The 63,793-nt window shown below is 40.2% G+C and overlaps 1 protein-coding gene across 19 annotated transcripts; it reads left to right on the forward strand.

The window, feature by feature from the left end:
- The first annotated feature begins 16,613 nt into the window (after positions 1-16,613).
- FMR1 (fragile X messenger ribonucleoprotein 1) lies at positions 16,614-54,703 on the forward strand. Of its 19 annotated transcripts, none has more exons than XM_019757330.2 (17): positions 16,614-16,921; positions 26,952-27,004; positions 30,291-30,384; positions 32,855-32,926; positions 33,201-33,349; positions 35,301-35,394; positions 35,480-35,596; positions 37,815-37,985; positions 38,105-38,183; positions 41,152-41,261; positions 42,064-42,198; positions 42,705-42,767; positions 45,117-45,203; positions 47,686-47,881; positions 49,424-49,606; positions 49,949-50,031; positions 52,214-54,703. In XM_019757330.2, the coding sequence occupies exons 1-17, from the start codon at positions 16,871-16,873 to the stop codon at positions 52,373-52,375; spliced, it is 1,899 nt and encodes a 632-aa protein (XP_019612889.1). In that variant the 5' UTR covers positions 16,614-16,870; the 3' UTR covers positions 52,376-54,703. The 19 variants fall into 19 exon arrangements, with proteins under 19 accessions (XP_019612889.1, XP_019612891.1, XP_019612890.1 ...); XM_019757332.2 differs by having other exon boundaries at positions 16,617-16,921; positions 52,265-54,703; XM_019757331.2 differs by having other exon boundaries at positions 16,617-16,921; positions 49,460-49,606.
- Positions 54,704-63,793: the final 9,090 nt, after the last annotated feature.

Genomic DNA, 63,793 nt, shown 5'->3' on the forward strand with positions numbered 1-63,793 from the left:
TGGTGGAAATGCAAAATAGTACAGCCACTTTGAAAAACAGGTTAGCAATTTCTTATAAAGTTAAGTATACATTTACCATATGACCCAGCAATCCCACTCCTGGGTATTTACTTGAGAGAAACAAAAACTTGTATTCACACAAATATCTCTACACAAATGTTTATACCAGGTTTAGTTATAATCTCCCCAGACAGGAAACCACCCAAATGGCCTCCAAGTAGTAAATGGCTGAACAAACTGGTATGTGTAGCTATGCACATAACGTGCTACTACTCAGCATTACAAAGTCATGACCTACTCGTACCTGCAACAACACTGATGAATTTCCAATGCATTTTGCTAAGCATAAAAATTCAGACTCCAAAGGCTACGTATTGTATGAGTCCATTAATATGACATTCTGGAAAGGGTAAAACCCTAGAGAAAGAAAACAGATCGGAGTAGTTGTCAGGGGCTGGCTGTGAGAGGGAGAGGTTGTGGTTAGACAACTGTTACCGTTTGTCAAAACTCATAGAATGATTCACTAAAAAGAGTAAAATGTACTTTATGTAAATTATACTTCAATAATAAAAACCACCCAAAGAAACAAAATCCAATTTTGCACTCTGTGGTTATCTCATGATCAGAACAGTGATAAAGTACAAAGTCCATCCCTTGCAAATAGTCTAGTGAATTACAACCCATTAGAGACTCGGGTATGGGATATGGTTTTGCCAGATCCATAACAGGCCAACCAGGAGTTGCAATTCCTGGTTGGGACCAGGGCCAGTAATGTATTCTTCAGGAATTTAACTACTTTAGATGAACCCTTTTCCCTTTTCCAGGGGCCGGTAATACTAACAGTTCTCATTTTGCATGTCCAATCAGCACCTGCTTTCAGCAGCAATCTGGTGTGGGGGCAGGGCTCAGTCAAACTTGTCTCCCTCGAGTTCAGTTTTCTGAAGTTGGGGTTTTTTTTTCCTTCTAATTCTCCATCTTCCCTGTGCCTGGGCTCACGCTCTTCTCTGAGCTCTGGAGTGGAGTGCAGCTTCTCTTCCACCAGGTCTTGCCTGACTCCCGTTGCCTTCTTTTCCCTTGTCTGGCTCAGGCTGGCCATGTGGAAGAGCCCACTGTGACCTGGCAGGGTGGGGACGTGGAGGTTCTCAGATGTCTTGCTGGATTTCCTCCCCCTACTCTCTCCTTTTCTGGTGCCTAATGACAGAACTACTACTGCACTATGAATACAGTAGATTTCCATCCTGTCCAATACCATCCATTTAACACCCCTCCCGTCTTTTACAATCTGTCTTTCCCCAACACTTACTAAAGGGGTGGTCCAAATTTTCTGTTTGCCAGCTTAGATACCTCAGCCTCAAGCCAAGCTTTAAACACATTCCAAGAGGCAGAAAACAAAAGAAAAGCAAACAAACTATTCTTTTCCCAAGACTTGTAGCCTTGAAGAGGAATTATTGAAGAACTCTCTGGGTTTATGAACAACTACCCCCTTCCCCCCAATCTCCATTACATCCCACCCCAGCAAGATTATCTTCTCCCTAAAAGAAAATCACCTCCGATGTCAAATAAACAAAGTGCTTAACTTCTAAAAGTTATACTTATTTTAATCCTTTAGGTAAATTGTTTCAAGGCCATTTCAGTTCAGTACACTTGGAGAGCGCAGACCATCACGGAAATGCTGAAACTTAGAGATCAAACCCGTTAAAAGTCCAAACACTGTCGGATCTACCTGCCCCAAATGCACATATACACTCTTTCATCTTTTAAGCAAAATGTCAAACAGAAATTGTGTTTTTTTTTTGTGCCATTAACCAATGGAACTTGCATGTCTCATTTACATATACTTTTTTAAAGAGGGTCACATTCCATGTAGAAAATCATTTCTAAATCCTATCCTCTGACCGTCGTTTAAAAAACGAAAGAATTCACTTAACATAAATCACAGAGCTCAAAGATTCCAGCTGCCTTTAAAGGGCAAAGGGTTAGTACATATTTTAAGAGTTACTTTTAACAAAAAACTTTAACTTGATACCTATTTCCTCCTTAGCCACTTTTCAAGGAAAGTTAATAAAAACAAAGCTTTTCAAACTTAATTGGCATTACTATTAACCCCTCCTATATTTAAAGCTTCAGGTATCCATTTAAACACCCCCCCCACCCGTTTTGTAATCTCTGTATTTCACACCATTTCTATAATGAGTGTTACAGCTTCACGAAAGTCAAAGCTTTTTCATCTCTGCTATCACCACCTCCCACTTGTAAGAGCCCTGGTGGCTATGAAATCCACACCTGAAAAGTTAGCAACTGCTCATAAGTTGGGGTTGCAAGGTAGCCCTCCAGACATCGCTAATTTCCTATGTTACCATCTGTAGGATCAGGACCTGGGGCATCTATCTGAGACACCTATTCACACCTCCCTTCAGGTTTCCAATTCCCTTTTGCTGCAATAAATAAATAAATAAATAAATAAATAAAAATAAATAAATAAAAATAGAAACAATAAGTTAAAATAAACAAAATAGACTCACATAAACAAACAAACAAAAAAGAGGGCAGAAACCTAAGATATTGGCATGCTCCCAGAAACGGGAGAGAGCTAGAAAGATTTCGTAAACAGCAGTAATGCTAACACAGCATGGAAACAGATGCAGCGGAATTTGCCATGGCTTTTTGCTTGCGTCTAAATTCCATCTGGGGGAGCAGCTGCTGGTGACACTTTCCATGCAGGCAGGGTCCACCAGATCAGAGAGACTAGCTGATAGCTTATATCCTCAGTAGTCCAGCTTTATGAGCTCTTTTACTGCTTCCCTTTTAACTAGAACTCCGGCATGCTGCCAGGGCTTCTAGAGCCGGGACACAATCTGAATGACACCATATGTACTTAGAATCAGTCCTCCTGCCCCATGGTGGCCCCAGTTCTTGAACCACATTTGCTTGATCTCTCTCCTCAAAACAGAAGTTCTTTCCTAATAAGTTCCTTGCCCCTCATGAAAAACAAACTCATGGTGGGCCTTCCTCCCATCCATCTTCTGGACATGCCGAAATTCCAGCTGTGAAAATACCTTAGGCTCTTACCAGGACAGTTGGATCCCATTCATTCTAGTAGTTACAGTTGCTGTTAATTACATGGAAACCCTTAGTTTGTCGTGTAACAATTTTCTCCTCCAACAGATCCTTAAGTTTTTAATAAATGCTTTATGTTGGAATCATTTTCAATCTATGGAAAAGTTACAACGATAATATAGCAGGTCCTTGAATAATGTTTCCTTCCACGACACTTCATTATGTCAATGAGAAAAAAAATTGATTCCCCAGGTCAGGCCACGGTCTGTATGGTTTGCATGTTCTCCCCATGTCTGCATGGGTTTTCTCTGGGGACTGCAGTGTCCTCCCACATCCCAAAGATGTGCCCAATAGGTCACCTGGCATGTCTACACTGTCCCAGTCTGAGTGAGTGTGGGTGGCCCTGCGATGGAAGGGCGTCCTGTCCAGGATGGGCTCCTGCCTCACACCCTGAGCTGCCTGGAGAGGCTCCGCCCACCCAGGGCCCTGGACTGGAATAAGCGGGTTGGAAAATCATGATCTGTTTCATTTGTGTTAATTTTCTCAAATGGATGTATAGCTGACATTTATTTCAGTAGTTAATATTAGAAGTGATTTGGGTCTTTATTTAGAAGTTTGGTGATGTTTTGTGGTCAGAAATATGCCGTAAGAACTTAACTCTTGTTTATGTCAATTAGCCTATGGTAAAATTGGTTTCATGATATATTATTTCGCTTAAAGTCACAGTTTCCGAGAAACTATCAATGTTAAGAGGACTACTGTATAGGGTGCCTATATAACCCGCACCCAGATTCCCCTCGTGTGAACATATCATAGTATCTTGCTACATTTGTCACGATTAAGAAACCAACTCTGTATGTTTATTAACTAAACTGCAGATTTTATTCAGATACCACTAGTTTTTCTGCTACCTTGCTTTGTCTCTTCAAGGACACAATCCAGGATACCACACTGCATTTTTCATGTCTTTTTAGTCTCCTTTGGTCTGTGACCTTGGCACTTGCATTTTTAAATGATTGAAATATTTTTATGTCAGTTCTACAGGAAGAGTCTGAGCCCTGCTCTGTCTAGGTACTAAAAGATATGGAAAATATTTCTTCCCATTAATTCTGAAAAGACAGGTTTGTCAATAGCAGAACAAGAATGCTCTAGAATGTTGCTTTATCACAACCACAAGTTATATTTCTGAGGATGGACTTTCCTTTATGCCTTCAAAACAGGCAACCTTTTCATACAGGCCAGGAGCAAACATCCCTACACTTACACCCTCTGCTCTGTCGACCAGTTTGCAATTGTGAGCCGGGCTCCCCAGCTATCACCATTCCGCACTCGACGCCATAGATGCAGAGCCTGGTATTCACAGCCACCTGCGTACCCAACACCAGTCTCATCTTCTTCCACAAGAAATCCAGCTTTGTGTGAAGCAGCAATGTGTCTGGCTCCAAAAGGGCAATCGTCAGGATGTGTGGCCCTGTGACATCATTCTGGCAAAGCAGAAGTCTACTGGATGGGACTTCTGAAAAAGCTAGCATCTTCCTGATTGAAATAAGGAGCAGCTGTCATGGGCCTTTTGTGCTCTGTTCTTCTCCCTTTTTCCTGCAGGAGGGCATTAAGGACAGTAGGTGGGAAGCAGAAGGAGCTCTCCTACCAACTCCACACTGCCTGTCTCCAGACTCAACTAAAATAATATAAAAAACCCTTTCCTTAAGTCAATATTTGTCGGGTTTAAGTGCCATTCAATCCTGCTGATAAACAGAGCCACACTTGCAACATGTACTGACCCATTACTGCTGGAGCCAGTGACAATCAGTAACCACTCTAGATAATCTCTGAGAAGTCAAGAAGATAAGAAAAATACCAGGAGATGGCAGATAGACAATATTCCACATTTCAAAAGGACATACGGAGCTCCGAGCTTAGCCAATTACCAGAGGGACTCAAACCATGATTCTTGCTAAACAAATTCACTTCCAGACAACTTTGCTTACTGCTCTTCGGGTTAAACTTCACTGCACTTTGGTGGCTTATCGAGCCCAAATGAATGATCAAACCAAAGTCCACTGTGGCTCAGAAACCCTTCTCTGCAAGGCATGAAGGGCCCTTGCTGGAGGGCTCCTTGGTGTGGGAAGAACAAGGCAGTGATATGTGCTGCTCCCCAGAGTGAGCAAAGTTCTGTGTGAGTTTGTGGCTGGTGATGGCAACGCAATCAGAGGGCCAGGTCCGCAATCCAGCTGATAAACCACACTTACTGTGTGCAGTGGTGAAGCTTCTTACATAGACGGTCTCACTGCATGCTCACAGTGCCCCAACGAGGTGCATACTATCATGATCCCCATTTTACAGGCAAGGAAACTGAAGCGCACATAGATCAAATCACCTGCCCAAGAAGACTGGCTACGGGAAAGCCTCTTGGCCCTAATTCAGAACATGACAAATCTATCCTTGGATCGGTTCCATCTTTGCAGCACTGGGACACTGCCACAGCCCCCACCCACCTCCTTGAAAATTGCCCTTTTCTCACGCTACTGGTCACTCACTGGCGCTTTGAACTTACACAGAATCAACATTCCCTCCACATCCCATGTAACATATGTGCACAACAAACGCCAATCACCAAAGCTCTAGTCCTTGGTATTTCAACATTAAGACTAACATTCTTTGTTTTAGTTCCTTGAATAGGTAGGTATCAGCATTACTCTTTCACTGTAGCCAAACGTATTCCTGCTCTTCCTAGTGTTTATCTATTAGACTGATTTCTTGGTTTTGTACCTCAGATTCCATATAGGTTAGGTACACCATCAATTAGAGGCACACATGGCCACAGGTTATAGAAAAGCCACCTTAGAAAGCCTTAATCAAAAAGAGGTTTATTTTTCTTCGCACAAGAAGTCTGGGGGTAGGTAGCTGCTGGCAATGGTTCATAGATGCCACTGTGATTCTATTCTCTTGGGCACCCCCCTCATGGTTTCTCTAGCTTTACGCATCACATCCAGAAAGAAGACAGGCCTTAGAGAGGAAGAGGCAACATCAGTCAAAAAAGCAACAGCTTTCCCAGAAAGTTCCCAATAAACTTGTGTGTACATCTTATTTGCAAAAAGAAAAAGAGAAAAAAAGTCACAGGCTAGTGTAGCTGCAGGGTAGCTGGAAAGATGAATCTTTAGGTTTTCCAGCCTCTAGGGCAAAGGCAGGCAAGGGAGAATGAGGCTGGGAATGGAGTTACCCAAGCCAGCGTCTGCCACAGATTGCATGTTTATTTGTTCTTAGTAGATAAACAGAAAATAATGTGATTCTCTCATAATGAAGTGGATACCGAACTGACCTTGAAAGTTAATACTTCTATTTGTGCAGGCTTATTGGTGATGCTTGGGCTATGAACAGGAATATGACACTCAACCCCAAGGTACAAAAGAAATTCCAACTCAAATGTCTAATATCGAGCTCTGACATGTAGAGAGCTTGGAAGTTGTCACTCCCAGCCTCTCAACAAGAAAAACGTTGAGCAAACAGAAAAGCAGTAATTTTTCTTAGACCCAGAGAACTGAGGTCACAGGGCAAACTGCCAGCTCAAAATGTGGAAAGACAGGTGAATACAAAGAATCACAGCAGAGATCAAATTAACTCAGAAGCCGCTGGAGCCAATTATTAGCAGGAAAACTCAAAGGGTGGTTTTGATAAATTGCTTGAGTCTAGGTGTGGCCTAAGCTGAGAGGTCAAAACTGCTGGGGGGCCAATGTTGAGGGGAGGCCTACCCTTTCATGGGTATTGCCTCCAAGAAACCCACCATGTTCTCACAGTGATGAGCAGAGAAAAATTCCCTCCTGGTTCCTCCAGGAAGAGAGAGAAAGGAACCATTTTGAAATACACCCAGTGTACTCCATGATACAGGCCTGCCCTCCAAAGGAAATACCTTACCAGAGCCCTTCCTGACCTGAGAGAGGGGCTGTTTGCCAATGCTAGCCCCCTTCTAACCTGCCTGTATCACCCAAAGGGAGAAAACAAGCTAAGAAGTGCTTCTGACAATCACAGCCCAGGGACTCAGGCCCACTAAAAATCTGGGGGTTACACACAAGATGATAGAATGCATCCGCTCCCTACTTCCTTGCCACCTCATCGACAGGGCTCCAGTATGACAGTGGAGTAGAATTAAGTAGAGAGACAGACTATGTAAGAAAGAGTTCTTAGGGAAACCCAAAGGTAACAAACAAGACCAAAACAAGGCTACTGGAGGAAACTGAAGCAGAACGTTAAACACAGCTCAGCTCCTGGTCAAATTAACACAAAACCTCAAACTAAAAGCCTAATTAACTCAGTTCCTATTATCCAATACATCATGCCTGAATTTCAACAAAAAATTGCAAGGCATGCTAAAAAGCAAGAGAAAGTATAGTCTGAACAGGTAAAGCAAGCGTAGGAATAAGATTTACATATGACAATGATTATAGATGATCATATAGGGAATGTAAAGTAACTATGATTGACACGTTAAAAAGTTCACATGGAAAAAGTAAACAACATACAAGAACAGATCAGTAGTCAGAATCATATACCATATGCACAACTGAAAGAATCAGTGAGCTTCAAGATGTGCCAAGAACTGTGCAACTCCCCACCCATCCAGCAACCATCAGTTTTTTCCTCTATTACACTGTTTTGTACACCTGAAATTTAAAAAAATGAAAAAAAAAAGAAAGAGAATGTCCAAGAACTGTGCAACAATTACAAAAGGTGTAATATGTGCATAGTGGGAAGACAGAGAAAGCAAAAGAAATATTTGAAGTAATCAAGGCTGAGAATTTTCCAAAATTAATGACAGACATCAAACCACATCAAGCATGATAAATACAAAAAAAAAAAAAAAATCCACATCTAGGCATATCATGTTCAAACTGAAGAAAACAAAAGACAGAGAAACCTTGGAAAATTAGCTGGGGCGGGGTGTGGGGGGCAGAGTTACCTATAGAGGTATCAGGATGAGAATGACCTCTGACTTCTCATCAGAAATCATGCAAGCAAGAAGAGAGTAGAGTAAAATATTTAAAGTGTTAAAGGGGAGGGGCTAGAATTCTGTACCCAGTAAAATTATCAAAAGTGAAGAAGAAATAAAGACTTTCTCAGCTAAAGACTGAGAGAAGTTGTAAACAGTAGATGACAGTCAAATCTACATGAAGAAAGAAAGAGCTTTTGAGAAGAAATAAATGAAGGTAAAATAAACTCTTATTGGGCTGGCCAGTGGCTCAAGTGGTTGGAGCACCGTGCTCCTAATGCTGAGGTTGCCGGTTCGATTCCCACATGGGCCAGTGAGCTGTGCCTGACTGGCAACAAACTGTCTCAGCAGGGGGAGCACAAGGCTCAAATACCGGCACGGGCCAGGGAGCTGTGTCCTACACAACTAGACTGAGAAGCAACGGCTTGAACCAGAATGGGGGTGGGGGGACGGAAGAAGGGGGAAATAAATTAATAAACTCTTATTTTTTTAATTTTAATTGATCTAATAGATATAACTGTCTTTTCAGACCAATAATAGCAACACTGTATTGATGATTATACTATACGGATAAGTGAAATTAAATGACAGGAGAAACAGGAAAGAAGAATTGGGAATATTCTTGTAATGCAGGGACTGAGCTTCCACTCCCCGCACAAGAACGCATGTGGGGACAGAGCCAGGAGTACAGTTTCCAGGCTCTCGGCCTCATGTGGAAAGGTGCTGGCTCAGGTAGTAAATGGCCATCAACTGTGGTTAGTTGGCCGTCAGCTGTAACCAGTGAGCCATTGGCCACTAATATAACTGCCGTGGCTACGCTAACAGAAAATGGGGGCTAGCAAGAAGATGGTGGCTGGGCCTGCAAGCGGCACAGTGAGGGTTGCGAACAGTGTGGCTCCTGCTCTGTGTCTCCAACCCAGCCGCCAGCGAGAATATAGTGGTATGACTCCCCTATCTATGGCTCCGTGCGTGCTCCTTTTTGGCCTCACCATGTCCTGTCTTCTTATGTGAGGAGTGGGACTAGAGACCCCAGGAGAGACCCCGCCTGACATCCAGCATGACAACACAGTATATGGTGAGGCCAAAAAGGAACAACAACGGAGACAGAGATAGGGGAGTCATACCGCTATATTCTCAATGGCAGCTGGTGAACACAAAAGCAAACATCCGCCAGTACCACAACGAGGGGTCTTCCTGCACCCCAGTCTCGCTGGTGGCCGGGCGAGACACAGGAATTAGGATCAACTCAATGCGCAATCCATAATCCACTTGCTAACCCCACTTGTTAGCCGCAATCTGGCCTTGCTAGTGTAGCCATGGCAGTTATATCAGTGGCTAATGGCTAACTGGTTACAGCTGGTGGCCATCTGATCACAACTGATGGCCATCCCACCCGAGCCAGCACCTTTCTATGTGAGGTCGAGAGCCTGGAAACTGCTCTCTGGGACTCTGTCCCTACAATTCTGTAATAAGGTACCTGTACCACCCATGAAGTGGTAGAATGTTGTTCAAAAGTAAACTTAAATTAGCTGTAAATGCATGTTGCAAATTCTAGGAAAACCACTAACATTTTTTAAAGATGCATAATTGATAGCCTAAGACAAGAAAAAGCATAGAATTATAGAAAATGCTCAATTAAAACCAGAGAAGGCAGAAAAAAAGAGGAAGATTTTTTAAAAAGAAACAAAGGAAAGAACAAGTGTAATGAACAGAAAACAGTTACAAACATGGTATATTAATTCAACTATTTCAATGATCACTTTAAATGTGAATGGTCTAAATACAGAAATTCAAAGATGGAGACTGTCAAAATGGGTTAAAAAAGAAGACATAACTATATGTTGTCTCTAAGAAACCTACTTTAATTATAAAGACATAGGTAGATTAAAAGTAAAGAGATGGAGAGAGAGAAACCATGTTAACACTGCTAATCAAAAGAAAATTGGAGTAGCTATATTTATTTCAGGTAAAGCAGACTTCACAACAAGGAACATTATCAGGGATAAAGAGGGGCATTACATAATGATAAAGGACTCAATTCTTCAAGAAGATATAAAAATTCTTAATGTATATGCAGTCAACAAAAGAGTGTCAAAATACATGAGGCAAAAGTTAATAGAACTAAAAGGAGAAACAGACAAATCCACTGGTATATTTAGAGAACTTCAACACCCCTCTGTCAGGAATTGATAGATTGAGCAGGCACAAAATCAGTAAGGATATAGTTAAACTGAACAGTTCCATCAATTAACTTGGTCTAATTGACACCTATAGACTACTTCATCCATCAACAGCAGGAAACACATTCTTCCCAAGTTCACATGGAACATTCACCAAGACAGACTACACTTTGGTCCATAAAACATACCTTAGAAGAACATATATCATACAATGTCCGCTCTCAGACCACAGTGGAATTAAACTACAAGTCAGTAACAGAAAGATAACTGGGAAATTGCCAAATAGTTAGAGATTAAACAACACACTTCTAAACGACACATGAGTCAAAGGAGAAGTTTCCAAAAAATTTAAAATATTCTGAACTAAATGAAAAAATAATACAGCTCATCAAAATGTATGGGGTGTAGCAAAAACAGTGGTTAGAGATTTATATATCAATCAGCAATGAACAATTGGAATTTGAAGTTAAAAAGACAATACCTTTTATATCAGTACCAAAAAATGAGATACTCACAAAATATGTATAACATCTATATGAGGAATACTACAAAACCTTGATGAAAGAAATTAAAGATCTAAATGGAGAGATATTCCATGTTCATAGATAGAAAAACTCAGTATTGTTAAGATGTCACTTCTTCCCAACTTGATCTATAGATTCAATGCAATCTCAATAAAAATTCCAACAAGTTATTGTGTGGATATTGACAAACTGATTCTAAAGTTTACATGCAAAGGCAGAAGACTCAAAATAGCAAACACAATATTAAAAGAAAAGAACAAAGCGAGAGGACTGACAATACCTAACTTTAAGACTTACTTTAAACTTACAATAATCAAGAGTGTGGTATTGATGAAAGAATAGACAAATAGATCAATGAACACATAGACTAGAATTAGACCTTTACAAATATAGCCAACTGATCTTTTCCATAGAGGCAATTCAATGGAGAAACAATGGAGAAAAAATTTTCAAAAAATGGTGCTGGAACAATTGGACATCCAAGTGCAGAAAAAGAAAACAGAATCTGGGGATCAAATATATGGTGATGGAAGGAGAACTGACTCTGGGTGGTGAACACACAATGGGATTTATAGATGATGTAATACAAAATTGTACACCTGAAATCTATGTAATTTTACTAACAATTGTCACCGCAATAAATTTAAAAAAAAAAGAATCTAGATATACAGCTTGCAAAAAAAATTAGTTCAAAATGTATCATAGAGTTAAATGTAAAATGCAAAACTACAAATGTCTAGGAAATATAATAACACAGGTGAAAATCTAGGTGAACTTAGGTTTGGTGATGACTTTCTGGATACAATGCGAAAAGTACAATCCATGAAAGAAAAAACAATGGATAAATAGGACTTTTTTTTTAATTAAAAACCTCTGCTAGTGAATGAAAAGACAAGCCACAGACTGGGAGAAAATATTTGAAAACACAACCTGATAAAGGGCTGGTACCCAAAATATACAAAGAACTATTAAAACTCATCAATAAGAACACAATGTGATATATAGATGGTGTATTACAGAATTGTACACTTGAAACCTATATAACTTTACTAACCATTGTCACCCCAATAAACTTTAATTAAAGAAAAAGAAAATAACCCAATATAAAAATGGGCAAAAGATCTGAACAGAGACCTTATAAAAGAAGACATACAGATGGCAAATTAGCATATAAAAATATGCTTAACATCATAAGTCATTAGGGAGTTGCAAATTAAAGCAACAATGAAAAAATTAACTCAAAAACAATGAGATACCACTACACACCTATTAGAATGGCCAAACTCCAAAACACTGACAACACCAAATGCTGGTGAGGACGTGGAGCAACAGGAACTCATATTCACTCACTGCTGGTGGGAATGCAAAGTGCTACAGACACTTTAGAAGACAGTTTGCAGTTTCCTACAAAACTAAAAATACTCTCACCATACGACCCAGCAGTCATGTTCCTTGGCATTTACCAAAGGCGTTGAACACTTACGTCCACATAAACTTCACACTAATGTTTACAGCAGCTTTATTCATAATCGACAAAAATGGGAAGCAATCAAAATATCCTTCCATAGGTGAATGGATAAACAAACCATGGTATACCAGACAATGGAATTCTACTCTTCAATAAAAAGAAATGAGCTATCAAGTCATGAAAAGACATGGAGGAAGCTTAAATGCATATTGCTAAGTGAATGAAGCCAATCTGAAAAGGTTACATACTGTAATGTGATTCCAACTATACGGCATTCAGGAAAAGGCAAATGTGGAGACAGTACAAAGTCAGTGGTTGCCAGGGATGAGGGGGTCGAGCTAATGACTAAATCGGTGGAACACAGAGGATTTTTAGGGAGATGGAACGATTCTGTATGACACTGTAACGGTGGATGCATGACATCATGCATTTGTCCAAACCTATAGAGTGTACAACACAAAGAGTGAAACTTAATGTAAATGACGGACTTTACCGTGTTTCCCTGAAAATAAGCCCTAACCTGAAAATAAGCCCCAACATGATTTTTCAGGATGACATCCCCTGAACATAAGCTCTAATGTGTCTTTTGGAGCAAAGCTTAATATAAGACCCAGTCTTATTTTTGGGGAAACACGGTAGTTAATAACAGTGTTGGCTCCCCAATGATACAAAATGCACCACAGTAATGCAAGACATTAGTAACAGAGGAAACTCAGAGGGAGGTATCATGGAACTGTTATGGGAACGCTAAACTAGCTTTTCAGTTTCCCTGTAGATCTAAAACATAAAGACAATTATTTTTTTTCTAACATCTAATTCAAAGGAGAAACTAAAGTGCGGTGAAAGTGTCAGAAAATGTGTCATGAAAGAAGCTTTAGCTGGGTCCTAGAGGGTACATAGGATTTCTAGAGTTAGAAAGGACAGGGCATTTCAGCTGGCATTGAGGCATGAAAAAGACTCAGAGGGCTCAACTTGCGAAGGAGCAGGAAATAACACAGAAGAAATCGATGCAAAGACAGGCAGGGATTTAATGGAAACTAGGGGCCAAGGCAAGGCCTTGAGCCTACCAGTACTGAAGCATAAATAGAGGCGTGGCAGCAGACTTGACCCAAGCAGGGTTCTCAACACATATTCATTCAATAAATATTGAGTGGGCACCTACTGCGTTCCAAACATGGTAGGAGGCACCGGGGACAAGTAGTGAAAGAAAGAAACAAAAATCTCTGAGCTCCAGTCTTAGTGACAGGAGACAGAACCTGCCTGGTGTTTTCGTGTTAAGAAACAGCAAAGAAGCCAGAATGCCTGGAATGGAATGAAGGAGAGAGGGAAAAGGTGAGATAAAGGAGATAATAGAGGTCAGTGTGTGTAGGACAGGGAGGCCAGAATAAATAAGGATTTTGACTTTTACCCTAAGGCCTCTAGGGAGCAATTGGAGGGTTTTGAGTGGCAGAGTGACTTGACTGACACCTGAATAGGGTCACCCTCTCTTCTGCCTTGAGAATAATGGATAAGAGTGGCTGCAGGGAGACCAGACAAGTTGATGTCATAATACATGTAAGAGAAGATGGGTGCTTATGCCATGGTTTTAGCAGTGCAACCGGTGAGCAATAGTGTGGACTCCGAAAGGATTTGCTGATAGATTAGATGTGCGAGAGAAAGAGAGGGTCAGAGTGAGTCAGTTTTAGGCCTGAGCAACTAACTCGAAGAAGGGGTTGCCAGTGAGTGAGAGAGAGAAGAATATGGGAGGAGCAGGCTCATGGGCAGGCTTGGGCCCATGTTTGAATTCAGCTGAGCTGTCTTGAAAGGGGCCATTTCAAGAGCTAGAGGTCAGAGCAAGGCTGAGGCTGAAACCCAGATTTAAGTGGACAAGAAAGTCACAGTACATCCTGGGAGGTAGGATAGGCATGTAGATTGACTGACGATTTCCTAAAAATCAACCACTTAGTATGTGCCAGAGACGCAAAAGTAAGAAAGACATCTTTCCTGAATGGAAGGAACTCAGTCCAATGAGGGAAAAGGAAATACAAGTAAATGATTCTAGTACATTAAGCATCATCGTATAGCTATTCAACACTTACTGAATCCCTGCTCTATGCCAAGCGGTATGGTGAGGAAGCAGGGGCTGTGAAGAAAGTTCTATAAGAGCACAAAATAAATTCTTGCAAAGGTTCGCAAAGACATGCACAAGGGTTTTCACCAGCGTAACATCAGGGAGTTGGCAGTAACCTAGACACCCTTCGCTAGGGAAATGTATCAGTAAAATCGATGGAATACTCAGCAGCAGTTGGAAGCAAAAAAACAGGTGTACGTGCAGCAATATGGGTTAGTTTAAGAATGTGGTGTTAAGTGCAAACAGTGGGAAACAGATTTATGGTCCAATACCATCTCTAATTGTAAAAGGCATACACAAAACACTACATGTCTTAAATTATCAAGGATCTATAGCAAACATAGTGTAGTTAGTGTCTAGAAAAAGAGTGCGCATAGGGATTGAGAAAGTCAAGGGAAAATAATATAAATATAAAATAATATAGATAAGGGAGGGGTCTTGCAGGGACTGACGATGACAGTGTGCTGAGAATTGAGGAGCAAAGTTAATTGAACAAGGCATCTTAGGTAAAATAACTAGCTAATAGGAATCCAGCTGATAACCCTCAGGAGAAGGGAATTTCTGGGGGGCAGGAAGAGTGTGAAGAGACATGAAGGCATGAAAGTGCATCGGAGGTTCAGGGAACGGCATCCGGTTGAGTGCGCCTTGTACTGGTTGTGAAGAGCGATGATATTTGAAAGCCCTGGGTAAAGTGCACGACAGCCTACACGTGGAAGGTATTATGGTTCTCATCAATCCCCTTCTACTCCATTGGGGTTAAAGATCACGCTGTGCTCCCATCCAGCCTATGGTGAGATTTTCTTTCAGCCCAATTGGGGTCTTCACATCGTGTGACTACTCCAGAAACCGGAGTCCAATGGGGCATTCCTGTTTACGGTGGCCTCAAGGAATGTGACCCTTGATCTGCTGCTTTCAAGCTGGAGCTTCCCCAGCAGGTAACACTGCTGCTCTCGCTAGGAATGGGGTGGGAAGGGAACTGGAGGCCCAAGGATGCCTCTCATTCTGGGGCACCTGCCTGGGGCAGTTCACCCTGCCTCCACCAACTCAGTGCTGCCCGTGAACTCTCACTGGTCACATTCCAACGAGAGTCATTTCCCAGCTGTGAGCACCCCTCCCCAACCCCAGACTGGGCCCCGTCTCACTGTCATAGGTGTACCTATCCTGCATAGCCCTTATCACAGTTGCAACTCCATATTAACTCTTCTGATCATTTGCTTTATGTCCAGCTAGGCCTCGGGGGTCCAAGTTCAATGCTGACAGTCTTTTTCCTTTTTTTTCTTCACCAAGGTCTCACTAGCACTTAGCCCAGTGCCTGGCAGTGGTATGGGCTCAAGAAACTTCTCCGTTGGATACAAGCCTTCAAAATGAAACCTAGGTCAAGGTGGATACAGCAGGCTGCAGAAGCAAGAATGAGAAAGAGTTGGGGTTTGTTCTTCTGTGGAGGGTAAAGGGGGAGAGCTGCAAGGAAACAAGTGCCTGAGCCCCTGTCGATGTGCCTGACTGCTATCCACATGCCCATTACACCCTCTGGTACAGGGCAGGCATAAGTGAAATAGTAGGGAAACTAACTAAATTAACAAGTGTTTAACACATGTTTTACGTATGTCAAGTAAAGCTATGAAACTGAATGGAGGGAAAGGAAGTACATGGATCAGTGCTGGCTCTGAGGCAGGACTAACATTTCCAGAGGTCCGGACACAACTCCATTGCCTCTCAGAGGACACAGGATGTATCCACAGGAAAGCCCAAAATGTCTTGGGGGAGGGAGCGGTGTTACTCTCACCTTCTGCCTCTAAGGGTCACACAGGCCGGGGTCGCAGTGGTTGCCACTGTTACTAGTTCAAAGTCTTGTCTTCTTCAATCTAATTCTTCACCTTTATTCTTGTCCCCCACTCCAGCTCCACCTCAATCAGGCTCTGCCCCACTTAAAAAGAAAAAAAAACAAAAACCCTCCAAACCAAGCCAGCCAGGACTCAGATAAATGAATGCACTTGATCTTTACGGGAGGCCCTTTCCCACGCTTCCCCTTGCAGGTCTACAGGAATGGGCACTCTAGCCCTCGCCTGGCGACACCAGGCGGCCTGACCTCTGCCAGCGGGTACGACCTGTCGCCGCCCTTCCCGCCTTCCCGCCCTCCTCTAAGTCTGCGCACGCCAAGCCCGCGCGCCTTACGTTGGGCCCGGCCCCTCAGCCGATTATGAGCAGCGCGCATGCGTGCGCTCCAGGGCCCGCGCGGAGAGAGAGGGCGGGGCCGAGGGGCCGAACCCGCGGGGGGAGGGGCGGCGTCGGTCACGTGATGCGGTTTCACTGTTTACACGCGGAGCGGCTGGAGCGTTCGGCCTCAGTCAGGCGCTCGGCTCCGTTTCGGTTTCACTTCCGGTGAAGGGCCGCCTCGGAGCGGGCGTTGAGCCGACGGCGAGCGCAGGCGGAGGCAGTGACCGCGGCGCCGCTACCGGGGGGCGTGCGGTAGCGCGGCGGCTGGGCCTCGAGCGCCCGCAGCCCACCTCTCGGGGGCGGGCTCCCGGCGCCAGCAGGGCTGTCGAGAAGATGGAGGAGCTGGTGGTAGAAGTGCGGGGCTCCAATGGCGCTTTCTACAAGGTACTTGGCTCCAGGGCCGGCCCCATCTTCGCCCTTCTTTCCCTCCCTTTTCTTCTCGGCCTCGTAGGGAGGCAGGCCTGGGGCCCTCTTCCCGAGCGCCGCACCCGGGGTCCAGGGCGCGCTAGGTGGGATGTTGTTTGGGAGGGAAGGACCGGACTTGGGGCCTGTAGAAAGCCCCTCGAGCTCCGCTGCCTCTCCTACAAGAGGCCCTGGCGCCTATCGGAATGAGAAGCGGCAAGGAGAAGAGGGTGCCCTTTCGGGGGACGATCCCTGCCAGGCAGAGCTGGGGATGGGCAAGGGCCGGCGGCAGGTACGCGATCGAGATCCCGGCGGGAAGGGCCGGTATCCGCGCGAAGTGACGGCAACGGCTTATTTCTCTTTTCCTAAATATTCTCTCCCAGTGGGTTCCGGGCCTGACGTGTGGGTAGTTGCCGAGGAGCGGGGGGCGCTTCCGTCGAGCCGCCTCCTGCCTTGCACAGAGGGTTTGAGATCTCCTTTGGCTTCTGTTTTCCAGTCCAGCATTGGGACTTCGGAGAGCTCCACTGTTCTGGGCAAGGGGTTTGAAGAAAGAGTAGTAAGAAGCCGTAGTCAGTACCAAATCACAATGGCAACTGATTTTTAGTGCCCTCTCTTTGTGGATTTCAGAAGAGATTTTTAGACCCAAAACTTTTCGGAACATACTTATCCGAGTAATGCATTAAAGAAGTTGGCAATCTTCAATGTTCTCGGCCCCCTCCCTTGTTATAATGTGGACAAATTCAGGAATACAGATGCTTCAGTATCTAAAATCATTAGCAACTCTGCTACTTAAAAAACAAAATTTTAACCCTCCAAAGACCTGGATACATGCTATCAAACTTCAGGAAATTAACTAAATGTTATTACTAGGGAATTTTTTAAAGTGAGTGGAAACAATTGTTTCCGTACTCTAAGTACTTGACTGTCTTCCCTGAATGTGCAGTGTTGCAGTGCACTGTATTGTTGGGGTTTTAAATAGGCATACATGGTTTACTGTGGGTTTTTCTTTTTCAAGTTACACCACCGCAGATCAACTAATATATTACATTTTTAGAAAGAGGATTAAAAATATTTTGACATATCGGCAGTGGATCTGTTGGTACATACCATAGATCTACTAATCTATAAATTCTCATTTCCTCTTCAATGTCCCTCTATAACTTCAGTAAGTATTATCTCACCTTACTACAGTCTTTTATCAATAGAAGATGCATATGGAAGGAAGCATGGCAATTAGCTATTGCCATTGTCCAACACGATTCTTAGCATTATTATGGGATCACTTAAACATTTCAGATGAGACCCCTTTCGCTAAAGGAAAGTAACAAAAATTGACTTACTAACTATGTATGTGTTTACCAATTTTATGGAAGTATTTGCAAATTAATATATTTCATAAGTGAGTGAAGCATGTACCATACAGTTTGCAAAAAGATAAAACCTTTCACTGTAAAAGGAGGAAGAAATAATCCAGCATTTATGTTCTTAACACTCTCACCAATATAAAATTGTTCCAGTGGACTCGGCAGTCAAAATTTTGGTTGCGTTTATTTCAGTGATTCATAATTTCTGCTGGTTAAGTTTGTGTAGAATTATTCTGGTTCCAAGACTGGTAGTTTTGCTCACTAGATTTGTGACACTATTAATAAATACGAGCAGGGCTAATGTTTGAACAGTATTCTAATCTGTGACATTAGCTTAGATCGCATGCCACTATGTATCTTTTAGTGGAGTTTGCTTGCTACAGAGTAGCAAGTAGCACAGCCTGATCTGAAGGATGTATTGTTCTCCTCCAGCAACCTATCTTTGCCCCCATGATTTTGCTTGCAAACTGATTAGAAAATAACAAATGCCCTCTATCTTTGCCAGTAGTCCTCCCTTTTTGTTTTTTAACAAAGTTGCTTAATGTAAAGGTGAATTTAAAAAATGGGTTGTCCTGCAGTTCCTTGGGGCTGGGGGGAAGTGAAACTTGAACAAATGTGCTGAAAGAAATTGCTCTTACGTTTATTTAATTCGGTTTGTTTTTAAGAAAATCTCAAATGGTCTGTATTGGTGGAAAAATAGTTTCTATAATGAAGACGGATTAAAATTTTATAACACTCAAAATATTGCTGAGTTGCAAAAGTAAACTGAGTTGCTTGTCCAGTGGGATGGGTAGAAAAGATGAGAAATAAAGACCAATAAAAAAATGAACTGTTATGAAGAAATGTTACATTTATGAAAAAAAAGGAACTTGGTTCATCAAATTGATAGAAAAGCCTTTAAAAACTAAACAACTCAAACGACTTCAGTATAATTGAATTCAGACTTTGATTTGCCTGACAGAACCACCATATTGCAAAGGACAATTCTCCATCTTCTGAGCACATGGTCACCCTTGCAATATTCACTGGATAGAGTATATGCTGGGAACAGTTGGATTGTTTCTCTAAAAAATAACTCAAGCTCAGGATTCAGAATTAACAGAACCATGAAACCTGAACCCTAAGAGTTTAACAACTCCTTTCTATTTTTCCCTCTGGTGTTTATTCTTTAAAACTTGTAAGTTAAATTTAGTAATTGTCAGAGCCACTGCTATTATACTTAAGTATTTCTTTGACTTAGAAAAAGGTAGTCACGTGTACAACTTATAGAGCCTTATGTTATTTAAGACATGAAGACACTGGAATTATACCTCACAAAATCTTTACGAAACATTTCCTAAACAAATACTGTTAAAGCAAGGTCTTTCTTCTAGGGCCATCTGCCTAAAATAGTATAGTAGGCTTTTGTTTGTTTGTTTTTGATTGCGAGTTTTGATATATTGAGAATGGTAATGAATTAACTCCATTTTAGATCGAGAATGTCATTCCAATACTCATAAATTCCTGGGTTTTGTATACTATGATGAAAATTATTAAAGATGGATAAATCGTACATTGGAAACACAAGATACACCGTTTCATTTTCTGAAAATATGCTACCCGATATATAATATGGATAAATATAATAAATTGCATTCTTATTGTTAGATTATATTTCACTGTTTTATGTTTTTAAGTTTGGGATCTGAGGACACACTTTAATTTGGTGAGTAGTAGTCTGGAACTAGTAGCTAAATAACGACAAAATGTACGATCAGGACGAAATTGTTTTCATGACGACTCAAGTGGCCCAACATGTCAGCTACATAGCCTGCTAGAAATCACTGTTTTTACTACAACAAACTTGTGTAAGGCACTGTTCATGTTTTTGCTGAAGTCTCTAGGTCTAACTTTGCATACAGGTGTTATTACTGTACTTCGAGTAAGTGAATTATTTAGGTCAACCACATTTTTTTTTCTTCCCCAAATCTAAATAGCCTTTTTAGTGTTTCGTATCTTTGTGGAAGCAACATTTTCCCCCTTTAAACCGTGTGTTTTCCAACTTCATACTCACCCATTCTGAAAACCTCCAAATGATTCATTAAATAAAAAGTTCAGTGGTATAATAATTGGGTTTCTGATAACTGCCCACCATGGGAATGTGCTTCCTGAGATGCCTGCCCATGATTATGATAACTTAACAGGTGCTGAGAGTTTTCTAGGTACCAGGCACCGTTCTGGGCATTTTCCCTCTTTTAATGTATTTAATCCTCTCCCACAATCCTGAGGTACTGTCGTTATTCCCATTTTATAGGTGAGGACGTAGATGGACAGACAGATTAGGTAAGTGTGTCAGTGCTAGTAAGCATCGGATCCAGGGTTTGAGATCAGGTAGTCTGACTTCCTGAAATGATGAAATGTAGCTTGAAGAAATGAATTGAATTTGATTTCCTGCCCGTTTTTCGATTTCATTGTAATCTTTTATTGTATTTGTTATTATAACTGCCTTAGCCGTTCTGTAAATATAGTTGCAAAGGTTATGTTACCATTTTTTTAATGTTGATACAAAGATGTGAAATTTTTTAATGTTGATACAAAGATGTTGAGAAATATTCAGCTTGTATCAGCTTCCTTTTTATTAACTCTTGCACTTTGACACATTACATTGTAATTCTTCATATGGGTGTCTATTAAGGAAAGGTAAAGTGAGAAATCTTTGACCATGCTATGAAATTTGCTTTTCTTACATCGGGAGCACATCAAAACTAAAGTATGCAAAAGTTAGATTACATACACACAGGAAAATTTATAACTCATTTAATATTATTCTCTCTGCACTTGTGTGTTGTCTTTGGTTCAGGGTGAATCAGAAAGAGGTCATTTGTTTCAGAATTTGTGGTAAATGCCCAAGTGAAGTCAAGTATTCCTGGACGTGTGCTGTGGTTGGAACACTTGTTGATGAGGTTTATTGTACTTTTCCCTTTTCGTTGTTCATTCTCTTATGTTGTTAGTGCCCACATACAAAGGGTGACAAAGCGATAACCCGCTTTGTATATGAGGCTTTGGGTTTGAATCATATTTTATCACATTTCATGTGACCCTATCCTCTACCTCTTACAGGTTTTCTTTAGGAGGATTATTTTGCAGTGCTTGAAGTTTTCTGTAATGAGAATTACATTGCATTACATGCTCTCTTCAGTGATAATGTAGTGGATGTTTTTAGTGGTGGTCATATCATTGAAATTTCTCCACACAATAACCTCTCTTGTGACCAGCAATTCATATCTGTGAGAGAGTTTACTAAACTAAGGAGTTGGGAGATTAAGAGTTCACCCAAATAGGGATGGACTTTCTTTTCAGTTTCATCAATCCCGGTAATGTAATGCTTGAATTGGATTTCTAGTCATTACACACTTTGGTAAGTATGATTTTATGATTGCCTCTTTGGCCCAGTTGCCAGAAAGTTGCAGATCCCATAATGATTTTTTGATTTCCTCTTTACCCCCCCCCTTTAAGGACCCTTTGTCTGTAGCTGCACTTTAGCACCTTTCTCAGACCCCACACATTTTCCTCACTTTTTTCCCCCTTCTCAGAGTCTAAATAACCTTTTAGAGGTTGTTTAGGAAACAGCCTTTTTTTTTCTATCCCAATTTTTAAATCTTTTTAAAAGTGTGCTTTTGTTGATGTGTAATTTTCTCAAATGCCAGAGCACTTATGGTTCTGCACCTTTTATAAAGTAGGCCTCTCTTCTACTTCACCTCTCAGACCTTCACTAGACATGTGTGATTTCATTAAATTGCTCATAACCTTAGAAGGCAGGTGCCGTCCCCCTGCACCCATCTGTCCCTGGCAGATGAGGAATCGGAGGCCCAGAGAACACTTTTTGGAGAGTCCCATAGTTATGATGTGGACCTGGGTCTCATTCACTGCAAAACTCTTAACCGCTAAGTTTACTAACTCTTACAAGAGCCGTTGCTCTCATTCAGTCCAGTGAATTCATCCAGACCCACTCCGTCTTTCTTCTTTGGTAACCTCTCAGGATCCCCCTCCCCAAACACCAACTTTGCTTGATGTAGATAGGTAGGGATCAAAATAAAATGTCGTTCTCCAGATTGGTGGGGGGTGGGGGGGTGGTATTCTGGAGGTGGCCAGGGAAGAGAGGGCATGAGTGGTGGGGTACGGGGGGGCAGAGCCAAAAGGAGGCTTATTGGCGAAAGTATAACGAGAAGCAGGGAGATGGGGGCCTTGCTGAAAGTGGCAGTTTGGTAAAAGGCCTTGGAAGTCATAGGAGGCCTTTGTCCTTGGTGTGAGTGTGGGCCAGAAGCAACTGATGAGTTTCATTTATTATACTGATTACATGCCTTCTGTATTCACTTAGTATGCAAACAGTGACCCAAAAAATGACTGATTTTGGAACAATCGTGCAAGGGTCCATATACAGATAAGCCTCATTAACTGTAAGGCAGTGGCCCTGGTAGGCTGTGAGGATTACTCAAACCATTTCTGACACTACATCCGGAATTGCTTTCAGAGCCTTTGAAAGCTTTTCTTTTTTTTTTTTAATAGTCACAACAGTTGTAGTTCTTCCTCCTTTGGGGGAATTTTGATTTTAGGAAGTAGGCAAATGTGACGAATGACTGAATAAACTGAGCAATAACTCTTGGCTAATAGAAGAAATACAGAGGGTGCCAAAAAATGTATACACATTTTAAGAAAGGAAAAGAAACGGCATTAATATATCAAAGATGAACACAAGTGACATTTGACTTCTGGAATGACAAGAGGTGCTCCAAGTGGTTACCATCAGCGTCCAGACACTTCTGATGACGGAGAACTACTGCTTGAGCAATGCTGACCAAAGTGTTAACAGCTCTTAGAATGTGTATGTATTTCTTTGGCACCCCCAGGATGTATAGCAATGAAGTCAGAGTGACTTTCACAGTGCTTTTAATGTGGGTTTGAAAACAGTCCCCAACATTTGCCAACGTTTTCAATCAGTGTCGTCCAGTGGAACATTCCACGATGACGGAAATTGTCTTTCTGTGCGCTGGCCACTACAGGAGGCATCAAGCTCTGTGTGGCTACTGAGCGCTTGAAATGTGGCAAGAGTGACTGGGAGACTGATTTTTGACTTCACTTAATGCAATCAATTTAAATATAAATAGTCACATATGACCAGTGGCTGCTTTGGTGGACAGCACAGGTTTAGACAAGGGCAATAGTGTTGGAAAGACACCTGATTCAATGAGAACAGTTCTCCATGCAGCTGTAACAAAGACTCTTAGCTAACTAAAGGGCTTGACATTTTCAGCATATGATATACAGTAAGGAACTAATATTAATTATAGTTAACCTTTGAACAACGTGGGGTTTGGGGGTCCCATACTCTTTCCCCCTACACTGTGCAGCCGAAAATTCGCCTATAACTTTTGACTCCCCCAAAACTTAGTTGCCCCTTGGTATCCATAGGAGTTTGGTTTCAGGACCCCCGCAGATACCCAGATGCCCAGATGCTCAAGTCCCCTGTATAAAATTGTGTAGATCGATGCCTAGAGTTGGCTCTCTGCATTCGCAGACTGTCAACCTTGGGTCGACAACAGTACAGGTATCTAGTGGGGAAAAAAATCCACGTGTCATTGGACATGCGCAGTTCAAACCCATGTTGTTCAAGGGTCAGCTGTACCACCAAGACATGCAAACATAAAACTTTAGACAAGGATGAAGCCTGAAGCAATGCCACTCTTGATAAATAAGAGATCACCTCCTAATAGGAGCCTTAATCTAATCCCAACCCCCAAAAGCAGATTGGTAATTTGGTATTAGCCATGATGTGAAGAGAGCAGTGGGGGAGGTCTGTTGTTCCCATTCTCCATAGTTTTGGAGACTTAACGATAAAATGAAGAGCCACCAGTTCCTGCAGTTTTATCTCAAAATCAAGCCTTTCTGCTCCTAAAGTAATAGTGAGACAAACAACCTCTTAGAGCATTGGGTTATGCACCCTTATTAAAGCTAGTATAGTCTGAACCATCATGGTCAGTATTGAACTAGAGTCCTCAAAATATGCTATAGAAAATGTTCGTGATTTAACTGTAGCTGAGGAAAACTAAGCAAGATCAAAATGATAGGAAGAAAATGGATTTCCCCTGTTCAAACCAGCAACTATACAGATATATACACATGCTTAACTTAAAATGATAATTTAGCCATCTTCAGTATCACAGAACACCTGAATTGCACTATAATCCACCTCAGTCTTACAAGTAAACTTCCTTTAGCATAGCTTTGCTTTTATTTCTTTAAGCACAATTGCAGAAGTTTCGTGTCTCTTTATGTAGCTTTGATATAAATTTCCCAGGGCCCTGCCTCACCTGCCATTGCTTTTCTTAGAAGCAGCTAACTAATACGTGACTGATATGTTGTAATTTGATATTTTGGGAAGTTTCAATTTTTAAAAAAATTCTTTAACTTCAGGCTTTTAAAGACATTTTTATTTACCAAGACATTTACATTTGAATCATTTGTTTGTTTAACACTTTTATTGGACACCTACGATATGCCAGAAATGGTGCCAGTTAGTCAGGAGACGTAGTTAAAGAATGTCTTAATCCAAACTATCTATCTTCCCAATATCCAAAATCGTCACAATTTACTACCGTCTTTTCTTCTAACAGTTTCATAGTTTTGGCTCTTACATTGACATCTCTGATGCACTTTTTAGTTGATTTTTGTACATGGTATGTGGTTAAGGTCAACATTTATTCTTGCATGTGGACATCCAGTTGTCTCATCACCATTGGTTGAAAACACTGTGCTTTTTCGCATTGACTTGTAGTGTCTCCCTTGTCCACAATGGATTTCTTTCTCCCACACCCCTTTTTCTCCAGGTCTAAGCCTTTGTTCCTGGCATGCCTCCCCATCCTCCACTCCCTTTTGTGGGGCTAATTCTCTCAACCTTTAAAGTCTTCCCTGATCAACATACCATCGCTGTCACACACACATACTTTTCCTTCAAGGCTGGAATAGGAACCCCTTAGGCAATGACCCACTTCCTAACTATTCCTTGGGTTCTTAGTCAGTAGGTGCTCTGAAGTCCAACCATAAATCGAATAAGACCTGTCACCCACCCTCAGGAAGTTTCCTATTAGTGGGAAAATAGGCAACCGTAAATACAGTGAAGTAACTTTCTGGTAGGGATAAGCATAGGCTGCACTGAGAATGCAGAGGGCAGAATTTAACCGTCTTCTGGGTTTTCTCATACATAGGAGGTGACATCTGAAATGAAACCTAAAAGACCAGTAGGTGATAGCTGGGTGAAAAGAGGGGAAGGACAGTGGGAAAGAAGGAATAAATAGCCTTTAGGAAGAGAGGCCCACGTATTTTAGCGCTGCTGGATCACCTCCTCCAAGGATGTGAAAGATGAAGCTGGGTGAGAGGAGCAGGTGGGGCCAAGTCACGAAGGGTCTTTTACAGCCTGCCGTGCAGGTAGGAGAAGCCATAGAAGGAGAGAAACATGTACAGGACAGATTCGAGTAAGAAGTTGAAATCTCTCAAGTCATTTTAAAATGAATTAAGATATAAAGCCCCTTGGGTTCCTTTGTGCTTTAGCCTACCCCTCTAATTGTCAAAACAAAAGCAAAACCTCCTTTTCTGCACCTGTTGAAAACTTAATTTTATAGAATTACAGACAGCTTGCTGATTAAAGAATTCTCAGTAATTAGCTATTATTTTGTTATGTCTCTCTACAGATTACTAGCGATTGCGTCATCAGATTTAAAAGATTTAAATCTCTGTACTTTATGTTACTGCTTTTTTCTCCAAGTGACCATGAGATTGAGAATTTAATTAAACTCTGGTAATTGGACTTTTTACTGTGTTTCCCCGAAAATAAGATCTAGCCAGACCATCAGCTCTAATGCATATTTTGCAGCAAAAATTAATATAAGACCCAGTATTATATTAATATTAGACCTGGTCTTGTTTTACTCTAAGTATATAAGTAAAATAAGGATATAACTATAAGTAAAATTAGTATATAAGTATTAGTAAAATACTTACAGTAAAATAAGACCGGGTGTTATATTAACTTTTGCTCCAAAAGATGCATTAGAGCTGATGGTCCGCCTAGGTCTTATTTTGGGGGAAACACAGTAGTGGTATTAGCAGAGTGTTGTTATTAAAGAAAATTTTAGTGTACTTGTATATACATAGGTTTGTGATTATATTTAGTCATTTATTCTATACTCCTAAAATTTTATTAAGGAGGAAAAGGTAGGTAACAGCAGATCTGTAGTGGCTGGCGTGTGGCTCTGGAACAAGCTTCTTAGTTTCCAATAATTCTGGCCAAAGTACACCTCCAGCTTTGCACTCACCACCTGCATTGTAATTTTCAACTTGCTTGTCTCCCTCTCTTCTCCTTCCTCTCCCCCTCTTCTATTAGCTGCTGAACTCTGGAGTGATTTTTTTCGTGTTTCAACTAACCAGTATGCCTAGGGCCTAGCTCATAGTAGGTGGCTAAATACAGGTGTGATTCGTGCATGAGTGAGCCTCACAAAATGACAAACTTGCATTTGAAGCTCCATTCTACTCTTAAATAAAATGGTATCTCTGTAAAATTTAAAAACAAATGATCTTGAAGCTTAGAAGTTAATTTAACTGTGTTTTTTTTACAGGCTTTTGTAAAGGATGTTCATGAAGATTCAATAACAGTTGCATTTGAAAACAAGTAAGTGTCTTGATATAATTTAGTGTTTAGGTTCTTTAATGTTTTATGCTAATTATTCTTTTTACTCCTCATTTTAAAAATTGAAGTCTAGTTTGAGTGTTTTTCAGAAATGGATCATCATGTTACTGACCAGGAAGTTCCTGAACCACTCAGTAGTAAACCAGTGGACAGTGTTCTGCTAATCAGCTCACAGATCCCTTTTGTTTAATCTTGATCCTTGCATCTCAGTTTCCTTGAATGTGAAGAAAGAAACCAGATTGTTCTGTATCAGTAACTGAGAGTTTGGATAGGAATATTTGTAATTGTTAAAACATGAAAATGAATGGATTTCCAGGTGTTTGGTAAAATCAATGTGAGTTTTGTAATATTAAATCGAAAATCAGTGCTGTTCGTTTTCTAGTATATTTTAGAGGAAATAGTCATGTTTACCTATTAACTTGTTTTTGATCTGTTTCATATATTTATAATCAATAATAGTGGTAACTGTCCTTTTCTGCTTTCTTCTGCTAGATGAGTAAATAAAAAGACTTACAGGCCTAGGGACATTAGCTACATGAAGTCATCAATAATATAGATGTTAACATTTTTGGAGGGGGCAGACCAGTCTCTTGACTAAATTTTTTGAATTCTAATAAAGGCTATTCTCAGAATAGCCATTCAGGATCCAAAGTACGTATAAACTCCTTAGCCAAAGTATAGATGTGGTCATGATCTTAGGATTTTACTGAACTCTGAAGAATGGTCAACAATGACAATGTTTTGGCTTTTATGTGCCAAGAGAATTAATAGTATATGAAAAGCAGATTGCAAATCTAGAGAGAGAAGAAATAGATTAGCAGTTACTTAGGACTGTGGGGGTGGCGGGGGCAGGGGGGATAGGAACCATAGCTAGAGTATAGGACTTCTTTTTGAGGTGATGAGAATGTTCTAAAATTGACTGGTAACGATTGCACATATTTGTGAATATACTTAAAACCATTAAATTGTACATATACTTAAATGAATAGATTATATGGTATGTGAATTGTATCTCAAGAAATCTATTAAAATATAGTACTGTGTTTCCCCGAAAATAAGACCTAGCCAGATAATCAGCTCTAATGCATCTTTTGGAGCAAAAATTAATATACGGCTGGGTCTTATATTATAGTAAAATAAGACCCGGTTTTACATTAATTTTTGCTCCAAAACACACATTAGAGATGATTGTCCAGATAGGTCTTATTTTCGGGAAACACGGTAGTATCTGACCCAGACTTACTGTAATTAGACTGTTCTCAGATTCTTTTAGCTATCAACAGGACAGAGTATTCTCGGATGCGTAAAACACATATAAGGGGACAGAGATGAAAGGATTTAGAATATCCCGCCCTATTCTCAGCTCTAGACTAATAATCTCTGTCCAAATTATAGTTTGAATGATCGAATACCTTTCTCTGAATACAAAGAGCCAGAAGTTCCAGAATCTGCCTCTTCGATGTTTTAGTATCCATGGTTATACACTGGAAAACAGCATCACACCTCTCACAGGGGAATCTTTGATAACTTGAAGAGTAATTTTTTGTCTTGTAATTGTGCTCTTCACTGCTTGTTCCCATCACTAGGTAAACACTGTTTCCCATAAAAGGAGAGTTATCTTTGTTTGCCACTCTTAGTTTCTCCTGTAGTCCTTAATCTAGAGTATTAAGCAAACAGTCATTTCCTTGGTATTTAAGAATGTGTCTAGTTTACACACTGATTTCTCAGATCACTTCTCTTTTGTTTGCAATCAGATTTCTCCTACAAACTTAGCATGAATATATCTTTGGACCTCCTGATTCTCTCGTGTACCATAGCTGTGTAATAGTTTCTCTTGAAGCTATCTGCCATCCCTGGAATTTGAAATAGACCAACTGTTTTTCCTTGTGTTCTTGGAGTATATTTGAGATTAAATGCCGGGTTTGAGCACATCGCCAGGATTCGATAGGTCCCTACCAAAGCAGACTTTTTGCCCTTCCTTCTGTTTCTTTTCTGTTAAAACAAAAAACAAAAAACTAATGTTGTATAAGTAATGTTGTGTAATGTTGTATTTCCTCTTTCAACCATAAAGGAACTCCTGTTACTATAATACCAAATTACTTTAGATACTTTGTTTTTACCTTCCATATGTCACATTTTTTGAATAAAGAATTTGAATTTGAATTTTTATCTTTGTACACTTAAGACTTAAAATAATTCTTCCTTCTTTGGAACCAAAAAAAAAATTATTATTTCCTTTACAAATCAAATTTAGCAATGAATTTGTAACATGTTAAAGTCACTATTTTTCAGTAAGTATAAAAAAGCTTTTCTGAAGTAGACAGTTTTTTATTGTTTTATAGTTTTCAAGTGTGTATAATAATTCAGACAAAGGGTTCAGTCTAATATATGCCGTAATCAGATTTCCACAAATTATGACTTAATTACCTACCCTTCTCTTATATAATAGCTCTTCTTTAAAAAAAAATTAGTACTTTTCTCAATAAGTGACTTCTCCAGCAGTTGAAGCCTCCAATGTTTTTGCAAAGTTTGTCTTTTAATATTTTATATCATTGTAGATATAAAAGAATGATTGGGTGTTTTTCAAAATTGTTCCGTATCATTTTAACTTAAAAAACATAGGCACCTTACTGAACTCCTATAGGCTGTCTCCATTGGGTTTCTGTGGTTTAGGAGACCCCACCAGGCCAGTGCATCAGCAGCCAGCTATCCATGGCAAGAACTGACCACCTCGTGGGATCTAAAATTTAAAGGGGGAAAAGTGAGTTGTGAATTGCTAATGTGCTGACTGCCCCATTTTGCTTGGGAATTAGAGGGCATTTAGGACCCGTTTCTGTGGTCATTGGAATGGGGTTAAAATTCCTTTGCAAGTCGAAGTCTGCTAATGACATGACTAACACTGACTGACTCTAACATTTCATTTGAGCATCAAAGGAAATGGCTGTTGTGGCCTTACCTTTAGAACTTGTAGAGGTTGAAATTATTGGAAAAAAAGAGTTGTTTGGAAAATTGTAATGTTGATCTGTTGTATTTAGTGAAATAGCCCAGCTAGAACGACCAAGGTGTTGTGCTGCATGCAGACTTCGTTGACATGTCTCTCTATTGCCATGATGCCCCACTCCGCAAAACACTGATAGTTTTAAAGCATTTGCTTCTTGAAACTAGAAAAGCAGAGGGTCACGCTTAACCAAAAGTTGATGGCAGCATGGTCATTATTTCCATTAAACTGAAAAGCATGTTAAATAATTGTGTGTTTGCTTATTTGCAGCTGGCAGCCGGAGAGGCAGATTCCATTCCATGATGTGAGATTCCCACCACCTGTAGGTTATAATAAAGATATAAATGAAAGTGATGAAGTTGAGGTAAGTTTCGAGTTACTAAGCCCAGAAGGAGTCGGAGCATTTAAGTTGCCTGTGCCTTTTGTACCCTTTGTCTGTAACACTATTTCAGCCACCTTAAGGATGTTAGCCGTGCTAGACATGTGCTTTTTGACTGAGCCATCTTAATAATGATTTGAAATAATGCATAATGTTAAAATGCGGCTGCCTGAGAAGCACTCCGGGCACATCTGTCTTTAAAGTCACCACTGATATTCTTTGCCCACTAGTATTCCTTTGCCCGCTTCCCTCAATCTCTGAATCTCTGGATGAGGAAAGTTAGTCTGACAAAGGAGAGAACCTCATAGCTTATAACAGAATGTGATCCTAGAATTTGTTTAAGTAGCAGTAAATCCTCCTGGTATATTTTTAAAAAGCCACCTACAAGTTTTCGTATTTGCACATAGAGGTAAAACACCTGCTCATGTGCCATTGATGTTTTTGACCAAAAGGTGCTATGAAGATGTAACACATTCACAAAAGCATTGTGTTTGGGATTTCTCGAGCCACTGAAAATTGGGGGAGGAGGGCTTAGGGCACTTGGACTTGGCTCTATGTTGTATCCTCCCCTTTCACACACTCCATTTTAAACTTCTTCTTTCTCCATAATGCCTTGTTAGTAGCAACTTCAGTACATTTATGGCATGCTGACGGCGGCTAAGTAGACATTTGTAAAGTAAAGTGTCCTAGATCTTTGAATTCTTATTTTGTATGCTAGGTACAGACAGGGCAGTGAAACAGAAGAACCCGCTGCCTTTGATGAGGTCACATTCTAGTGAGGATAGCTATGGCTGGTGTAAGTCCTAGAAAGAAAAAAACTGTAAGAGAATGGGAGGTGAGGTAAGGGCAATCGTGCTGTTTTACAGAGTGCTCAGGGAACATCTCTGGATGTCCAGGCCCGTGTTCTTTGCTCTACACTTTTAAAGTAGAAATAGGATAAAGTACTATTGATTTACCAAAAATGTACTCACTACCTACTGGGTGTAAAGAACTAGGCTTGGTTTTGTGAGGGATCCCAAACACTGTTTATGCTTGAGGACCTTACACTGTCCCCTTCCCCCAGGAGACTACAAGCTTCCTGAAGCTTTGGTCTGTCTATATCAGGAGTGCTCGGAGTAGTGTTTGAATGGATAAAGGGAACTTTTTTTTAATTGAGTCACATGACAGGTGGGGACCAATGAGACGCTATTGCTAGGGTGACCTCACTGTACTGCCTAACAATAATACATAACTGAGGTTATTGCTCTGGCTAGAACAGAGTTAAAAGGGATTGATGATGGCAAGAGGAGAAAGTAGGTTCAACTAAGTTGTATGTAGTTACTGTATTATATAACCATGGAGTTAGGTTATAAAAAAGAGGCAAGACGATCAGGTCTTTTGGTCTGTCTATATCAGGAATGCTCATAATAGTGATGGGTAAAGGGGACTTTTTCCCCCCAACTTAGTCACATGACAGGTGGGGACCAATCACTCTGTTGCCAGAATGACCTCATTATATTACATAACAATTGCCAGGTTATTTCTCTGGCTAGAGCATAGTTGGCAGGGAGTTATGGTGGTAGGAAGGAAAGGTATGTTGGGTTAAGTTGTAGTTAGTTGTTGTGTTATATGACTGTTAACTTCAGTTGTAAAAGGGAGACGATCGTTGGAGCCTTGAGTCTGTTATTAACGTCAGGCTCTGTAACCCTTTCTCTCCTCTTCTGTCTTCTCCCCATCCCCGTTGTCTTTCTGCTTCTGTTTGTTTCCCTCTCCATGTATACTGTGTTGTCTCTTTTCCTAGTAACCTTGATTTGCTCGTGTCTTCACAAAAGGTTCCATGCTGTACATCACAAGTGAACTTTGAAGTGGTCATGAGAGAGATTGGGTAGAAGAACTGATCCACAGTAAGAGCAGGAAGGTGGTATCCAGAGGCTTGGCTAGCATGGAGTTGTCCATTTTAGTGGAGAGGGGACAGGAGACCAGAGAGGAACCAAACATTTGTCCACTTAGTCCCCAGGAGACATAATGCCAAAGTGGTGTTCTTAGTGGGCTGAGTGGTCAGTGGCCTTACCCATTTTGTGATCCTGGCCGTAATTTCCAGTTATTGGCCTATTAGAATAAAACAAAAACACATTTGTGCACTTTTAGATACATTTTCATAGCTCTCAAAGTACCCAAGGAAAGTATGCCCAGGTTTATGGACAACTTTTCTTGAGTATTCATATTCAGAGTACTAATTATTACTGAAGTAGAACAGAGAAATAGGAAAGCACTTTTTACAGGGCTCTCCTGGGTAATCAAGTAGTTTCTGATTAAGTGTGTCTAGCCGTAGGGGTATAATCTGGTTTAAGGATACTGCATATGGGTTTGAAAGACACATACAGTCATTTTTATGAAATTTTCTTCAATGTCTGATAATCTATAGATTTCTGAATGATGTTAATCATGAAATATTCTGTTGTAATTTTTTGTGTAGGTTTATTCCAGAGCAAATGAGAAAGAGCCTTGCTGTTGGTGGTTAGCTAAAGTGAGGATGATAAAGGGTGAGGTAGGAAAATGCAAATTTAATTTTTTTTTCTTATACTATTTCCCTTTTCTAAACCCAGGTACTACATTTCAGTCTGGATTTCTGTTTTAAAAGTAATATCTAACGAGTCATTAAAATGTTTTCTCTACATGTTCAGTATGTTTCATGTTAGTTGATCAAATACAGGGTGGTTTTTTTTTCCCTCTAGCGAATTAAAAAATAACTAAATAGGTGTAGCTTATTGCTCTTATTTTAAACACTTTGACCAGGAATGACTTTTATTTATTTCTCTCAGTTTTACGTGATAGAATATGCAGCATGTGATGCCACTTACAATGAAATCGTCACAGTTGAGCGTCTTCGGTCAGTGAATCCCAACAAACCTGCCACAAAAGATACTTTCCACAAAATCAAACTGGACGTGCCAGAAGACTTACGACAGATGTAAGTTGGTATACAGGAAACAGCTGTGAACTTAACAGATGATATGCAATTAGTTTAAAAGAATATAGATTTTAAAATAATAAAAATTAGTTTTTAAATTCAGTTAAACTGATTTGTGAAAATAATAAAACAAAAACAAAAAAAAAAACTATTTAGCTTTTTCCAGTAATATAATTAAGCCAGCATCACATGTGTTTAAACTTACTGGGCTAGGTACACAGCTAATATATGAAGTATGATCAAACAATACGGTGAATGTTTAAATAAAAAATGTATTACAGTAAAAGACACATTGCCATTAATCCCCCTCAACTTTGAACATACTTATCTCATCATTCTTGCCACTTTCTGAAGAAGTTCTGGAAGTCTTCTTTCGTGAGTGTCTTTAGTTGTGCTGTCATGGCTGCCTCGATGTCCTGAATCATTCTGACTTTGGGGAAGAGCCAGAAGTCACATGGTGTCAGATCTGGTCCATAAGGTGGATGAGGACACACCGTAATGTTTTTGTTTGACAGAAATTGCCATATCAGAAGTGATGTGTGACACAGAGCGTTGTCATGATGGAGGATGATGTATGGCACACTTTAAAACGTGCCTTCTTTCAGCCTTACCTCACACCCGACTGCACCAAACAAGTTGAAACTTGTCACCCACTGTTCCACGTGCCTCTTCCTTTATTGAAGATCCCCACCTTTCCATTGGATGGCACTCGGCAGCAGGATTCACCATATTTTTTTTTTATCACAACAGAAAGGCTCCGTGTCACACATTGCTTCTGGTATGCCAATTTCTGTCAAATAAAAACATTACCTTGTGTCCTCATCCACCTTATTTACCGGATCTGGCGCTGTGAGACTTCTGGCTCTTCCCCAAAATCAAAATGACCATGAAAGGTAAACTTTTTGAATCGATTCAGAACATTGAGGCAGCCACAACAGCACAACTAAAGACACTCATAAAAGAGGACTTCCAGAACTGCTTCAGAAAGTGACAAGAACGATGGGATAAATGTGTTCGAAGCGACAGGGAGTATTTTGAGGGGGATTAATGGCCATGTGTCTTTTACTATAATAAATTTTTTTATTTAAACATTCACTATATTTTGTGATCGCACCTTGTACTTTTGTTTTCTAAAATAAACTAACTTTACATAATTTTTAAGATTTTGAAACATTAATACACATTTTCTGTCATAAGTCACAAATCAAATTCTAGACAATGAAGATTACTCCAGGTTTTTTCCCTTTAGCCAATATTTTTAGATAAATATGTAATTAGAGCAAAAGAAATTTCAAAAGGTTAGGTCTCTTACAATCCTTGATCTGCACTAATGCTTAAAGACTTTTTTAGATAAGAGATTTTTTTTAAAAGATTTCTTCAAGGGGATATAGTAAGCTTGATTTGGACATGTTGCACTTTAAATAAACATTAACTTGGATTCCAAAATACATAGGAATTTTGCTTTTTGATTGTAGAGATTGCGTAGGCATGTACATTTTTGTGCCTTGTGATTCATTTCTATTTCCCTCTGTCCCTTAAATTGGTCAGAAGTTTTTCTTTAGAAAAGAAACAACAAAGTCGGACATCTTGTAGCTATCCCCCCAAAGTTTTCAACAGTTGACAGAAGAAAACTACTGAATTTCATGTCACTGAAATGAGGAAGCCTGCAGAGGAGAGTGGCTCCCCTAAATATGTCACCTTTGGTAAACTGAGTCCATCCGTAATCCCTTAAGAGCATAACTTGTTTTTTACTTTCTCTGTAATCTCAATTGCTTGATTGAGCTGAGTATTTCAGAGATGTACAGGAAAGGAACTAAACTTTTAAGTGGATATAGCATATTTTGTATAACTCAAGTTTAATATGAATCTGCAAGTCTCTTTGCATATATTTATGCCAGTAGTTGGTAATCATTCATCTTAACTTCACAATGAATATTTATTTTATTTCCAGGTGTGCCAAAGAATCGGCACATAAGGACTTTAAAAAGGCAGTTGGTGCCTTCTCTGTAACTTATGATCCAGAAAATTTTCAGCTTGTCGTTTTGGTGAGTGTTTCTGAGTTACCTGTTTTGGTGTATTTCATTTAGGGCATTTGCTTTGATAATAATGGAGTTAATTTACACCTTTTAGTCTATCAATGAAGTCACCTCAAAGCGAGCACACATGCTGATTGACATGCACTTTCGGAGTCTGCGCACTAAGCTGTCCCTGATACTGAGAAATGAAGAGGCCAGTAAGCAACTAGAGGTATGTGGCTTTTCCTCGTGCTGCTTGTAAGGCTATCTAGAAATGATAACTGTTCAGTTACAAAACTTAAATGTGGACAGGTCGTCCTTTATTTGTTGTTTCTTAGCAATTCCTTATATTCTATATTTTAAAAATTAAATTGTACAAAGCATAGTCATACTAAAGTTTTCGTGCCTGAGATTTTAGAATTAAGTGGCAGTTATGTATATTAAGGAACTTCTGGTCAACTCACTTTTACTAGAAGTTTGTCAAAGCTGCTAATAAAATGAGGCAATGCTTCTTCCAAATAACATGTTATCATTAAAGTACTAGAGAGTATTTAAATATCTAATCATATTCCTTTCATTATGTATGTTTATCTCTGTTTAAAAGGGTATAGAACTTCTTCATTCTAATTGGTTGTCACTCTTTAAAACTCCTGTCTTCAGATTCCTGCCAGAGGCTATTTCCCTAACTTACTATTTCGTCTCTTAAGGTGCATTTTATCTACTTTTATTAATCCTCCAATAATTTCCATCACCATACATTTGTTTCCATTGATAACTATCTGGTACTTCCATCCATTGCCATAGAAACTAGATGGACTTGAGTTTAATGTGCCAACTGAAGTATAGTATTGTCAGATTCCAGAGTTCCTCATCATTATTCATTTCATTAGAGGGAAAAGGCAGTGGAGTTGAAATAGCAAAGAGAAAAAGGAGTTCCAAACTATGTTTTAAGGGAAAAGTCAGGGCTGTATTCTTGTAAAACCCTTCCAGCTTGATGTGCGATTGCTGAACTCTTAGCGGGAGAGGAGACATTCTTATCTCCTTTTGCTGTATCTCCTTTTGCTACTTTGTTTTTCTTATGGCCATGGAGGTCTGTTGAATTGTTTTTGACTCTCATTCTCTCTTGATGTCCCTCTGTTCACAAGTTTGTGGTTTCTTTAGCGATTCTCTCCTAACTTTCAGGCCAGAACAGCCTCCTTACTTCCATTGTGAGTATTATGGAAATATACTCATATGCCTCCTCTTAAACATCTAATTCTTAAATGATCTGTTATCATACCTTTGGCTTAACATTTATCAGTGAATTAGCACTGAAAAGAATGAACCAGGTGAAAGAATGAACCAGGACTCAAAAACATGACTTTTAAAAAGTCCTAGGAATATATGATACACTTTGTTACTCTAATCTACAAAAAAGGATATTATACTTTTAAAATTATATACGGTAGTTACACTCATTCATTCAAATTGTCAGGTGTGTTGAATAATGAGAAACTAGTATGCATGCCTGTCTTTCCTCACTACTAATATTAAAGAGATCCACATATTCAGATAAGAAATTTCCATTTTTCAACATGAGCCACTAATATGTTTGGTTTTCATTAATGGCATGCTAGAACTAAATATTAAATTGTGATAATACTATTTAAAGAGAATGATTATCCACAAGTTTTGGGTGTCAGTTGAACTTCATTCAGTCATCACTGAATATTCAAAAGAATTCATGGCACTTGTGGATCCAGATCACAAGGTCTTACAGACTCTGATCTCATTTGAGGTTGCAGGCTCATACGTGCGATAAGCTTTAAACCTTTGACATTCTGTGATCATTCAGTCTAATCACTATGCCAACCATTTGTATGATTCCTTTCCTCAGGTTGGGGGCTGGGGTGGGAGGATGTCATTTTAATGTCATCTCTTCATCAGAGGGATGTCTAGACCATAGTATCTAGTGATGAGTTCTACAAATGGCACTGTTTCCAGGAAAAAAAAAGTCTACATACCGATATCCTTTAATAAAAATGAAGTGAATGCAATTTTCTGTAGAGACGGTACGTAAATTTTTTTCTTTTTTAGTTAAATAACATCGAGTCTGTCAGGCCCAGTGAGCTGGTTTTTATTTGGGAACATTTGATCTGCTTCTTAATCACTACATTATTGATGTCATTGGTCAACGAAGGCAGCCTTGCAAACAGGTTTTCAAAAGTTACCTTGGAAAATTGTCAACAAGCCCTTTCCTGTTAACAAAAATATATCAAATTGCATAGACCTTCATTAACCTAAAAAGAACTTATGCTGTGGGAGATATTTTCTAAAACCTGTTAGTTTCCAACTAAAACTATCATTCATAGGCCCCTGCTTTATAGGGTCAAGATAATTTACATGGCTGACCTAAATACAGTTCTCCATAGTTGATAAAGGATATTAATCAGATGTGCATTTCTCTTCAGAGTTCAAGGCAGCTTGCCTCCAGGTTTCATGAACAATTTATTGTTCGAGAAGATCTGATGGGTCTAGCTATTGGTACTCATGGTGCTAATATTCAGCAAGCTAGAAAAGTACCTGGGGTCACTGCCATAGATCTAGATGAAGATACCTGCACATTTCATATTTATGGAGAGGTAAATATATGGGTTTGTTTGTTTGTTTGTTTTTTTACATAGTTTTTTTTCCTACCTTAAAAGACAGTGTTTCAGATGGCTCATCTTCTGCCTTAAATATTTTGCCCCTTTTTTATTAGGATCAGGATGCAGTGAAAAAGGCTAGAAGCTTTCTTGAATTTGCTGAAGATGTCATACAAGTTCCTAGGAACTTAGTAGGTGAGTCAGAAATTGCTGTTGACATACACTGCAAAAACAAAAGTTAGGTAAATAATTTATGCCAGTAGAATTTCATTTTTACTCACTCGAAGCATCATTTAATTGAAGCTTAATCTTTGAAATATGGTCTGTTGCTATAGTGTACAGAAAATATTTGGTGAGTGTGATACTCAAAGAGTACATTTCAGAAGGTGTGCGAAAGATACTGCTTTGTTGGTTCAAACCTACTAGTGCCCGGAAAGATAAATTTTGCATAGCCTCTTCACTGTATATTTTACATATATTAAAATTAAATTTATTTTTTCAAAATGAATGGAATTTGGGGGCTTAATAATTTCGAGTACATTAATACCTGATCCCTCTTATGGGTCTATAAAACGAAAGCACTCTTAATTATCTCAGAGTCAAAGATCTGAATGTAGTTTCCTAAATTTAATACATTTCAAAGCTACGAGTACCTCCCAACCCCTCTCCCCTTTGACAACCATCAGCTTGGTCTCTGTATCTACGGACCTGTTTCTGTTTCTGTTCTGTTTATTTATTTGTTTTTTTAGATTCCACATGTAAGTGAAATCATGTGGTATTTGTCTTTCTCTGTCTAACTTATTTCACTAGGCATAACGTGAATCCATCCATGTTGTCACCAATGGCAAGATTTCATTCTTTTTAATGACTGAATAATATTCCATTGTGTATATCTTTGTGTATATACAGAGGGTGCCAAAAAAATGTATACACATTTTAAGAAAGGAAAAAACTATTAAAATTGTGATAATATATACCGATAACAAAAGGTGAATAGAAGTCATGTGTATACATTTTTTTGGCACCCCCTGGTGTGTGTGTGTGTGTACACATACAACATTTTCTTTATCCAACTGTCTCTTGATGGGCACTTGGGTTGCTTCCATATCTTGGCCATTGTAAATAAGGTGCAATGAGCATAGGGATGCACATATCTTTTCAAATAAGTGTTATGGATTTCTTCGGATAAACACCCAGAAGTGGGATTGCTTGGTTGTATAGTAGTTCCATTTTAAATTTTTTATAGATTAAAAGCAAACTATAGGAAGACTCCATGTAACTTCTCCCACTCGTTTACATTTAAAGAGAAGAGCAGAAATAATTGGTGAAAGCACCTAGATCAGGTGTCCTGATTTAGCAGTGTCAGTTCTGTTCCCTGACCACTGACCAGTCAAAAGAGGTAATGAGGGTGAGTGAGGCTGCCACATAGAGCCAGAGTGCCAGGGCAGTGCTGATACGAAAGCCACAAGATCCTGTTTGAGAAGGCTTTCCCTGGGCTCTTACCTAGGATTGGCTCAAAACAAATTTTGGCTTCCAGTTTTTCCCCCATCTCTACCTCAGATGAGATGGTGGGGCAAGCACATGATGAACATGGTCTGTACAAACAAGGGTGCTTTAGGTACCTAGGGAGAGCCCTTGGAATCAGATGTAATTTGCATGTAGATTTCTGGAATCAGTAGTTCTTACATTTGTAATGTGTCACTTGACATTAATGCGTGATGATAGCTATGAAAGCAGTCATTTTCCAGTTAATCATACGACTGAATTTTATAAAAGAGTAAGGATCCAGTACCTGTTTGTTACTGGTATTTGAAGTCTTGGGAGTTTTAACAGTTGTTATGGAGTAAGACTGAATCTTGAACTAACTTTGAGCTTTTTCACTGTGGTTTTGAGTTATCTTAAAGTGTGATTTCTTAATCTTTTACTCTGTGACTTACCCCTTCACTTTTTAATATACTGATACAATTTGTGAGTAATGCACAGGAGAAATATTTTGTTAACACATTGGCTTGAAGAATGTGCACTTCTTTTTTTACATAAATGTATAGCTGCTTAAGCCACTTGAAAACTTAAAGAGTATCTTTTATAAACGTGCCATATAAAATCCTAAAAATACAGTCATGCACTGCATAATGACGTTTCGGTCAACAACAGACTGCATATATGTGGTGGTCCCATAAGATTATAATGGAGCTGAAACATTCCTCTCACCTAGTGACATCGTGACATCACAGCACCATGCTTTCCTCACGTGTTTGTGATGATGCTGATATCCACAAACCCACTGCACTGCCAGTCATGTAAAGTCTAGCACATACAGTTATGTACAGTGCACAATACTTGATAATGATAAAACGACTGTTACAAGTTTATGTATTTACTGTGCTATACTTTTATCATTGTGTTAGAGTGTCCTCTTTCTACTTACAAGGAAAAAAGTTTGCCGTAAACAATATGCCGTCTTACACCAGCAGCAGCCTCGTACATCTCGTGTTTACTGCCTCTGTTGATTGCATCATTTTTGTGCTCGATTTAATCGCATGTTGGTTTGTATACTAACATACTGTATAGGTTGGTGGCCTAGGAGCAATAGTCTGCACCGTATAGCCTGAGTGTGCAGCCGGCTAGACCATGTAGGTTTGTGTACGTGCACTCTGATGTTTGCACAGTGACAAAACCGCATAGCTCCCCATTTCTCAGAGCATATCCCCATCATTGGGTGGCACATGACTGCATTTACCATGGGCGAAGAAGCACGTTTAAATGAGGTGCAGAGAGAATTGAGATTGTCAAATAAGTAAGCGAAATCTATCCTTTCCCTTAATTCCTTTTATAGAAATTGGCAGAACCTGCAATACATGCCACTGGACCAGCAAGTTTCAAAAGCACCCTTTTGTGAAAAATAGCCCATCTTTTACAGCCTTAAAAATTCAGAATTATGCAATCAGTTCACGAGTGTTAATCAACTCTAATACCTCACCAATGGAGTTTAAACAATGGTGACCTAATAAAATGGAAAGCCAGTTTAACTGTCTTTTTGGAGAGTCTGTTTTCGTTTTGACATTTTATGTAAAATAATGTGATAGTTTACAGTGGGGTATACCTACTGGTTTGAGGTATGTGTTCTTAAAACCAAACGTGAATTATTCATTTCTTAACTTAGGCAAAGTAATAGGAAAAAATGGAAAACTGATTCAGGAGATTGTGGACAAGTCAGGAGTTGTGAGGGTGAGAATTGAGGCCGAAAATGAGAAAAATGTTCCACAAGAGGAGGTATGTTCTAGTGCATGTTTCTGGTTTGCCTAATAAGAGTAAAAGTTTTTTCTTGTTTTATTTGACATAATAATTTAGAGGCCTCTGTAATATGCACGTAATGTGGGTGTAAAAATTCTGATTATCAGACATGCCAGTTAATGTTACAGTTGTAAATAACGGCCTCTGTCTATTCGCTAATGCTGTGACTTTGGATTGGTCACTTTAACCCCTTTTAGTCTTATTTCTTGATCTTGAAAATGGGTAGTCGTAAATGTAAAACAAAAAGTGTAAAAGCACTTTTCAAATATTACTTAATATTAGTAAGACAAAATGGGGACACCATTTAGGTTTTCTGGCTTTCACACTTTGGCTTTTTTAGTTTGTGTGTGTTTATTTTGTATATTTTAAATTTTTATCTGGATATAACATCTCTCCCCAGTCTTTAAAATTTATAACCCTAACTTTTATCTTCGTTGAATATATGCTTTTCGGTAGCAATTTTTAAAGTATTTTTGTGGGGTGGGGGAAGTGAGGGCATGCTCTCTGTGCAATGAATGGTCCTGTTTAAAATAAAATCTCCCCAAATTGCCATAATTTTCACATATTTTCTAACCTTCTTTTGTGAAAGGTTCTTTTGGCTAAAGTTAATTAAATCTTTTGGGGTTTTTACTGCATGCTTTTTGTATTTTATTTTCTTTACCAAAACTGTTCATGATAATTTATATTCTTAAAGTGCGATCACTGATACAATTATGGAGCTAAATAAAGTCTTAAAAATTGATTCTTTGTTCTCTTTGGTGTTTTGTATTTTTTTACCAAGGAAATTATGCCACCAAATTCCCTACCTTCCAGTAGCTCAAGGGTTGGACCTACCCCCTCGGAAGAAAAAAAACATATAGATATAAAGGAAAACAGCGCACATTTTTCTCAACCTAACAGTACAAAAGTCCAGAGGGTAAGCTACATTCGTCACTTTGAATTACACTAAAAGTAATTTCTTCAACCCAGATATTACAGTTGGTGTTTTGGGTGTTTTCTCTGGTTAGGCTTATAGGCTACTTTTTTTTTTTTTTTTTCAAATCTGATTGCTAGCTTATGAGATACTACAGATCAAAGGGATACCTACTTTGCAGTTTATTCACAGTGACAAATCTTACGCTATAAACATAAAATATGGGGTTGCATTTAATGGTCACACTTTTCTTTTGAGGGTGGACTTTAATTTTGTTCGTGCTGTATCTCTTGAAATTTTGGAGGTTGTCATAGCTCAGAATGTACCTTCTGTTAGATGCATTAGTTACTACGTAAAGCCGTATTTTAGAGACTGGTTTTCACTAGCTGAACGAACCTAACTATTTAGAACTGGGTTTAGAAGTCCTGCAGTGAAAGTCCTGCGTTCAGGCTTCTGTGTATCATTTGTTATAGTTAATGACATCACTTGCATTCCTTATACTGCTTTAGGTGTTAGTGGTTTCATCAATTGTAGCAGGGGAATCCCAGAAACCTGAACTCAAGGCTTGGCAGGTAGGAAAACATTCCTTGAAACATACATTTTAATTTTCTATTTGAATGTGTATTCCCCTTGTTAAGAAAAGACGACAAATGATCATTAGGGTTGGAGGCTGGTGGAGTGTTTGGGGATATCTGGATCCATTGTCCTGAGGAGAAAGCTCAGCTCCCTCTTGCTCATAAGGCCTTTCTTTCATGGTCACCTGTCTAGTAGCATCTGTCAACAACTTCTCCCCCTTGCTCGCCAGAGAGGCTCGAACCATACTGAAGTACTTCGAGTTCTCTGAACACTGTTATACCCTCTGTTGCTTCCAGACAGATGTGAATGTTTTCTCCACCTAGAGCACTCTCCCTCCTGCGACCTCCCGCTTTGACCTTACTCCTTCTGCAGCGTTGTGTGTGCACTTGCCACAGTCCCCTCCCCCTGACTGGCCCAAGAGCCTTTCCCCTTCCCATGCTCCACCGTGCTCACCCAATCATACTACTTCCTACATAGACATTCACTTGTCCATCTCCTCAGGCACATTGTGAGTTAGCTTGAGTGCAGGGACCCCTACGTGGCCTGTGAGAAGAGTTTATGGGGAAAATGTGATGACGCCCAAGAGATTCGAAGCCAAAATGCCATTTTTCCAAAGAGAAATCAATCTCAAGTGCATTGGGTATTCCTCTCTGCTGGACATCCCCGTTCTCATCCCAGAACAGGGAATCCCTTTTTCCTGGTATCCATACAGAAAGGCCACCATTCGACTCTCACCGGTTTCCATTTTAGTTTGCTATTCTAGTCCACTAGCGATGTGCTGAAATTAGTGACGCTTAGGTACACCGACAGTTTGGACATGGTGAAAGAGAAAATGTTTTAAAATTATTTGTTTCAGAGTCGAGCCAATTAAATCTGTGACGTAGGGTTTCAAAGCTTATTGTGGTTGTACGTGATCCCGAGGGAAGAGTATAGCATTTCATCATATGACATTTTGGAAAATAATATGGCTAACCGCTTTGTAACAGACTTGGTTGGGGAAACAACTCAATAGTCAAAAATATTTTAGAGTAAAAGAGATCAAATTCATAGGCCTGATTATTTCCACGCTTCATATGTTATTCGATGCAAAACAATTCCATATGAAGCGCATGGGTTTTCCGTGGTGCCTGAGTCTTCAGGTGCTTGTCACTACTAAGCAGTTTCTTGCCTACTAGATGAAGGTCAGTCTGAAAGCTGTATTTCCTAATTGTTCAGTTTTCTTCCCCATTAACAGCCACGTTCATGTGAAAGGAAAAAGAAAAAAACCTGTTCCAGCCTCACATGCGTTTAAGATGCTGTGTACTGAATGCAAGGAAGCAAAAGCAGCCCAGCAGTAGCCACACCTATGAAATGAATGCTCTTTTTAAAAGAGTGATACTTCTACAGAGACAGCTTCTTGGCTTCTAAGCCTTAGAAACTTCGCCTAGAAAATTATAATATATCCACATCAAAGATGCTTTCCTTTAGTCACTTGTGAATATCAGGAACCATGTGTATGTCTTCAGCAGCAAAATATTGAACTATTCTCAACTTCGAATGACATAATTGCCAGCTGTTTGTTTGCAAAACTGGCCTAGGCTTCCCTGCAACTTGTGACAAGAAATAGATATTTTGCTCGTTTGTATTGACTGATGGGCTGGAAATACAAATTTTCAGTATACTCCCTTTTAAAAATCTATCCTTATATTAAAGTAGTACCATAGAGAGAATATGAAACTTTCCTGATGATTCAGCCTTTCACAGTTTTCAGAGCACATTATTGAAATGCTAAATTTTATGCTCGAGGATATGCCAAGTTTTTTTTCCCCCTCACAGAATAAGTAGTGCATTTTAGTGTATTCTAATTTTGTTTTGTGTGTTTTTTTTTTTTGTTTTTTTTTTTGTTTTTTGGTACTCTGTTGACTTGTTTAGCAAAGTTGGTTTAGTTTTTACTTTTGGACCCTCGTATTTAATTTTCAATGATTTTTAAAAAGAATTTGATCTCAATAAAACCTATAGTAGATGAATTAAGAGTATTCTAAAGTATTCATTTTGTTTACACATCTCATGTTAAAGCTTGTATTGTTTCAAATTATATTATTTGTGACTTTGCCAATATTTAATAGTAGTGATTAAAATATAATAACCAGATACACTTAAAGGGTTGCTATATTGATCTGTCCTTATTCACAGTAGATGTGTAAAAATATACCAACTACTTTTGTTTTCATGCATTTATTTATATTTTCAATAAATATTTATGTACCTACTGTTTGTCAGACCCTGTCATTGTCATTATTTGCATTTTTTCAGATTAATCCATCATTAATTTTATAGGATCATCATTGTTGCCATTTCTTTTTCAGGGTATGGTACCATTTGTTTTTGTGGGAACAAAGGACAGCATCGCTAATGCCACTGTTCTCTTGGATTATCACCTGAACTATTTAAAGGTGAGAAGAGAAAGAGCTTTAACTTCTAATCCTTTTTTTTTTTGCACTAAAATGTAAAAACTCTATAGGAAACCTTTCAGCAGTTAAGATTCATTCTGTACATTACAATGAACCACCTGTAAAAAGTAATAGAGGAAATACTTGGTTTAGCTTATTATAGTCCTGAAAACACAAGTAAATTTTCGTCGTTATTATAAATTTAAGAAACAGTATCCCAGTTCTCGATAAATTCCCCTATTTTCCAGTATTCTTCTGTTGATCCCTTACACTCGACTTAGGTAATCCTGTACATAGCTTTCTCATTCAATTGATCCTTTCTAGCCTTTGTGAGTTTTTTCCGGGCCAAATTTTGTGTGTGTAACACTTGCCTTTGTTGTCCCTTTTATGTCATTTATCAAGGAAATCCCAGCGCTTCGTGAAGTCGTCTTTTTAAATGCTTACCCTTTGTATTTTTCTCTGTACTCTTTACACAAAATAGAAATGATTTGTGTCTTGTAAATGTTAATGTTAGTAGCAGTTAATGCCTCCTGTAGATTGCAAACAAGAAAGCAGGAAGCAGCAGGCTGGAAGGTGTAATAGAAAGAGCACAGGATTGGCAGTCCAGTGATTTGCTTCTATTTTCTTCTGCCATGAACTAGCCCTGTGACTTAAGGCAAGTCACTTCCCCTAGACAAGATGCTGTTTAAAATTTATCTTGGCCAAAATGTTCTCTAAATCAATGAAATGGAATTTCATTCATGTCACGTTTGTATTTTTTATATCCATGTGTATCAATTATAATGTAACTGGTACTAAATAAGACTTAAAAAGTAGTCCAACTCTCTTTTATGATGCTATCTTAAAGATTTCTTTGCTGATTTCTTAAAGAAATAAAATTAAACAATTTCTACTTGTATGCAAATAAGGAAGAAAAATTGTAATAGCTAGGCATGTCATTCATTCTTCTGGTAGTTAGTTAATACTTGAAAGTGGGAAGGTTTTATCCAGTAAGGCTTGCGTAGGTAGGATTCCCCATTGATTTGCTTATTTGTTTTTGTTTTCAAGTCTGTTTTATGTGCGTGTGTTTTTCTTCATATTCTTAGCTTAAATTAATTATGAAGACCTGGAGAGATAGGGTTGCATTGTATCAATCCCTTGTTCCTTTGACTAATGTTCTTTTTTAGATATTTTGCTTTATTCTTCACAATTGAATATCTTTTTTGGTTGTCAGCAGCTGTCCTGTTACCATTATTTCCATCACCAGATCTTCTCTTGATTGGGCCTGGCATCTCTCACCAAAAGGTGACTGCTTTGCCCCAGTGAGATTACCTGGACTACCATTACGTTTTGCAAGATACACCCATTCCATGAGCTATCGCTATACTTTTGGAGTAAGCCACTCACTCAGCTGCAATCTCTCCTTTGCTCAAGTCCTTGGTGAAACAAATTCTAGCTCAGAGCACAAGTCAAACCCACCTAGATCCTCAACTGCCCTTTTTCTTCCAGAAGTTGCCACAACCAAGATTTTAGGAACTTAGCTTTTCAGGGGCTTCTCCAGTGACTATTCATATAGATAGTCCAGTCCCTCTGATGGCTTCAACTAGACTAAAATGCCCGGGACTACTATAGTTATGGGTCTGGCTCCCGATGGCTTATAAATGAGATGTTTGTGGGTAGATTGGAAGGACAGGGGTTATAATTGAGGCTGCATATGGATTTGACAGAATCCAACATATTGAAAGCAGTGTGTGTAAGGGTCTGTCAGTGGACCCCAGGTATTTATTTTGATCAACTGAATTTATACTGTTCGTCATACTTGTTCTAGCAGAGTTGTAGTCTTTAAGAGGTTTTCAAGGCATGATGTAAGACCTAACTTTCTTCATCAGTTATTAGTTTTCTCCCCTTCCCCACATAAAGAATATGAACATTTTCAGTTCATTGAAAATAATCGTTCTTCAATTGTATAATCACATCCAAAGACCTACTGTAGTATATGTTCTTTGAAAACAGAAGATGGCCCAAACTCAAGGCTTTGTAAATGAAGAGAATAACTGGCGAATCTGTTTCAATTCAGATTACATACAATGTGTGATTTTTTTTTTTTAGGGTTAGCTGGTTAAACTGTAAATGTCACTTTTCTATATTCATACATTTTAGAGTTGTTTTATTTAATGTCCTATCAAGCAGTACCCAAATTAGCATATCCATGTGTTAGCAGATTCCATTGGCTAATAGTGCCAGATGAAACAACTTGAAATTCTATTAATGCTGAGTATTTTTGTTATATCTCTAATTCTGGACATCAATAATCTGTTATCTCGAGTAATTTTCTTGTTAAGGAGATCGTTCAGTTTCCTGATAATTCTGTGTAACAGTGTTTACTGTAAATTTAGAACTGAAATTGAAATATTTCCAGTGTTCTTTTTATCTGATGAAAAGGAGAAAGGTATTATTAAGTAAAATGTCAAATTATTTTTACTGTTATCTTGTATATTTTAAATAGGAAGTAGACCAGTTGCGTTTGGAGAGATTACAAATTGATGAGCAGTTGCGACAGATTGGAGCTAGTTCTAGACCACCACCAAATCGTACAGATAAGGAAAAAGGCTATGTGACTGATGATGGTCAAGGAATGGGTCGAGGTAGTAGACCTTACAGAAATAGGGGGCACGGCAGACGCGGTCCTGGATATACTTCAGGTACAAACTAAGCATTTTCCTCAGTAACTTTATCTGTTCCTAGACTTAATAGCTGCTAATCTCTAATATTCATTAGAACCCCGTTATAACAATTTCTCACTACATGGTTTCCGATTGACAGTGGGTCCAATTGTGTTGCAAGAGACATAGAGTAAAAACCTGATAACAACACATAGAGTTCACAGGGCAGGTATGAGTTCTGTCCACTTTCTGACTGGGGATAAATCTGCTTAAGCCCTTGTGTGTTGATGACTTACTATAAGGCCTTTCCTGATTTTATTACTGTATAGCCAAACCTTTCTTTCATTTGTGTACTGTGGCTCATTTTTTGTCAGGCATGTGCTGGTCATACTTGCTGGATGGACTGTGTAAATCAGGGGTCTGCATCCTGTGGCTGCTAAGGTGATTTTGAATGGCATGGCCAAGGTCAGCCCTAGGCACAGTCAAGAAGCAGGCGAAGTTTGTCTTTGCCTCCCCAGCTCTTCTGTCAGTGCTGCTTTCTTCTCTCCCAGTACCTCTCACTGAACGCTGTCCCCACCCGCCAGTGCCTACTGTCTTTCTCGCTCAACTGTGTATCTACTATGTAACTTGCTAATTACGGTATAAGGTATAATCCATCTCACAAATATTTGCATTTCAAAAGGGAACTCTTTAAGATGGAAAAGCCTTCAAGATCCACAGGAATGAAGCTATAATGGTGAAGCTATAATTGGTCATTAGCTCCAACAGAGGAAGAGAGAGAGGTAGTAGAGCTGGTGTTCTGGAGTTGGGGAGAGACGTACCTACTCCTAAGACCAACCCTGACCCGAACCCCGAACCCCTCTCCCAGAAAGCCGTTATCTTTGCCGTTGAGGCCCCAGCTCAGGATGGAGCTCTTCCCCTCCCCCCCCACTACCATCCCTTAGGTCGTGAAGCCACCCCTGAGGCATAACGAGTTTATGATGATAATTCCTTTATTGATGATAAATGATTCCAGTGGGAATGGGAGGGAGGGAAGATTGTGGACCAAGCATCAAATAAGCATATCCCGGTTCAGCTAGGTCCAGTTCCTGATCCCACAAGAGACCCTTCCATGAGACTGTTGACCTGGTGGCCTTCTTGTCACCCTCTCAGAGGGGACCAAAATGTGGGCATTCCCCTCTGTCCCTTAGCCAAACTTTGTTAAAAGGAACTCTATAGAGGTTTTGTTTATGAAGGTGTTGCATTTCACTCTTGTAGACAACTTTTCCTCCAGAGAGCACAGATGTTTAAAGGAGCACAGCTGTTAAATGATATGACAGACTCAGGTTTGAACTTAGATGGCTAATAAAGTACCATTTATTTTTTTTAAATAAGCACCAAAAACGTTTGAAACCAAAATTACCTCAAATATTGGAAAACCCTTCATTTTGAATTTGAGATCATTTGTTTTACAAAAGGGAAGGTGGGCCGATAAATTAGGAAGAGTATTGGATTACCCCTGAAACGTCTCTGGAAGCTTCTGTTAACCTAACTTTTTTTTTTAAAGTCAGACAATGGTATATAACTTTTAACTCTCGATAGGAACTAATTCTGAAGCATCAAATGCTTCTGAAACAGAATCTGACCACAGAGACGAACTCAGTGATTGGTCATTAGCTCCAACAGAGGAAGAGAGGGAGAACTACCTGCGCAGAGGAGACGGGCGCCGGCGCGGTGGCGGAGGAAGAGGACAGGGAGGAAGGGGACGCGGAGGCGGCTTCAAAGGTACAGACAGAGGTTTCCATCTGTCAAGAAATAACGGTGAATTGTAAGAACTGTCTGAAGTTGTGTGAAGAAGCACCATGACCAAATGGTGGATTACCAAGGTGCCATTTCTCAGCCTTTCCTTCATATATTAGTTCACAGAACATTCGACAACCTTCCCTCTGATTTATGTAGAATATATGAGTAAACACTGATAATGAGTTCAGCTGCCCTGGCAATTCTAACCATAATATCTGTTAGAGTCTGTAGTTGGTCTAAGTAAATGGAGGGTATGGGAATAAAGAGCTTCCAATCAGCCTCTTAGAATCAGTAACTGTCGAACCTTTTCAAATGTCTCCGCAGGAAATGATGATCACTCCCGAACAGATAATCGTCCGCGTAACCCCAGAGAGGCTAAAGGAAGGACAGCAGATGGATCCCTCCAGGTAAACTCGTGCGCCTCTTTTCACCTCAATTGTTTGAATCGTGGTAGTATGAGATTTACGAGTTCATTTTACTTTGTGTTTAACCATGTTCAAAGATGGCCAATTTGATTTGTGAGAAATCATTTTCTTTCAACCTTACAGTTGTGAGCCATCTTAGTCCTTCAGGCAAGTATGCAAAAATTTCTCTGGAGCCTATGCAGTCTGAGTATTTGTAAAGACATTGGCGGCCACATTATGACTTCAATACACATGGGTGGTCCCTCCCATTCCTCCAAGGAAAGGATATCCCGGACTGTACTGAGAGAGAGAGAGACCTGAGTAAGCCCTGTTGGTCCCTCCTCCCCTGGCTAGCAGGGACCGAGTGTCCTCTTTAAGGGGAAAGTAAGGAAAAGAAGGTGTTTGTCTCATGGATAACAATTGTGATAGACAGGAGCTGATCATACTCAGCTAGAACCGCGGAGCGAGTCACCTGTTGGTTTGCAGCCGGCCGCTCCTCGGAGACTCTCATCTCAGTTGGTCATCACATGTGCTGAACCCACTGTGAAATCATTTGAAAATTACCCCTGAGCGTGTCCAGACACCTTTGCTAGATGTTCTGTGTGTGTTAGCTAATTAAACCTTACAGCAGCCCCCTGAGGTAATGAGTTTGATTATTCTGTCTTATGGGTGAGTAAACTGAAGTTTTACTAAAAGTTTCAGTCCTTTGCCCAAGGTCACAAAGTTTGCATACGGTGCAGGGATATTCCAACCCCGGTGTCTGATTCCCAGAACCCATGTTCTCTTCTTCTACTTCTTTGACTCTTAATTCTTAATCCAACTCGTTAGGGTCCCTCCTTGACTATGGAATGGTTTGGGACCAGCACCTGAGATTAGTGAGAGATAATTTTTTAAGAGCAGAAACTTCATGACAGAAGGTTCTTTACATTTAATAGCAGTTGTAAGTAGGTGTAAACTTCTAATGGGTTTTTTGGGACCAGCATAGAAAAGACCTTAAACCTAGATAAAACGATAGATGAAATAATGTACGTACATGTGCTTTACAAAGATGTAAGACATTTATATGGGCCAATTTTGTAATTCCCTACTTAAACTGCCATGTTCAATGAAATTGGCAATCCAATTCCATTGTTAAAAGGATGCATATTTATATTTATAATTAAAACGGACTATCGGAAGAAAGGTATTTTCTATGTAAGTATGAAAATAAATCTAAAAGCACAGAACCCTTGACAACAAAGCCTTTAAAATGCACACCCAGGCCCAACACTTAAACACACTTTGAAATTACAGTGAACCATTTTGGAATATATGTAGTATTTGTACTTGAAGCAGATCAATATCTGTAGTTGTTTTAGGCCCATGAGTCAATATTATCTTCCTTTTGTATAGCATCTAGAATTGTATTTCTTTTAAGTGTTCAGTGTTGGCACTTAAAATATTGCATAAATCTTAGAATATTATTTTTAAATTGCATTCATCTTTACACTCTTCCTGGGATTCCAGTTCCTCCACACATTAGTGTCTTCAAATTTCCCTAAACCACTCTTACTCTTCAGACAGAGTTCAAGTTATATGACCATCTGACTTGCCTCACTGAAATACAAGCTACCAGAAAGCACTGCTCATATTCTTCTACTGTAGGACAATGGGGGCCCTGAACATAGAGCAACTTAATCACACCCATGATAGATATAAAGGTGTGAACTGAGGGCTAGTTACTAAGTGAGTTAGCTGAGTTATTATCCTGGTAAAATTGGAATAGTAAGACATGAATTTGTCTCTCTTCTCCTGGGTTTCATAATCTTTGAAGAATAATCCGTTCTTTTGAACTCTAGTATTATAGCCATGTACATATTATAATCAGTAAGAGTAATTCATTTTAACTATTTGTTTCTCACTGTTTTATTCTGCTTAGAAGAAGACACAGTAGGATTGTGAGTTTTTATCTAACTTTGGATGCATTGAGATGACCAGTGTGTTCCAGTTAAAGAAGAAGAGTATTTTAAAATCATAAACCAAATAAAGATCCTACTGACCTCAGTTCTTGCACTTGTATTCTCACCCCAGTCTCTTTCCCCTTTAACATGTGGAATTTACACTGCAGGCTTAAATTTCTTGTCAGGCCAATTACAGATTACAATAGGATGTGGTCTGTGTATATAACAACTATAACTTGTTTTAGATCAGAGTTGACTGCAATAATGAAAGGAGTGTCCACACTAAAACATTACAGAATACCTCCAGTGAAGGTAATCGGCTGCGCACGGGTAAAGATCGTAACCAGAAGAAGGAAAAGCCAGACAGCATGGATGGTCAACAACCACTTGTGAATGGAGTACCCTAAACTGCATAATTCTGAAGTTACATTTCCTATACCATTTCCATCATTCTTATTCCATATTAGAAAACTTTGTTAGGCCAAAGACAAATAGTAGGCAAGATGGCACAGGGCATGAAATGAACACAAATTCTGTTTAAGAATTTTATTTTATTTTTTTTTGGTATTGGCCATAAGCAACAATTTTCAGATTTGCACAAAAAGATACCTTGAAATTTTGGAGCACTGCTTTTAAGTATACTTACCACTTCAAGACAGGGTTTTAGTTGGGTTTATTTTTTAAAGTACTGAGAAATGATATTCTTTGTTCATTTGGATCATTTTCCTGCATTGGGTGATAACTCACTGGTACATTTCAGTTTTTTGTTTTTTTGTTTTTTTGTTTTTTTTAAAATAAATAGCACTTATAGTAATCATATTAGACTTCTCTTTTCAGTCTCATTCAAATACTGTCATTTCATGTCCTGTGTGAGTTTATGTTTTGGTCCACTTTTCCAGTATTTTAGTGGACCCTGAAATGTGTGTGATGTGACGTTTGTCATTTTCATTAGCAAAAAAAAACAAAAGTTGTATGATCTGTGCCTTTTTTATATCTTGGCAGGTAGGATTATTATATTTGGATGCAGAGTTCAGGGAAGATAAGTTGGAAACACTAAATGTTAAAGATGTAGCAAACCCTGTCAAACATTAGTACTTTATAGAAGAATATGCATGCTTTCCATATTTTTTTCCTTGCATAAACATCAGGTTAGGCAGTATAAAGAATAGGACTTGTTTTTGTTTATGTTTTGTTGCACTGAAGTTTGACAAATAGTGTTATTGAGAGGGATGTGTAATTGTTTTCTGTATTGACAGGAGAAGAAATAACTATCTTTTCATTTGAGAGATGCTAAAATGCTTTCAGCTAGGAACAAATCTTTTTGGTCGAAAGTTGGTAGGACATTGCCTGCTCTTTGGCCTGATGACCAGTTTTAACTTAGAGCCTTTTTTTTTTTATTTTGTCGTCCCCCCTGTTTTGTGAACTTTTTCATATTTTAATTTGAAGCTTCTTTCGGGGAGATAGAAAGATCATTTCCATTTGTGCATAATCCTGTGACGTACAGGTACTTTGTCTAAGAAATATTGGAGGCAGGTTAAATGTTTTGTATACTTTGAAATATTAGGTCTAACATATAAGCAGAATTGGAACAGAGTAGGATTGGTTAACAAACAATACTTCTTTTCTTTAGATTTTTTTTTTTTTCCTTCCTGACGTGTTGGGTTTAGGTTTTGCTTTGAGGTTTTTTGTTGTTGTTTTTTTTTTTTAATGAATGAAATTTACTGAGGAAAAATATGTGAAGGACCTTCGCTCTAAGATGTTATATTTTTCTTAAAAAATAACTCCAAGTCGGGGTACCACTGAATCTGTACAGAGCCGTACAAACCGAAGTTCTGCCTCTGATGTATTTTGTGAGTTTGTTTCTTTGAATTTTCATTTTACAGTTACTTTTCCTTGCATACAAATAAGCATATAAAATGGCAACAAACTGCACATGATTTCAAGAATATTAAAAAGTCTTAAAAGTATTGCCAAACATTAATGTTGATTTCTAGTTATTTATTCTGGGAATGTATAGTATTTGAAAACAGAAATTGGTACCTTGCACACATCATCTGTAAGCTGTTTGGTTTAAAATACTGTAGATAATTAACCAAGGTAGAATGACCTTGTAATGTAACTGCTCTTGGGCAATATTCTCTGTACATATTAGCAACAACAGATTTTATGTTGACATTTGTTTGGTTATAGTGCAATATATTTTGTATGCAAGCAGTTTCAATAAAGTTTGATCTTTCTCTGCTAAATTGATGTTGATGCAATCCTTACAAATGATTGCTTTTAAAATTTTAAGATAGGAGAAGAAATCTATAGAAAGTGTTCTGTTACAAAATGTAACTGTTACCACTGGAAATTTCACATTATAGAAAGTTAGCCGTTATCTACCAACTTGCAAGAAGTGGATCTTATTTAATAAGGTGAAAAAAACCAACAAAATGGTACAAAAGCACATTGTGCCATTATAATATACACCAAGTCTCTTTACAGAGGCCGAGTTCGGCAAAGCGCTAGCTTAATTTGTGAATTACTAACTTCTAAAACTGTACTTTGATTCACATGTTTTCAAATGGAGTTGGAGTTGATTCATAATACAATATTTGTGTGCTAAACGTGTATGTTTTTCAGTTCAAAGTCATGATGTTTTTAAAAATCTTATTAAAGTTTCAAAAATCTGAAGATTGTTTATCTAGATGTAAATTTTTATTAAAAAGTTGCACTTATGAAAAAGCAAAAAATTAGTCTGACAGATGTTTGCTCCTGGTCTTAAATTTCTAAATGTAACGAAAAAAATGAACAATATATAGGGGGAAAGTTATTTATCATGCAAAAGCATATATGCCTTGCAAATAATCTTTGATGTGCCCTTAAAAGGCAAAGACGTTGATATTTGACAATATAATTCTCCATATTCCCAGTTACGAGATTTCAGCACATTCATTACATAGACTACCACTAAACAATATTAAACACATACTTTTGTCCACATATGAACATACCCTGCCGTTTGGAAAATATTAAGTGTGTCTATGTAGTTTAAAAAAAAACAGCTTTGATGTCAATATCTCAGCAATAAAATCAATGACAGGTTTATGGGTGGATGTGCCTGAATTGGCTGCTGTGGTCACTTCGAGGAACTCTGATACAGCCTGGAGAAAAGGGTAGAAATGGAGAGACGAGCTTGAACATTTTACCTGCTATTAGAATCCCAAATGATCCAGAGATGCAGGGCAGTCTCATCTATATTGATATGTTGGGTTTTTTTCCAGAACAATTTGTCCTTGTTTTCTGCTTGTCTAGTTTTTCATTCTGGCATTTTCCTGCTTCTTTGCTGCCCCTTCTGCCTAGTTCTGGGCTCTTGTAGAGCCAGAAGAGCTGAACGCAGTCTGTTAGAGGTGGTAGGTAAACAGTCCTCAGGAGACTTGCTTGCGTTTTCCTGGTTTCACACTAGTTTTCAGTGCTGCGCATGAACAGCCTTTGTTGGCAGCAGCGGGCTGCTGACTCGACTTGGCTCCTCAGGCATTTCCCTCATGTGATCATGAGCTTAGAGTGCGTGGTGGCTGGGAATCCAGTGCCTTTTTAGAGTCAGTATACGAAAGTGAATCCCAATAAGCCAGTTTGTTTCATGACTGTAAACAGCATCTTTCCCTCATAAACCCCAATCCCTCTGATAACCAGTTCTGAAACAGCCATTCCCACATGCTGGTTGGTCTTCATTGCTCGGAAGACTTAATGGGAGGCCAGCGTTGAAATCCTCAGCATCTCTTCCTCTGTGTGTTTATTTGGGGCTGTTTAAAATTTTTATTAGAAATTTTTTTGCCATTTCTCTCTCAAAACTTTCCGTGGAGAAACAGGGGAATCCTTTTTTTTTTTTTTTTTTTAACTGCTAAGGAGTTTTGTGTTAGTGGGAAAAGCATTAAAAATAGTCTTTGCAACTTGTAGGTGCTAAATGCTTAAAAACTAGCCTTCAAAATGGATTGCTTAACGGTCTTCCCACCAATTCCAGTATACCATGCACTTGATTTCAGGGGTAGGTTGAAAATTGGAAGATGTGTCAACAGAAGACGCTTACCTGGAACTCTTGGGATTAGGGTCTATTATTGTTACTCAGTATCATACAGAACTTGGACCGCTTATGCTAAGAGAGGAAACATAATTCTGATGTTATTTCTTCAAGTATAAAGGTTTTTTTGGTAAATACTAAGGCATCTTTGTCAGATTTCTATGGAGGTCAAAGCTTGTAAGATACTGCATCAAAGAACAGGGTTCTAGCCCTCAGAGAACATACATCATTAAAGATACAGCATAGACACTACATGATAAGACATAACGGAGTTATGCTGCAGAAGGGGGAATCGAGTGTACACTCTACACTTGAGCAGGGCATAGAGAAGCTCTGATAACTGGGTAAGTCATTTCACCTCCAGGTTTCGATTTCTTCATGGGTTAAATAAATAGCTGGTAAGTTATCCTAACTCCCAAGTCGTATAGGTATTAATAAGGTATTCATGTTTTATATGGACAAAGCTACAGAGAGTAAGTGTTGACAAACCACCCACCTGATTTCATCTGGTGCTTATTCAATATTTACTGAACATTCACCATATAGCAGGCATTTCACAAGCTTCTTGGGGTTGCAAAGACCCTATTGCAGACCATGAAGTTCAGTATCAAGTGGGCGAAATTGAGTCCACGGGCGGTTCCAGTACATGGTACAGTAAGTGGTACGCTGCTCAGGGGGAGGTGGGGACACAGGAAAAACACCTAAGTCAGAGTGCTGTGGAGTCAGTAGAGGGCTTAGGCAAAACGAAGTCTTACCTACGAGGGAGGCCAGATTGGAGGAGTCAGCCGGGAGAAAAAGTGCTGGGGGCATTGCATGTAAAAGTATTCCGGAAGCTTCTGAGAGTTCAGTGTGACTAGGACGTGGAATCTGAGGCAGGGAATGACAGAGGTGAGCTGGAGTTACTGTCAAGGTTGGCCTTGCGGTGCCATGTTAAGAGTTCAGATTTGTGGGAACCTTTGAAGGCTTTGAAACAAGCAGATTTACACTTGAAGTGTGGAGGGACAGAGAAGTTTTCCCCATGACTGGGAGCTTCCATCAAGCTGCCTGGTAACCAGCTAGCAGGAGGGACTGGGCCCAAATCCAACGTCCTGGAGGTTCCTCTGCCCCGTGATGCACAAGGTCACAGGTGCCAGCAGCCTGTGTTCCCAGACAGCATCCCTGACCTACGGCATTTAAGCCCTACTGGGATCCTCTGCGTGTACGGCCATTGTCAGGGCCCTATGGAAAGGTAGACTCCCAGAGAAGAAATGTCCTTCCCTGGAGGACAGCCCCCACGTGCAGCCTTTGCGTGTCTGCCCGAGACAGTGGCTGACTGTGTGCCTCTTCTTTCTGACTCATCTTGCTGGTCAGTTCCCCTCATTAAAACCTTACCCTTTGGGGATGTTAGTATGTTGTGTGCCTTCACCCACTGCTTCACAGATGGCACCCACCACGAGGCAGTGTCCACGTACTCCAGCTCTGCCCTTCTGGAAACTGCAAAAGGGGTCAGCTAAGCCATACCAGGGATGGACGACATCCGTCCTAGGGCTGGTGGTGGGAACTCTAGCTGAGCTGAAATCACGGTGAACACGTTACTGCAGTGCTTGTGTGTGGCCATGCCAAGTGCCACAAAGGCCCTGGCAAGTCCTCCACGTAAGGCAGACAGATTTGATCCCTTGGCACTGGCTCACTTACAAATCCACCAGACACGGGAGCCCTAGAGAGGAAGAAATTGGGAGAAAACAGCCCTTGGTCCCAAGTGCCATTGGAACAGTAGGCACAACCTACCCTCCTAGATTTGAAACTTGTCATCGTGCAGTTACCATCCAGGGGCTTGGGGGATGGGGTGGGGGACAGATGTACAGCCTGAGGGGCTGCAGTATGGGACTCCCAACAGCCATCACAGGAGTCCCTCGGAGCTTAAACTGTTTACCAAAGCCACACCCATGAGATAAGTGACACTGAACGGCCAGCATTTGGGCTTTACCCCCAGAGTCCATTTTTTGCTGAACGAATTGGCTCGTCTGAACATTGGGGAGAGAGCAAATGTGCCTGTCCCGTGCTTGAACTGGATGCTCCTGGAAATTGAATTCACATAGCGGCAAGGAGGAGACTTCCCCGAGACATGAGTGCAAACTGGATCATGCCTACCAAGCTCACCGCTGCTTTGAGGCGCTTTGGCCTTAAGCATGGTTGGACGAAAAGCCCGGACGTCCGGGATGACTCGTGGCCAAATGCAATTAATTCAGAGAATGCTGGTCAAGTTGATGGGGTCTTACACAAGGTCATCCCTAACTTTGCTCCTCTGCCAGGGAGTAAGGGCTGGGATAATCCTTTCGGGCTGACGTCGGCCCCACCCAAAAGGGGCAAAGGAGAGAAGGGGCCCTGTGAGATGCCCCAGGTCTCAGCAGAAATGAAAAGGGAGGAGGAGAGCACCACTCCAGACTTCCTTCCCAGGCTCCCTCAGGCAGCACGTGATGGCTCTGGATCTTGAACAAGGGGATTGTTAGCTAAGGACATATGTGGGAAAAGCATAGAGACTGGTGAGCTGATAAGCAACCCAAGTCACTGTAGTAAGGTTGCAGAAAAAAACAGGGGTGCAAGAAACCAAAAACGACTGATTTTAGTGTGGGCATTGAGAAGACCCCCTATGGAGAGCTGATGCAAGGAGGTCCTGGGTGGGAGGATTCCCTTGGGAGAAAGAGGCCATTAGCTTTCCCCACTGCCTGGCCAGCAAACCTCCGAACCTTCCCGTGTCCTTAGAGAAGGGTCTGGAGGAGGAAGCTAAGCAGTTAGCCACATCGTAATGCAGCTGAGACTCAGATACTCCCCATTCCCGCTTGCCTCCGTGCCACTCAGGAGACTGATTTGCTAGTCCGATAGCTAGAGGGCCCTTCAATCCAGATTTGAGTCAGTTCAAAAGCCAACTTGGCCCAGGGCCCCGTCCTCTGCCTTCTTCCAGTGAAATGCTAACTTCCTGCCCTGGAACGTAGGTGCAAGGACCATGCAGCAGACCTGGATCTACCAGACACTGGAACCTGAAAAATTGTTCTTGGACTTGGGAAATCCACAGTAAATTCATCTGCCTGGCATGATTGGGGACTGGTTTTACTTCCGGCCAAGGGACTTGTCACAGTCACGGCAGATGACATTGGCCTCTTTGATGAGGCCACGCTCGTGGTGCCTGTGTCAGATGGCATCATTGGGAAAGACACACTGGATTCTATCAACCCAGCACACACTGTACACTGACCTGCTGGGTGAGTGTGGGCAGTGGTCTCTGGCCTGGTGAACGCACAGCCTCTTGTATTTCCAGACCTTCCAGGATTGTGTGCTTGAAACAGTATCACAGACCCGTAGGTGAGAAAGGAAACATATGGGGCTTATTCCACAACAAGGAGGGAGTGGTAGGCCATGCTATTTTCCAATTCCCAGTCCTGTTGAGCCAGTGAGTAAATCCAGTGTCCCTGACCCCTCATTACAGATTATTGTGGCTTTAATAGTGGCCACCAATAGTGGCACTCAAAGCCCCTGATAAACACATTATACCAACAGGGGACTACACTGAAGCCATTACCACCACTTGGTGGCCCTAGAGCTCTCGAAACATGGCTGGTCTGAAGTGAGACGTGCATAAGTAGAACACACAACCGATTTTGAAGACTTACTCTGAGAAAGATGAAAAATACCTTAGTGATTATTTTTTTAATATTTAAATGCTGAAATGTTAATATTTTGCATCTATTGGATTAACTAAACTATGTCACAAATTAGTTATACCTGTCTCTTTTTCCCATTTTTAAAAAATTTCTTTTATTTTCATTAAAGTTTATTGGGGTGACAATGGTTAGTAAAGTTACATAGGTTTCAGGTGTACAATTCCATCATATATCATCTCTATATCACATTGTGTGCTCACCACCCAGAGTCAGTTCTCCTTCCATCACCATATATGTCTGGGATCCTGTTTACTCTCATCTACCATGCCCCTCCCCCTGTATCCTCTGGTAATCGCTACCTTTTTTTTTTCATAGTGATTACGAGAAATTTTGCAATTAAACAGTGGCTCATATTATATTACACTTGCACAGAATTGCCTTAGACATTGCTAATATTTTCTTCTCCAGATTTCTCTAGGAAGAAAAACAATGATTTTGTTCGCACCTGGCACAGCATGAAGTTCACCTTGACCGTCCTGCCTCCAGCATTTGGACTTCCCCAGCAATACTTAACAGCCACAATCTATCAGTAATGACGTGGGCAAGCCCATTCTATTATACTGATGACATTTTGATAGCGGCCCTCCCAGAGGAAAGTGTTCTCACCTTAATGCGTGCTCTCTAAGCCCAGCCATCCCATCCATAGGTGGCAGGGCCTTGAATGAGGATAGAGACCAGGGCCAGGCCACTTGAGTGCGTATATTGGGGGCTATATGAGCAGCGGCCCAGAGAGATTCCACAGCCTAGTAAGAAAAAACTGCTGGCCTTGCAAACACAAACTACACAAAAGAGTCCTGATCACCTGTTTGGCTTCTTGGGTGTTGGATCAGCACATCCTGGACCTAAGACTTTTATTTAAGAATTTGTACTAAGTCACCAGACTGGTAGCTAAATTTGATTGGGAACCCCTGCAATGAGAAACCCCAGAAGCAATACAGGCAGCAGTAAAACAATATCTGCCCTCCCAACCCCCCCTCCCACTGTCCCCCTCCCCCGCAACTCATTCTAACCCCAGTCTCACATCTGAGACCTCTGACGATAAGATTCTGCCAATATTGGAGATGGGTCATCTCTCCACTACTGAATGGTACATGCTTTTTGAATGACTCTTATTGGTCCTGGTGGGGACATAGTGTCTCACTGAAGGAAAAAGTATAACTCTGAAATCTAATATTTCTGGCCTGCAATGGATTGTCCCTAAACCAAATTCCATCAGATGGGTGTATCAGTGATAGTCCAGTCGGGGAAACAGAAATCACCCTAATGATTTTCACTGAGAAGTTAATATAGGGATTGGTTAAACAGATATTAAAGGACTGAAAATGCAAAACATGAACATTACGGTAACACAGAGGTGAGATCGGCAGGAAGCATATACCATCCTGAGGCCTGTATGAATGAAGGCATGAGGCTGGGATGATGAGAACCCAAGAGCTCAAAGGAGAGGCCCATAGAGTTAAAACCCAGACCTCTAGGAAAGGGTCATTTTCAATCAGTACTGGTATCTTGGTAACTCACAGGCAGACCTTTATGGGGCTGAGACTTAGGCCAGTGAGGAGGAGGTGCCAGCCAAGTGGCTGGTGCTGGTGTGTGAGGAGACATTATGAAGCTGGTTTTGAGGGGAGGGATGGAAATCTGGAAATTCAGCTGGTACTCAAGTAAACCATTCCTGCCAGAGTGAAGAACCATGGTTTTCCAGTCTCCCACTAGAGTCTCTTATCAACGGAACCAGTAAAGAAGGATGGTGTAGAACTGAGACACAATAGCTTAATCATTGACAAACTGCATGCAACAAGCCAAACAACTCAAATGGAAATGGGACATCCAACTGGGGGTCGAGTCAACTGCAAGAATAGGTGGCTGCCCACCCGGCAGGTACTGAGATGGCCCCATTGCCTGCTTTACCTGAGTTACTGGCTCGATGGGGGCCTCGATTTTGAGACTTGGTGCCATACAAGGAAGTCTGTTTCACTCAGCAATTTTACTGGAATACTGAGCCATGTGTTATAATAACGGTAAGTGCTGACAACCCACGGCATTGGCTGCTTTGCACAATGGGAGGAATGTCAAGTGGTGCTTTTGGTAATAAAGCATTCTGCTTCTGGATGACTGACATACACCTTTACACAGACTCATGAGCAGACAACTCTGACCCTGGGTTGGCCACACACTTCCTCGGCAAGTTGGGGGCACTCCTGTGGTTCTTATGCAGTCAGTCACTTATGCCCTGTAACCATCTTCCTCAATCTCAAGAGATGGCCTTTTGGTAAAGGAATTGTTAGCCCTGGGTCCCTGCAGAGCTTTTCATTCCAGGCTATAAAGTAAGGCTTGGTTCATTCTTGGGGGGGGGGCTCATGGACCCCAGCTCATTGGGCATGGAGAGGTCCAGCCCTGGGAAGCAAGTAGAGGATAAAGGGGCAAATACCCTCTCTGTTTTCCTAGTCCAGATATGGACACCCTGTACCTGTCTGGGGCAGTGACAATAGTGCCAACTATCACACAACTAGCTATGTCACTCCCAACTTGATTTGGCTATGAGGGATCTTATCAGCATCCCACTATCAAACCGTACTGTAGGTTTCACTGCTACCATTAGTGGCCTCAGGCACTGTTTGCTTTGACCTTGTACTCTCATGTGTCCATCCTCCGTGATGTCCAGGCAGAGGCGTAGCTTGGATCCCACCCAGAGCAGCATTTGTGTGTGGGCCACCCATTTCCAGGACTAGCTCTTCCCCGTGTTAAGACAGCCTCCCTTGCTTCCCCTGCCTCCCCCTTGGACACAGGGTTATCTGCTTCCTGAGAGTAGCCATACAATGCTTTGGTGATCAAAGATCCAGTGCCCATAGGATATGTATCCCCAGCCTCTGCTGCCAACAGCAGGATCTCCCTGGGGGCATTAGGGACACAGTTTATCACTACTTTACATGGGTTTTCCCCTCATTGAGAGGTGTTTCTAAGGCTCACCTGGGGAGATTACCAATGAGCTAGCTGGGAGTTTCACTACCAAAGATATCCTTGACTTTTATGTCGGATCATGCTGGATATCCCCGTGGCTTCGGGTTACTTACTGACTAGGCAATGCCTCTGTAGCCAACACTCCTTGCTGCTTCTGGCTCATTATTCTTCACTGCGAATGGAGCTATCCAACAGCAACTATAGGAGCTACTGTGTTTCCCCGAAAATAAGCCCCAGTGAAGACCGTCAGCCAGACGGACGCATTTAGTACATTATGACGATGTTCCAGAAGAAGACGACATGACTGTCTTTGAATAAATGTAGATTGTTGTACATGAAAAAATAAGACATCCCCTGAAAATACGCCCTATTGCGTCTTTTGGAGCAAAAATTAATGTAAGACTTGGTCTTATTTTTGAGGAAACACAGTAGCCACATGGCGCTAAACTACCTCATCTAAGCCCTGGATCTTCTTCTCATGGCTTGGCCTGGAGTCCATGACTAGAGGTTTCAGAGAACTCTACAGTTTTCATGATGAACTTTGTACTCTTACTGAGGACCCTCCTCATTTAACAATGTCTTCTTTGCCATTGTCACCAACTCCAGAAATCCCATAGAAAAATCCAGTTAATTTCTGGCACCAATGGGAAGGTAGGTCTCACTGTGGGATAATGACAGAACACGAGACCATGGGACTCGTCTTATTAACACTTGGGCTTGTAAGTTACCCTAATGAAACTTATTCTTCTGCCCATTCTGCATTACATCGTGGTGTTTTCTTTCACCCACCATTCAAGGATAGATTAAAGGGGGCAAGACAAGAGGCAGGGAGGCCAGATTGGAATAATGAGCCAATGCAATGACAGTGAGAATAGTGAAGAGGGGTGGGATTGCTATGATATTTAGGAAATAGAATCAGTGAGACTTGGTGATTATTACGTGTGTGGAAAGGAACTGGGGTTGTGATTCACAGATTTTTGGCTTGAGTAATATTTTTCTTTTAGTGGAATGGAGATTTATTCATTCAGCTAATGTTTATTCAAAGGTTTATTAAACATAAACCATGAGTCAGGCAGTGTATTCGATGCTGTAGATGCAGAAGAAAAGGACAC

Source organism: Rhinolophus sinicus, chromosome X, assembly GCF_036562045.2.
Source record: "Rhinolophus sinicus isolate RSC01 chromosome X, ASM3656204v1, whole genome shotgun sequence".
Taxonomy (NCBI): domain Eukaryota; kingdom Metazoa; phylum Chordata; class Mammalia; order Chiroptera; family Rhinolophidae; genus Rhinolophus; species Rhinolophus sinicus.

Coding starts and splice junctions, on each gene's coding strand:
- FMR1 (XM_019757330.2), top strand. CDS start 16,871: ATGGAGGAGCTGGTGGTAGAAGTGCGGGGCTCCAATGGCGCTTTCTAC. Junction 32,927..33,200: donor TGAGGATGATAAAGGGTGAG/GTAGGAAAATGC, acceptor TATTTCTCTCAG/TTTTACGTGATAGAATATGC. Junction 37,986..38,104: donor CATTTCATATTTATGGAGAG/GTAAATATATGG, acceptor CTTTTTTATTAG/GATCAGGATGCAGTGAAAAA.